This window comes from Lotus japonicus, chromosome 4, assembly GCF_012489685.1.
Source record: "Lotus japonicus ecotype B-129 chromosome 4, LjGifu_v1.2".
Taxonomy (NCBI): Eukaryota; Viridiplantae; Streptophyta; class Magnoliopsida; order Fabales; family Fabaceae; genus Lotus; species Lotus japonicus.
Window position 1 is genome coordinate 8,776,187 of NC_080044.1, and position 70,405 is coordinate 8,846,591.

General features: G+C 38.4%; 8 protein-coding genes across 11 annotated transcripts in view; 6 read left to right on the forward strand and 2 right to left on the reverse strand.

The window, feature by feature from the left end:
• Positions 1–14,660: 14,660 nt before the first annotated feature.
• LOC130714574 (uncharacterized) lies at positions 14,661–17,198 on the reverse strand. Of its 2 annotated transcripts, XR_009011344.1 has the most exons (3): positions 16,802–17,198; positions 16,027–16,177; positions 14,661–15,093 (listed from the first exon to the last, which is right to left on the reverse strand). XR_009011344.1 is itself a non-coding variant. In XM_057564480.1 (2 exons), the coding sequence occupies exons 1-2, from the start codon at positions 15,837–15,839 to the stop codon at positions 15,031–15,033; spliced, it is 702 nt and encodes a 233-aa protein (XP_057420463.1). In that variant the 5' UTR covers positions 15,840–16,009; the 3' UTR covers positions 14,661–15,030. The 2 variants fall into 2 exon arrangements, 1 of the variants encoding a protein (XP_057420463.1); XM_057564480.1 differs by lacking the exons at positions 16,027–16,177; positions 16,802–17,198 and adding an exon at positions 15,201–16,009.
• A 386-nt stretch (positions 17,199–17,584) lies between these two features.
• Positions 17,585–18,790, forward strand: LOC130712237 (F-box/FBD/LRR-repeat protein At4g26340-like). The gene is made up of 2 exons (XM_057562069.1): positions 17,585–18,307; positions 18,383–18,790. Exons 1-2 carry the CDS (start codon positions 17,585–17,587, stop codon positions 18,788–18,790), a joined length of 1,131 nt encoding a protein of 376 aa, XP_057418052.1.
• Positions 18,791–20,720: 1,930 nt separating this feature from the next.
• LOC130710469 (uncharacterized) lies at positions 20,721–32,565 on the reverse strand. The gene is made up of 15 exons (XM_057559750.1): positions 32,182–32,565; positions 31,523–31,928; positions 31,257–31,434; positions 31,023–31,162; positions 29,187–30,054; positions 28,902–29,002; positions 28,317–28,461; positions 26,871–26,939; positions 26,695–26,740; positions 25,495–25,931; positions 24,525–24,604; positions 23,367–23,502; positions 22,588–22,780; positions 21,739–21,821; positions 20,721–21,197 (listed from the first exon to the last, which is right to left on the reverse strand). Exons 1-15 carry the CDS (start codon positions 32,279–32,281, stop codon positions 21,075–21,077), a joined length of 3,105 nt encoding a protein of 1,034 aa, XP_057415733.1. The 5' UTR covers positions 32,282–32,565; the 3' UTR covers positions 20,721–21,074.
• Positions 32,566–52,795: 20,230 nt separating this feature from the next.
• On the forward strand, positions 52,796–55,010 carry LOC130715002 (CCG-binding protein 1). Its single transcript, XM_057564988.1, has 3 exons — positions 52,796–53,094; positions 53,291–53,364; positions 54,408–55,010. The coding sequence occupies exons 1-3, from the start codon at positions 52,881–52,883 to the stop codon at positions 54,720–54,722; spliced, it is 603 nt and encodes a 200-aa protein (XP_057420971.1). The 5' UTR covers positions 52,796–52,880; the 3' UTR covers positions 54,723–55,010.
• A 3,537-nt stretch (positions 55,011–58,547) lies between these two features.
• On the forward strand, positions 58,548–62,452 carry LOC130711098 (pentatricopeptide repeat-containing protein At2g13600-like). The gene is made up of 2 exons (XM_057560559.1): positions 58,548–61,354; positions 61,506–62,452. The coding sequence occupies exon 1, from the start codon at positions 58,602–58,604 to the stop codon at positions 60,753–60,755; it is 2,154 nt and encodes a 717-aa protein (XP_057416542.1). The 5' UTR covers positions 58,548–58,601; the 3' UTR covers positions 60,756–61,354; positions 61,506–62,452.
• Positions 62,453–62,668: 216 nt separating this feature from the next.
• Positions 62,669–64,709, forward strand: LOC130711099 (jasmonate-induced oxygenase 2-like). Of its 3 annotated transcripts, none has more exons than XM_057560561.1 (4): positions 62,669–62,808; positions 63,099–63,612; positions 63,785–64,115; positions 64,272–64,709. In XM_057560561.1, exons 2-4 carry the CDS (start codon positions 63,143–63,145, stop codon positions 64,527–64,529), a joined length of 1,059 nt encoding a protein of 352 aa, XP_057416544.1. In that variant the 5' UTR covers positions 62,669–62,808; positions 63,099–63,142; the 3' UTR covers positions 64,530–64,709. The 3 variants fall into 3 exon arrangements, with proteins under 3 accessions (XP_057416544.1, XP_057416545.1, XP_057416546.1); XM_057560562.1 differs by having other exon boundaries at positions 62,673–62,808; positions 63,122–63,612; XM_057560563.1 differs by lacking the exon at positions 62,669–62,808 and having other exon boundaries at positions 62,993–63,612.
• A 767-nt stretch (positions 64,710–65,476) lies between these two features.
• Positions 65,477–67,283, forward strand: LOC130715479 (jasmonate-induced oxygenase 2-like). The gene is made up of 3 exons (XM_057565585.1): positions 65,477–66,084; positions 66,356–66,686; positions 66,844–67,283. The coding sequence occupies exons 1-3, from the start codon at positions 65,615–65,617 to the stop codon at positions 67,096–67,098; spliced, it is 1,056 nt and encodes a 351-aa protein (XP_057421568.1). The 5' UTR covers positions 65,477–65,614; the 3' UTR covers positions 67,099–67,283.
• Positions 67,284–69,374: 2,091 nt separating this feature from the next.
• LOC130714968 (jasmonate-induced oxygenase 2-like) overlaps positions 69,375–70,405 on the forward strand; it is a 2,136-nt gene continuing 1,105 nt past the window's right edge. Inside the window, exon 1 of the mRNA XM_057564954.1 lies at positions 69,375–70,134. Within this exon, the coding sequence (XP_057420937.1) occupies positions 69,662–70,134 (473 nt within the window). The 5' untranslated portion in view covers positions 69,375–69,661. The remainder of the gene's footprint in view (positions 70,135–70,405) is intronic.

Consider the following 70,405-nt stretch of genomic DNA (forward strand, 5'->3'; position numbering starts at 1 on the left):
TAAAGTGGTAATTTAATTTTTTAATATTATATATGTATTGATGTGTAAATAAAGTAATGCTAAATGTATTTTTTTTTTATACAAATATGTTTTTTATGTCATTTTACAATTTTAGCTTGTTCAACATCTAGTTTTACCAAACACTTTTTTCCAATCAAGTAGCTTTTCAGCTATCATCTTTCTGTTTTCAGCTAGCTTATCAACATTCAGCTAACTTATAAATTTTCAGTTAGTCTATCTGCTAATTTGCCAAACATTACCTATTTTTTAGTTTTAAAATGAAAAATGCAAAAACATATATCTTTCTCAAAATCCCTTTTTAAAAGACTTGTAAAAATCCAAGAAAAATAAAATATTTTTCCTCATTAAAAAATCCCAAAAATTCAAAAAGATCTCTTTTTAAGAAATTATCAGCACGGATTCTTCAACACGTTTTAAAAATTTAAGTAGTAGTCACGTTTTAAAAATTTAAGTAGTAGTTTAGTACTACGTCTGGCTCAATGCTTCTTTAAGGTCAATTAAGTTTTTCTCAAATCAATCAAAACAATAACACTCAACAGTCAACACTCAACACAACATTTCGCGCCTCGGGAAAGATGGAGACGAGAAGAAATTCCTTGATTGCATAAGCAAGTTGTTTTCACATATGCACACTGAATAATGTTATGTACACACACCTCTTTGAGAGGTGGAAAGAGGTGGAAGGAAGAGAGATATAGGAAGAAAAGAAAAAGTAAGAGAGAGAAAGTATGAGATGTGATAGAAGATAAGAGGAGAGAGATAGAAATAAAAAGAGGTGTAAATAGAGTGTTTAAAAAATGAGGTGTGTATATATCATTACTGTCAACTGTATGCACACTGACTCTGAGTAATATGATACAGTAAATGATATGATAAGAAAAAATGATAGATATAAAAAAAAGCAAGGAGAAAAGAAAAAGAAAATCAAGTGTAAATGTATCATTATTTCTCTTTTTTTTAGGTATTATCTCTCTTTAAACTATAGGGTGAAAAGTGTGAACAAAACACAATTTGCTTATAAATTTACGGCTCGAAATGGGGTGGTTTTTAGTTTTATTTTTTGATAATTTTAAAAACATAAATTAGTTTTCAGTTTTGTAAACTCAATTTTAGTTTTTTTGGATTTCGGTTTTTAAAAAAGTTGTTGTCAATTTTGTAAATCCGCAATAATCACCATAATGATTAAATTTATAAATTTATGACACTGGGTGATAGCGACGACAATGATGGTAGATGTGGATGTTACCTAATGGAGACAACGGCAGCGACGATGGTGGTAGTGAAGGAGGTGAAAGCAGTAGTGCGAGTGATGACGGTGAAGGTGGTGGTTCCGCGTCAGCAATGGTGGCGACGACGATGGAGATGGTTATAGTGGTGGAGGTTACCTAGTAGCGGTGGTAGTAGCGGTGATGTTAGTGGTCTTTGTTCTGATGATAGTGATGGATGTGATGGTGATTGGTGACAATAACAGTGGAGGCGGTGGTGGCAATGGTGGAGGCGACAATAATGGCAGTGGTGAAGGCGGTGACAAAGATCATGTTGTTGGTAGGTTGTAGTAGCGATAGTGTGGTATGACAACAATAAAGTGTTGTGGAGGTGGTGGCGATTACACTAGCAGAGGTGGCGCTACAATATGGTGGAAGCTGGTGGCGATGAAAGCTGGTGGTGAGAAACTTACACCTTATTAAAACTAAAATGATAAAGGAAATGTTATCTACACACCTTGAATAGTGTTCCCCTCCATTTCCACCTCTGCCACATCACACCCTGCATGATCAGCTTGCCACCGTGTAATTCTTGTCATTTGGCCTGGAAAATGAGAAAGTGAGGGAAAATTGGGGGGAAAACAAAATTGGAAAAAGTTAGGGTTCTCTCACCCCAAAATCCCGCACCACCACCTCCAATACCCGATTCCCTTCTCTTCCCTTCGCGTTCCTTCTTCTCCACTCCGTCACCGAGCAAACACGCGCACCACTGCAGCGGTTCCGTTCACTCTGTCGCCTCACCGAGCAACACGCGGTTCCGTTCTCCGCTCCGTCGCCTCACCGAGCAACACGCGCACCACTGCAGCGGTTCCCTTCTCCACTCCGTCGCCGCCACCTTGCTGCCTCTAGCGCCGCCAGCGGGCTCCTCTTCCAGCGGTTCCGTTAGTTCCTCTGGCTCCAACCTCTTCTTCTCTACTCTTCTGTTCAGAGGTAAGATTTCCACAAAAGCAAATATTTTTTGTTTTCTTCTTTGTTCTTGTTACAATTTAGAGGCTGCATTTTTTTTTAGTCTCCTGAGAGAGAATTACAGAAAAATAAACTAATTGCCTTCCAAAATCCTTGTCTTCAATTTGTATTTTTCTTTTCTTGGAACAACTATTGCAGCTACACATTACCCCGTTGTTCATTTTAGATGAAACCATTTCATTAAACATTTCAAAGCTGTGCATGTAAAGTTTGTTAACCAATAATCCCTTGCTCTCAGAGATTCCAAATCATTGGATTCATAGAAGAGAGACCATAATTGAAGTGTTACATAATGGTGGTGTGACTTAAAAGGGATTTCTAACAATTAATGGGATATTTAGCTTTTTAGTTCCATAAAGAAAATGTAAGACGTTAAAAATTTCAAGATGTTAATAAGAAATTAAGTTGTGTTTGTGTGAGAGGAGAAGATCATAAATTATGAGTAAATCATTATCGATAGGGTATGTTGTATGAGATTTATTTGAGAGACACTAAAAAATTGGAAAAATGTGATTTAGATTTGTTTGAATCTAATTTGTGCAATATGATTTAGAGCAAGAAGATATTTCTGTAAGCACCTAATCCTCCTTTCCTTCCAGGGAACTGTCACACCACACCACCACGCTCCTCGCCGGTTCCAGTGCCATTGCAAGTCCTTTGTGCAGAGGTAAGGTTACAACTTCTCTAATTAGTTTGTTTTTTGCTCTGTTTTTGCATTTGTCATGTGAAGAATTGGCACTTAGGATATTGTTCTAGCAATGAACATTGAAGAAAGGTATAGTGCCTAGAGAGTGGAGAATTGTGCTAGAGAGAGCATGAGAATGAGAGAGAGAATGCTGAATTTCATGCGTGATTTCATAAAATGAGCAAAAAGTCCTTTACAATTGATAACTACCTCCTATTTATAGAGCTTGGGTACTACCTATTGGGCCAATTGGGCCTCCGAGATCAAGGCCCAATTTAAGGCCAGGGCCCCGCCTCAGGGCGGGCTACATGCTGGGCGTTGCCCCTCTAGGGGCTCGCCCAGTCCACTAGTCCACAAGACACCGAGCTCGAAGTATGAGAGCTAAGTGTGTCTTTTAAATGCCTTTACATGTGTCCTATTGTACACTGGGATCTAAGCTGTCAACATGACTTGAGAAAAGTGTGGTAAACTACGTCGCCAACATGGCGTGAGCAAAAGGAAACTAACATCTTTAGCCACCTAGTCCACTGACTTGGCGAGCAACCCGAGCCGGCAAGTCTACAAGTCCACAAGTCCACAAGCGGCGAGAGCGATCGCTCCGCACTGGCGATTAACTGGAGCAGGTACATGATCGTTCGCCGGCGGGAAAGGTGGCAGGCATTGGTCACGTGCTGATCATCCAACCATGGTCCGACGGTATTCCCGGTCGAGCGACTAAACTTTGTTGCTGGTATCACCTGTCAGGCGATGGCGTTTGGTTTCTTCAGTGGCGAGGCCTTTCGCGCTTTCCCTTATTTCAAAACCCTTTCAAATTCCTAACTGCCCCACGTGACTGCCCCACGTGATGTGTCAGTTACATCAATTTCCCTCTTTCTCCGGAACCGTCACTTCACTTTTCATAACCGTCCCATCGTGCGCAGTAACTCCCCATTACACGCGACCCACCTTCCCAAAACCATCATGACTTCCAACCTTCCACACGCGTCCAACACGCGTCACCCTTCCAGCTTCCCCCCTTCTCCTATAAAAACCCTTCTTCCCCACAATCATCCCTTTCCGAGACCTCTCTTTACTTCCCTAATCGCTTACCAAACTCCCTCTGCCCACTTCCGTTCTGGAGCCGTCGCTTATCACCCTTTCCGCTACCCACTCTTCACATCCTACTCCGGTGAGTCCCACTGTCCTTATCTTTGCATTATACACATACTCATCTTTTCCTTTCTTTCACTTCGCTGTCTTCTAAAAATGGCTTCAAACCCTACCTCCCCTAACCACTCCTCTTCCTCCTCCGGAAGCGACCCTGACTCCACCGCCGCCGGCGGCCTCCGTTTAGAGGTCCCGGAGATCCCTCCTTACCGACTAAAAACCTACGCCACTCTGCCCCTTCCAGTCCAAAGAGCCCCCACTCACGAGGCTATAGACCAACCTTCCATTTTCCAGGATAGCGATCTCATTGTGCAATTCGTGAACTCCCTGGGTGGTTTGTCTAATGACGATGAGTTTAACGCCAAACTCAGGATCTGGATTTGCAGTCCTGGGGATCGCCCCTGGCTTCAAAAGCCAAACGGCGACGTAAAGAGATCCCACTTTTTCTTTGCGTATGAATACATGTTTAGCGAGCTAAGAATCAGGCTTCCTTTCTCGCCCTTTGTCCAAACCGTCCTCCGCGACATCAACACGGCTCCCTGCCAACTCCACCCCAACGCTTGGGCCTTCATTCGGTGCTTTGAAATCATATGCTCCGCGGTTGGCATCGCCCCATCTCCCACCAGTTTCTTCTACCTCTACGATGTTGACCCCAAGTCCATCAAAAACAGAGGATGGATTTCCTTAAAGGCCCGAGCCGGCCGGAAGTGCTTGAATCCCCACAAAAGTAACGCGAAGTCCTCCTTCGCGCGGAAGTACTTTCGTGTGGCGGTTCACCCTGCCTATCCAGAGGCCTTTACCCTTAGGGACGGGACCGCCCTTTTCCCTCTTTACTGGACGGAGAAGCCTAATGGGATTACTGATCCTTCAGAGGAATCCTTGTCCACCAACGACAAAGCTTTTCTGAATCTCCTTGCCCCGCTCCCCATCTTTGACTGCTCAACAGTCCTTGAGGGCGCTGACCACTCAAGGACTCCCAAATACCTAGGTCGTCCATAGCTTGGTTTTCTTATCGACATCTTCTTTTCTCGTCTCCTGAGTTGTCACTGATGTTTTTTTATTGTTGCAGAAGATATGAATTTCACGAACGCCGAGCTCCTGAAGGCCCGCGAGAGGAGAATGGCTCGCTTTTCCCCAAAGTTCAACACTGAGGGCGACGTGAAAAAGCGGGGCGGTGCCGAGAACCAAGCTGAGGGCGCCAAAGCTCCCAAGAGGAGAAAATTGGTCAAAGCCTCCTCCGGCGCCGGCACCTCCAACCCTGGCGCTCAGACCTCCACTGCTGCTGCGCCTAAAGGCAAAAATGTCACTGAAGCCTCCGTCGCCGCGGCCACCGAGACAACCACCGTCCCGGCTCCTACTTCTGCCACTGCCGCCGCCGAGTCCACTGCTGGCGCCACAATCGCCTCCTCCGGTGCCATAGCCACCTCCGCTGACCGGCCGCCAACCGCTGACACAAACACCAACAATTCCCAATCTCCAGCTGTTGAGAAACCCGCTGCCACCAAAGCTGTTGCGTCTTCCGATACTCCTGCTGGGGAGAAAGAAAAAGAAGATGAAACCCCGAAATCTCCCACCCGCCAGGACGCACCTCCTAGCCCACCCCCAACAAATGATGGGGGCTCCATGCCTTCCCCGCCTCATCAAGAGGAAAGATCCTGCCCTGGCGCCGCCATTACCTCTGAAGCAGCCCGGATTGAGCAAGCTCCTGCTCCCGAGGGCGGTTCTTCAAGCTATTACAATATGCTCCCCAACGCCATCGAACCCTCAGAATTCCTGCTCACTGGCCTCAACCGCGACGCCATAGAAAAAGAAGTGCTGAGCCGAGGCATCAACGAGACTAAGGAGGAAACCCTTGCCAGTCTTTTACGTGCTGGGTGCATTTTCGCCCACGCGTTTGAGAAATTCAACTCCACCGCCGTTGAAGCTGAGCGGTTGAAGGCCGAGAGTGCTCAGCACCAAGAAGCCGCCGCTGCTTGGGAAAGGCGCTTCGACAAACTGGCGACGCAGGCTGGAAAAGACAAGGTCCATGCCGACAAGTTGATTGGCACGGCGGGAATTAAAATCGGCGAACTGGAGGATCAGCTGGCGCTGATGAAGGAAGAAGCGGATGATCTTGACGCAAGTCTTCAAGCTTGCAAGAAGGAAAAAGAGCAAGCTGAGAAGGACCTGATCGCCAGAGGCGAGGTGCTGGTTGCGAAGGAGTCAGAACTCGCCACATTGCGCGCTGAGCTGGAGTTAGTGAGAAAAACGCTGGCGGAGCAAGAGAAAAAATCTGCTGAGTCCTTGGCCTTGGCGAAGTCTGATATGGAGGCGGTGACGCAGGCCACGTCCGAGGAGATCAAGAAAGCGACCGAAGCTCATGCTGAGGCCCTCGCCACAAAAGATGCTGAGATTGCCTCCCAACTGGCAAAGATCAAAGGGCTAGAGGACGAGCTGGCGACGGAGAAAGCCAAAGCCACTGAGGCGAGGGAACAAGCCGCTGACATTGCCCTTGACAATCGCGAGAGCGGCTTCTACCTTGCCAAAGATCAAGCCCAACATTTGTACCCGAACTTTGATTTCAGCGCTATGGGAGTGATGAAAGAGATAACCGCTGAAGGACTGGTTGGTCCTGACGATCCTCCCCTGATTGACCAACACCTCTGGATGGCGACTGAAGAAGAAGAAGAAGAAGAAGAAGTAGGAGAAAAAGACAGAAACAATGAATAATGTAATCAATGAATAATGTAATTTTGATGTCACTTAGCCTTTTCCGCCCTCTTGTAATGCACTTTTCCGCCATTCATATATATAAGTAACCTTTCGCCATAGCTTTTATATCGCCGTTAGATATTTTGTAAACAATGTTGGAATGCTTTCGCCAAATATTCATCCGCCGACCTTATATCTTGCGCCATTTTTTCACGCGTCATGTGATTGAATTACGCCTAACGATTCTGTGCGTTAATTTTAACTAGGACTTGTTGCTTGGTATTTCCCCACCAAGACTTTAACATTTTCCACAAAGGGATAAATGGCCTCCATTCTCAAGGGCTTCGCCCGGGGCTTTGCCCGCTCGAGGCTTACAATGCTTAGGTCCCAATGGCCATTTGGGGGTCCCAAGACTTTTGCCTAGTTAACGGTGCTCGTCGTATTCTGGCAAGACTTACCCAGCACATCGTTTACGGGACCGGCGATCACATCAGACTTTCCGGGGGGTGATTCCCAGGCGTCAAAGGCCATTTGTGGAATCGCCGCCACCATCAGGGTTCCAGCAGGCCCCTTTGGGGATCAAGCTTGCCCCACTTAGTAATCGCCGTAATTCTTTAAGTCGATCGGCAATTCCGATCGTCAGGGAATCCCTGGAATTTTTGGACACGAATTTCGTGAATTTTCGTTTTATTTTATTGATGGAGCGCCTCATTAAAAAACTCCTTTCGGAGAAAAAGAGCACGCTTTGTTATTGCAATACATTGGAGAATTTGAAAACACTTTTCAGAAAATTTTAAAGATATCTGGCTCCGGCGACTCCGCCTTGTTCGCTTTCTCGGCTGCGATCAACTATAATAGTAGCGCAAGCTCAAACCATTGAACGACCGAGGTAGCCGCCTTCCATCAAGCCCTTCTAAGTGATAGGCCTCATTACCAAGGACTTTAATAATGCGGTAGGGCCCTTCCCAGTTAGGAGTAAGCTTGTTTCCCGGGGCCCCCGATCGCCACTTGAGGACCAGGTCGCCGACCTGCATATCTCGGACGCGAACCCTGCTGTTGAACTTTGCCGCCACGCGCTGCTTCATCGCTGTTTCCCAGATGTGCGCCTCGTCACGTGTTTCCGACAGAAGGTCCAACTCCGCCGCCATATTGGCTTGATTCTCCCCTTCAAAATCTGGCTGGGTTCGCCATGTGAAGTTGTCAATCTCCACTGACAACATAGCATCAACCCCATAGGTCATTCTAAAGGGGGTTTCTCTTGTAGTGGATTGCACAGTGGTGTTGTATGACCATAGCACCACCGGAAGTTCCTCCAGCCAGGCTCCTTTAGCCTCCTTGAGCCGTCGCCTTAACCCACGCAAAATCACCCTGTTTGCGGATTCCACCTGCCCGTTCGCTTGTGGATGCTCCACAGAAGCGAACCTCATCTGTATGCCCATTTCCCTGCAAAATTCTCTAGTTTGGTTGCTTGAAAACTGGGTCCCGTTGTCGGATACGATCGCCCTTGGGATCCCGAACCTGCAAACAATTCGCTTCCAGTAGAAGTTGACTATCTTCGCAGAGGTTATTTTGGCCAGGGGTTCGGTTTCAATCCATTTAGTGAAGTAATCCACCGCTACCAATATAAACTTCATTTGCGACCTGGCAATCGGAAAAGGCCCTACTAGATCCACCCCCCACATGGCGAAGGGCCATGGGGCGCTCATCGTGACCAGCTCTTTTGGCGGTGCCTTAGATAAATCAGCAAACACTTGACATTTTTTGCATTTTTTCACAAAGTCCATGCAATCTTTCCTGAGGGTGGGCCAGTAGAATCCCGCCCTCAACACCTTGCAAGCCAAAGATCTCCCCCCAATGTGGCTTGCGCACACTCCCTCGTGCACCTCAGACATGATCGCCTCGTATTTTTCCGGCGGTACGCATTTTAACAATGACGTCGAAAAACCACGGCGATACAAATGTCCGTCGATGAGAGTATAGTGGCTCGCCTCTCGCCGTTGTTCCTTCGTGCATTGCTCCACTTCCGCTGGGTCCCCCGCCAAGATGGACAATATAGGTCCCATCCACGTCGCACCCCTGTCCACGCATGCCATGAGCTCGCCTTCAATGCTGGGGCACGCCAGCGTTTCTTGAATCACACTTCTGTTGTTGCCGGGCTTCCGTGTGCTCGCCAATTTGGCCAACGCGTCCGCCCGCTGGTTTTCTGCCCGAGGAACATACTCTACCACAACCTCTTGAAAAAGTGTCATCAAATATCGCACGCGCTCAAGGTACTTGATCAGGTTGGGATCCTTGACCTGGAAAGTTCCCTTCACCTGATTCTCCACCAATTGTGAGTCCGTTCTTATCAACAAGCTCCCGGTCTTCACTTCCCGCGCCAACTTCAATCCGGCGATGAGAGCTTCATATTCTGCCTGATTGTTCGTTGCTTTGAACTCGAATTTCAGCGATTGCTCCAATACTAGTTCTCCCGGTCCTTCCAACGTTACTCCCGCGCCACTGCCGCTGCTATTGGAGGATCCATCTACGAAGAGAGTCCACTGAGTGTCCACTCTTTCAAACCGATCTGGAGTCAACTCGACCACAAAATCAGCCAGCGACTGTGCGCCAACCTTGCCTCGTTTATCATATTGCAACCCATATTCGGACAATTCAACCGACCAGGCGACCAATCTGCCTGACAAATCCGGTTTTTGTAACAATTGTCTCAGGGGTAAATCCGTTCGCACCCTTACTGGAAAACTCTGAAAGTAAGGTCTTAACCGCCGGGCGGTGACGAGGACCGCCAATGCTGCCTTCTCGATTTTCTGGTATCTGACCTCTGCGCCCTGGAGTGTGTGGCTAACGAAATAAATAACTCGATGTTCGCCATCCACTTCCTGCAATATCACAGAACTCAGAGCACTATCACTCACAGCAAAATACAAGTGCAGCGGGTGCCCCTGCATTGGTTTTGACAAGATCGGCGGTGATGACAGGAGTTCTTTGAGGCGAACAAAAGCTTCCTCACACTCCGCTGTCCATTCGAATGCAGCATTTTTTCGAAGACACTTGAAAAATGGGAAAGATCTATCGCCAGACTTAGGGAGAAACCGAGATAGAGCTGCTATTCGCCCGGTTAAACGTTGGACTTCTTTCACATTAGAGGGACTTTTCATCTGCTGAATCGCCTTGCATTTGTCTGGGTTTATCTCTATTCCTCTGGATGTGATCATGAATCCCAGAAATTTGCCACCCTGAACACCAAAAGAGCATTTCTCCGGGTTGAGGCGCATATTGTGCTTCCTTATCTCGCCAAATGCTTCCTCCAGATCTCGATGATGGTCCAAACCACGTACTGATTTAACCGCACGAACATGAAGGCCCAAAGGGATGTAATGGGGAGGTGGGTCGCGTGTAATGGGGAGTTACTGCGCACGATGGGACGGTTATGAAAAGTGAAGTGACGGTTCCGGAGAAAGAGGGAAATTGATGTAACTGACACATCACGTGGGGCAGTCACGTGGGGCAGTTAGGGATTTGAAAGGGTTTTGAAATAAGGGAAAGCGCGAAAGGCCTCGCCACTGAAGAAACCAAACGCCATCGCCTGACAGGTGATACCAGCAACAAAGTTTAGGGACCTTTCATGAGAAGATGATCCTTCGGATCGGAATCTCCGCTGTAAGAATCCAGAACCAACGTTTTCATATTATCCGGAATCGCCACACTCTCCACATCCTCCGAGAATGGACGGAACTCAGCCACGGAATCTGCTTCTCTGCTTCCATCATCCCGCTGCTCGCGACGGTAGAAATCCAACTGAGCCTGTAGATGCTCATTCCGCTGCTGGATGTTGCCAATGCTGCGCATCAAATGACGCCATTGCTCCTGTGTCACCGCCGGTTGTTGCTTCGGAGCAGGTGAATTCTCTGGTGAGCGCTCCAGAGATCCAACCTGTGAAGGCGATGGAGGAGGTGGTGGTGAGGGAGGAGGAGAAGGCGGTTGTACTCCCGCCGTTCGTACCGGAGAATCCAGGATCACACGATGAGGCCGCCGAGGCGGCGAAATTCGCTGTCGCACTGGTGAATGATGCTGCCTCCTGCGTCGAGTCTCCATCCAAGCCAGGAACAATGCAAACTCGATCGGAAAACGAACACCGGTTACAGAATCAAAATCAGAAGACCAGAGAATTGACTAATCCCAATCAGAGATAACTTCCTAGCACAATCAATCCACGTGAATGGGAGTAGAAAGTTTACAGTCCCCACAGACGGCGCCAAATGTTCTAGCAATGAACATTGAAGAAAGGTATAGTGCCTAGAGAATGGAGAATTGTGCTAGAGAGAGCATGAGAATGAGAGAGAGAATGCTGAATTTCATGCGTGATTTCATAAAATGAGCAAAAAGTCCTTTACAATTGATAACTACCTCATATTTATAGAGCTTGGGTACTACCTATTGGGCCAATTGGGCCTCCGAGATCAAGGCCCAATTTAAGGCCAGGGCCCCACCTTAGGGCGGGCTACATGCTGGGCGTTGCCCCTCTAGAGGCTCGCCCAGTCTAGATATCATACAAGAAAATATATGTATTACCTACACACCTGGACTTGTGATGAACAAATCATTTTTTGTGTTTGTCATGGATGAAACTTGCAACACTTAGGAAGGGAACATGAAAGCATTGTTCAGACTTTAGCACTTTAGCGATAAGAATTTAGTTTCCTAAATTTATTTTCCTGAAGAAAAAATCTTCTCTTGTTTCCTCAATTAGTCTTTAATTTCGAAACCAGATAGTGCATCTTTCATAATTGATTTATATCTGAAATGGTGACCAGATGTTTACTGACATGCCCATGTTTTAAACATGAACTACCCATCCATTTACAGTCAATTCAGATCAACCTTATCCACTTAATTGACTCAAATACCAATTTGTGGGACAACCAAATTTTAATTAGACAAAGTTTAAGAATGGTCTCAAAATATTCATCTAAGTTTAGGTCCAAAGTCTATTAAAAACAACCTTACTTAAAAGCAACTACCCGCAAAGTCGGACATTACTACCCAAGTATATGTAATAACTATAATGTGATAATTTGGAGTTAGGATAAAGGACCAAACTTTTTATGGCATTATGTGAATACACATTGTATTTGTATTTTACACATAATCATGTTATGATTTTATAGGTTGCACATTGAATTAGTATTCCCTTCCAACCCCTCAAGTGAGAGCTTTGACCTTAGTGTGTTGTTATCATGAAGCGTTCAAAGTCACAAGGCGAGCATAAGGTATGAAATCATGGTGGACGTTTTGATATCTAATGTCACTAATGTTGTTCTGTTTTTTAAATTGTTGATGTTGGTCATTTTAGGTACGCCTAAGGAATAAGTGTGGAACCCGCTACATATTAAGAGCCAATAACCAGTTGAGAGACCCGAAAGCAGATAAGCGTTTGACCCAATTGATAAGTCAACGAATTGAGGCTACCCCGTTCAAATGGTGCTTGTACCTAGAGGAAGAAATAATTATATCTGGTATATTGTTGTTAGTGCGAGTTATAACGCATAACATGTAAGTCGGGTGGAAAATCCTCATTTAATAGTACATTGACATAAAATATATGTGGTGTAATATTTATTATTTCTTTGATGTCTCAAGTGCAGGTTGGCAGCATAAGTTATGGTGTTTATATAGTATCTTTTTTGGCAAGCTAACCAGTAGAATCAAAGACTGAAGAATGTACAGCAATATAAAGAATGTGTGATCTTTAAGTTCCACATAACCATCAATGTTTTTTTTGTATATTTCATGTGTAAGGTATAATATATATAGAAATTTTTTGGCAAGGGAAATGGCAATGTTTTGTATTAACTACAAACGTATAGGGTTATATTCAAGGACTAACAGTTTGGCCACTTTGTACATGACAATGAAATCAAATGTTGAGGCTTGATGCCCATATATATATATATATATATATATATATATGTATACATATATATGTTTTATGTTGTTCATTTTCAGATTTTGGTGTCAGTTGATAGATTTGGGTACTCATTGTGCACATAACATGATCAAATTATAGTTGTTACATATACTTGGGTAGTATCGTCTAACTTCGTGGGTAGTTGCTTTCAAATACGGCTATTTTCAGCAGTCTTTGGTCCTAAACTTGGATGAATATTTTGAGACCATTGTTAAACTTTGTCTAATTAACATTTAGCTGTCCCACAAATTGGTATTTGAGTCAATTAAGTCGCTAAGTATAATCTGAATTGACTGTAACTGCATGGGTAGTTGCTGTATAAAAGATAGGTATATATGTGTATGATTGGTCACCATGTCATATATAAATCAATTTGAGAGATAACCACGTTTTTTTATTTTGATGTAGATTAAGAACCTTTAATCTCAGAGGCACATAACAAAAGTATCAAATTATAGTTATTACATATACTTGGGTAGTATCGTATAACTTCGAGGGTAGTTGTTTTCAAATACGGCTACTTTCAATAGGTTTTGGTCCAAAACTTGGATGAATATTTTGAAACCATTGTTAAACTTTGACCAATGAAATATAGTTGTCCCACAAATTGGTATTTGAGTTAACTAAGTGGGTAAGGTTAATCTCAAATGGACTGTAAATGGATGGGTAGTTCATGTTCAAAACATGGGTATATCTTTGTACAATTGTTTTCAATATCAGATCTAAATAAATTAAGAAAGATAACATGTTTTAATTTTAAAGTAGATTAAGATCCTTTAATCTCAGTGGAACATAACATTATAACAATTACACATACTTGGGTAGTATCGTATAACTTCGTGGGTAGTTGCTTTCAAATACGGCTATATTTAGAAGTCTTTGGTCCTAAACTTGGATCAATATTTTGAGACCATTCTTAAACTTTGTCTCATTAGCATTTAGTTGTCCCTCAAATTGGTATTTGAGTCAATTAAGTTGATAAGGTTAATCTGAATTGACTGTAACTGCATGGGTAGTTGCTGTATAAAAGATAGGTATATATGTGTATGATTGGTCACCATATCATATATAAATCAATTTTAGAGATAACCATGTTTTTAATTTTGATGTTGATTAAGAACCTTTAATCTCAAAGGCACATAACAAAGTATCAAATTATAGTTATTACATATATTTGGGTAGTATAGTCTAACTTCGTGGTTAGTTGCTTTCAAATAAGGTCACTTCCAATAGTTTTTGGTCCAAAACTGAGATGAATATTTTGAAACCATTGTTAAACTTTGTCTAATGAAATATAATTGTCTCACAAATTGGTATTTGAGTCAACTAAGTGGATAAGGTTAATCTGAAATTGACTGTAAATGGATGGGTAGTTCAGGTTCAAAACATGGGTATATCTTTGTACAATTGGTTACCAAATCAGATATAAATAAATTATGAAAGATAACGATGTTTTTAATTTTGAAGTAGATTAAGAGTCCGTAATCTCATAGGCACATAACAAAGTATCAAATTATAGTTATTACATATACTTGGGTAGTATAGTCTAACTTCGTGGTTTGTTGCTTTCAAATAAGGCCACTTCCAATAGTTTTTGGTCCAAAACTGGGATGAATATTTTGAAACCATTGTTAAACATTGTCTAATGAAATATAGTTGTTCCACAAATTGGTATTTGAATCAACTAAGTGGATAAGATTAATCTGAAATTGACGGTAAGTGGATGGGTAGTTCAGGTTCAAAACATGGGTATATCTGTGTACAATTGGTTACCAAATCAGATATAAATAAATTATGATAGATAACGATGTTTTTAATTTTGAAGTAGATTAAGAGCCTGTAATCTCAGTGACACATAACAAAGTATCACATTATTGTAATTACATATACTTGGGTAGTAATGTTTGACTTTGCGGGTAGTTGCTCTTAATAAAGGCTATAAATATATGTCTAAAACACATGAATAGGATTAGGAGTTTAGGACTCATATTCTCAATGGACATAACAAAACCACCATAGATGGTGCATCTACATAGTACATCAAAGCTACCCCATTAATTAACAAAGATTTTCTACTTAAAACATGACCCATTCTCTTCAAAAAATAACATAACAAAAACTGTTACAAGTTTCCAGCTTTAACCTCCTTGCCCTTGTTGTGTCTCCTCTGATATGTAGTCCAAGGTGATCTAGTTACTGCACTTTCAATGCGCTTTCTTGGTTCATCCTTAAGACGCGTGTATATGTTGGATCTTACTTGCAGATTTTGTTCCTCAATGTGGCATTCATCATGATCTTTTTCCAGTACATATAGGTCTTCCACGCAAGAACATGTGCTCCAAAGCCCAAATCTATATCAGCACCAGAAAATCATTTAGTTAAATGAAGAAATGCAAATAAAATATTTTAAACAACCATAGCAAATTTTAGCAATAATAATAAACATACTACAAAGTACCTGTATTATGGCTGCACAACCGGTTATCCTCACAACTGATTTATTCTTTGACTTATTCAAGCATTTTGCACAACAACTCAAGCTTAGAACCAAGGTATCATAAACAGCAACACCCCAACTATATTCTTGCAATGAATTTAGATTATCTAACATTCGCAACAAACAACTAGTTGAACTATGCGGGAAATAAAACATTGCAAACCCAAGAAGGATATATAGCCTACAAAAGTCATCAACCTTGTCATCACTTTTATGCCTCCTTAGTTGCTTAACTATTGTCTTAACTGTTATTTCTTCCCCCTTAAATAAACCTTTGGTATGACATTCAACATCTTCATCTTCATTGTAATTCACATTTAGTCCAACTACACGCAATCCTAGTGACAAACATACATCTAGTGGAGTAAAAGGCACTACATTATCTTGTATTTTAAAACCGAAACGGTTCTCCACCCACCGACTCGCTAAGTTAGACAACAATATGCAATTGGTACGTAATTTTTCAGGCATTTCCATTAATGAGTGAAACGGGGTTCTCTGAATTTGAGACCTTTGGGCATCTGTTGGATGCTTATTCACCTTAACAAGCCACTTTGTCTTACAAGTGTGCCTAAAACGTATCTGGAAAAAAAAATGCATGTTCAATTTTGGTGTTACATGTTTTGCGAAATATAAGTGTACTTTTAAGCAAAACAAGAAAGTACCACCAGACTTATTTTAAAAACTAACAAACTCCACGGAAACACAAAACAATGTTGAATGAGGACAAAACAGAAATTAATTGAAGCGGGATGGTAGAGAAAACCCAATCAAAAGCAAAACTCACCATATTTTGCAGAAAAGGGTGAGTGGCTGCAGCTGGGCTTGGTGTGGGAGGAGGAGCAGCAGCAAATTGAGACTTGTATGACCCAACCTTCTACAAGTTTAAATGGCAAAGAAAAGCAAGTATCGCCATCTTCCTTTGACTATGAGGATCCCTGTTGCAGAAAAACCAAAGATTTGGTTCACAGCTGGACAATATATTCAAAAGCAGAATACATTCATACTCTTCCTACAAATGACAAAATAAAAAACCAAAGAATCAACTTTACAATTCACTTCACCATAAGGAACCTCATAAAACACATGTGCCAAACATGGTTTCTGAAGAAAATACTAGGAGCATTGTACAAGCGGAATCAAAATCAGTGCCTCTTAATGGACACAAAACATGTGATAGATGTGCATGGATATCATGCACACAAACTTATTGATCCAGAAAGTAATGAGGAATGATCCAATCCATGGGTACAAAAAAAAACATCAGAGAAAAATACCCAGAAGAAATAAAAAGAAAAATTTACAGCACCCAAATGAAACTAAATCAATACAACAGAAAAATTATTCAGGGGAGGTTCTCTAAACCCATATCAAAATTATTCAGGGGAGGTTCTCTAAAGTTCTCTAAACCCATATCAAAATTATTCAGGGGAGGTTCTCTAAACCCATATCAATCCACCAAAATCAAAATTTTCAACAAATACATGCATTTGGGGGAAAATAACCAGGACCCAGACGTTGATTTTGATTGGAAATAGATACAATAACAAGCACCAGCATACCTTGTTTCTCAAGGGGGAGAAAGGGTGGTTCTGAACTAGGAAAAGAGAGAGTGAGGGCGAGCCGCGGTGGGGACGAGGGAGGACCGAACCCAGCGACAACGTGGAAGAGCGATCCCAGCAGAGGGGACTTGCTTTATTGGGGGCGACGGTGGCTGAGCAAAATGGTGGGGGAGACGGTGGCTGAGCAAGAAAACCCTAGAGGTGAAGATGAGAGAGAGAGGCTGTTGTCTAATTTTAGACTCAAAATTTCGTTTGCCCCTTTTCAATTTTCCAATCTCTCTCATCCAACTTGATTTTACCTCTCTCATCCAACCTGTAAGCTGACATGGAAAATGATCAACAGATGCTTACGTGTACAAGGTGGAAATGGAGAGGTTTACCGTACAAGGTGTGTATATATCGGGACTGAATGATAATCACAAAACCTTATTTTATAATATAAAATTTAGGTTAAAACAATTTTAAAATTAAATAAGAACACCATTTTTACTAAAAAACAATCTGGAACTGTCCCTGTAGTAGTTGTTGAATCATGGTGCATCTTTTTATAAATTGACAAGCTGACAGTCTGACACTGTGAAGTGAACTCTGACGTGACTACACTCTGCACCCTACCTAGCTATCTTTCTCTCCACTGTCATCGCTTGACCTCTTGGATAACTTTCACTTCTCTTTATTAACAAGTTAAACCTCTTCATGCAAATCTCAAACCTTTCCCTGTTGATAACCCTTTACTCCTCTTGACCAAACCAGCGTTCTCACGGAAACGGCTCAAACAAAGCAATGGTTGACAGGATTAGCACCATGCCTGAAGGTGTTCTCTCTCACATTCTCTCATTTCTTCCTGCTGAAGACGCTTTTGCCACAAGGCTTCTCTCTAAGAAGTGGAAACCACTCTGGCTTTTAACCCCCACTCTCGACTTCGACCAGCATAGATCTGGAAATCTTCTACCATCACCCTCTTCCTTCACCCAATTCATATACGCAGCCATTCTCGGACGAAGCATTCACCAACCCATCAAAACGCTTCGTCTCAAAGGACGTTATTGTTCAAATCTCCATCTAAATATCTGGTTAAACGCTGCAGCTGAGCGACAAGTTCAGACCCTTGAAGTTGATATTCCCTGTCGAGAGCACCTATTCCCGATCTTACCATGCAGCATTTTCAGCATAAAAACTCTTGTTCTCCTCAAGTTGAAAGATGTTGCTGCATTTTTTGATGCTTTTTCTGTTGAACTTCCTTCACTCAAAGTTCTGCATTTGGACACTGCCAGATTTTTAGATCCTCAACATCTTATGATGCTTCTTAATGGATGTCCCATTCTTGAAACATTGAAAGCTGAGGGTGTAACTTTTAAAGTTGATGATGGCCCTTCATCTTCATTTAAGAGCAACTTTAAAACTTTATCTAAGTTGGTCAAAGCAGATGTTATTCACGTGATGATGATGGATTATCACATTCCTGTGAGAATTTTTTGTCATGCAGAGTTTCTTCGCTTAGACAAGGTTGGTTTGAATTTAGTTTGCTATTTGTTTGGTTTCTTTAATGTTATCTGATGATTTCTCTTGTGACTCTTGTAGTACTGCGATGTAGACATTCCTATATTCTCCAATTTGATTGATCTGGAGCTCATCTCGGGGTTCAATGTTCAATGGAAATCGTTGATCGATATGCTCAATCGTTGCCCGCAGCTTCAAACTTTTGTCTTTGAAAACATAGCTAGGCCTGATGATGATGATAATATTTGGCTAAACACACATGTTGATGTTCCTGAATGCTTTTCTTCACAGCTCAGGAGGTTCGATTTTATAAATTTTACAGGCAAAGAATGTGAGATGAGGTTTATCAAGTTTGTTATGCAAAATTCAACATCGTTACGCACCATGACAATTTCCAGTATGCCTGACCTAAATCTTGAAAAAAAGCATGCTGAAATGTTAGAAGAACTAGCCTCATGCCCAAGGAGCTGTAATTTTTATGTTTGTTAGTAGTTGGTGTCAGACAACCACTTAATCCCAAAAGCTTAAGCTGTTGGGTAAGGGCCACTTTAATGGTTTTATATTATACTCTAACACGCCCCCTCACGCAAGAGTCCTTTGGGCTTGAAGCGTGGATAAATGCACAGGCCCACCTACCATGTGCATAATTAAATTCCACTTTTTAATTAGAAAGTGAGGGGAGCAAGGATCGAACTCTAGACCTTTCGGTCATAGAGGCTCTGATACCACGTCAGACAACCACTTAATCCCAAAAGCTTAAGCTGTTGGGTAAGGGCCACTTTAATGGTTTTATATTATACTCTCACAGTTGGAAATTATTTCTAGTAGATGACTGCATTTTATTTAGTGCTACGTGTAATGTGTCTGCTGGTTTTTGGTCCTTTCTGAAAGACATAAAGTATGTGTCATTGTTGGTACATGTAATCCTTGGGTACTCGTTCTCAATTGCTGATCTAATGTAGTCCAGTGGTGTTTTGACTGTAACAGACAGTTTAAAGTAGGAATAGATTTTAAACTAGCCATGTGTGTGCATGGCCTGGTCCAACACTAAATGAGTTCTAAAACAAATTTTAAAGTAATGTCTTATTACTTAAATGAGGACTATAACAAACTTTAATTTTGGAGGCCTTTTTTACTTAGTAAGAAAAAATTTGGAGAATAAATTTGTTTTTGGAAGCCTAAAGCCCTTGTTTGGATGACTTTACCTTTGGGCCGACCCTCTGTGTGTGCCTTCTTGTGAGTCTAAGCCCTTTAAATTGATGTAGCATAGTAGAATCTGAGGAGTTTTTATTTAATAATCATCAAAATTTGATTTCAGTAGAATAATGAGGGGAGAATAAAAATGGTGCTGTGGGTGGTGAGAGGGAAGAAGATGTGGGGGGGGGGGGGGAAAGTTAATTTCAGAAATTTAATTTTTGGTCTCATCAAACACGGTTGTGCGAAAGTGTTCCTCGGAGTGCCATGTTAGCACATTCCCTTGCTCTCTGTTTGGATGGGCTGATTTTAGAGGGAAGGAAAAATGATGGAGTGAAAAGGCATGGAAAATGAGGCTCACAGTTGTTTTTGCGCATGTTGGCCAAGGAAACTCAAATGTCATGCGCTCATTCTCAGCTGTCCCGCCTGTCCGGTCGTATCCTTTAACTTGGAAATCGCATGGAAGTTGCATGGAAATCCCTATGATTAGCCACAATGTCCGCCAAGCCCCATTAGTCACTCATACAAGGATTGACGGATATTCCACACCATGAAGAGGATGATGAATCTCTTCCCTTCCTCACTCCTTTTTGCCCAGCCGTGGAATCCATACAACTACCAGATGGAATTCGGAAAGCACCTGCAATTGAGCCCTAAACAGGGGTAATTGTATCTCGTGAACACTGTAATGCCTTTGAGCGCGAGATGAGTGGGAAGATTCACCACATTTGGTTCATTAGTACCAGTACTAGGTCGGGACGGAAGGTTGTCCCATGAAGATATGTGTCGAGGTTTATTTGGTTGGCAACTATAAGACCATATTTTGGGATTCTAGCTGGGGAACCAACCACTTTTCTTAATTCTCATGTATTTTGAATAGGAATACCCTCTTAGTAGGATTATATTTACCTTGGTTTTGTTTAGAAAACATGTATGTATCTATAGACACTTTATGATGTTGGATCATGCCTCCAGTCTCTTCTTGTATAGTTTTATCATGATGGTGAAGTTATTAGTAATCCTTTGTACTCCATTACTATCTTGACCAAGTCTTTAGTGAAACGATAAAAACCATTTTACGAAATTTCAAATGGGACTCTGTCAAATTTTAATTTAGTGGGACAGAAAAATGAAGCACAAACTGAAGACATGAAATCGTCATCCTTTATATACGTGAAACTGGAAATTCAAAGCATTATAGTAACTGTAGAGGGACACAGTCAAATAAAAAGCACCAAATTCCAATGATGAATGAATAAAGAATAATCACTACATGCATTTCTCCTCTGTTCTGTTAACAATACAAAATCCCCCCATCAAAATGGGGAAGGCCTTGACAAAGCATGATGAGTTGTTTCTGTACACGCCCTAAACCTAAGCTCTTTACAGTTGGAAAAACATAAAAAAAAAAACCACTGCCGAGTTTTTAAATCATCTGTCATGGTTCCTGTTCTTATATGCATACCAGACAGCAAAGCCAGATATACCAATGGCACCAGTGACCGGACAACCAAAACGTAGTCTTCCTAATGTCATGTACCACATATGCTGCCACTACTGCAGGTGATATGTAACTCTATCAGGATTGGTGAACATGCACACTCTCACGAATACTCAACACAACATTCCGCGTCTCGGGGAAGATGGAGACGAGAAGAAGTTCCAGGATTGCATAAGCAAGTTGTTTCACACATATAGTAGACTATAAAACGAAACAAGTGGATGGATTGTTAGTTTAGCAGAAACAATTTTCATGCTGACAAAATAATAACTTGAATAAGTTTTTAATCCCCATCTTGCAGTCTGATTCAATTTTAGTCCATACAATCACTGATAATTTTGGTTTCGACCCCCGCTATTAATATATCACTGTTACCTGGTGAGTGGATAACAGAGTCACATCACCATTGCCACATATCTCGAGTAATCATATTGTGCCTATTTTGCTGCCAAGTCAGATATGATGGCTAACTCTTTCAATAAATAATACAATTCAACTTCAGGAACTGCATGTGGCAGTAATTTTTTTAATTAAAAAAGCTAGCTAGCAAATCTGACTTGTTAGCGAAGGATTGAAACGGAAATTATCTATAAAAGAAGGGGCTCAGATCATAGAAGTTAGATGGTAGGAACTAAAACCAAATCTCAATGTATAATGGGGCGATTAAAAACTTATTTAAGCCAAATAAAAATAAAGGCAAACACTGCACCAAGTGAATAAAGCAATGGGATAGGAATTTAACCTGACTAAAGTAATATATATCCCTCGCACAACGCCTGTACTGCTTATGCCCGATTAAGCTGACCAAAGTAGTTGGAGTTCCATCTGATAAGAATGGAGGCAATATCATGTGTCAATTTGGGCATGTAAATTAGAATCTCACTTCAAGAGAGTATAAATGTAGATAAAACATGAATTTCAACTATCGAGTAATGATAATGAAACCCTTTAACATCTTCGGATGGTTGCTGAAACAATGACTCATGAAGTGAGTTTATCTATAAAGTGAGCAAGTACGACTATATTCACAACAACAAAAGCCTTATCCCACTAAAACTATATTCACCATCGGTTTTAATTTAAACTACAATATAATATTAACCTATAAAATAGGATATAATCCATGCCGTAATGCTACCCAACTACCCCATCTAATCCCAATTACTGAAGTCTTGCAATTATATCACTAACACACCCCCTATGATCTAGTTATTATTTAATAGATTATAGAAGTTAGTGCCATTTGAGCAATACATGTGATTATCTGAAGTTTAGCCGTCATTCAATCTAAACAGAACAAAAGGATATTAAAAATTTGATGATCAACAAAGTTTCTAAATTACTTTATTGAAAACTAGAACTATATACATTTATTCTTTTATAGCTCTATGAAGTGATAACTAGGTTAAACAATTTGAAACTTCGATACAAATAAATCTTGAGGTGTCTGTGCAAATGACTTAACGGGGTGTTTGTGCACTCACCTCTTAAGAAAGATGAATATCCAGGAAAGAAGATTAAATGAACATCAAAATTGGAAGTATATCTGATAACAACCTATCTCAATTAATCAACATAGAATTCTACTAACCAAACAGTAGTTTCTTTATGTCACTTGCTCTACGAGCAGCTTCAAGCTGTTGCTCAAAAGACCCTGACTCGGATTTCATGATGTTGCTTCCCCCAGGTCCACTTCTTGTTTGAGAATGCTTTTGATCACTGCCACTACTTACCATCTGAGATGACCCTATCTTCAAAAAAAACGTACCACCAGGCCAGAGAACCTGAAAGCAGGAGCAAACAACATGAAACATTTGCAGGAGCCAATGTCAATCATTTCATAATTATCATATTTTTTTCAGGTGACATTTGCATCCAAATTCAAGAAGTAACTCTAAATTCATATAAAGAAGTTAGCAAATTGCAAACAATAAAAAATACAATTACTACACTGCAACTGACCCCTATGTTAATTTCATTAGAAATTCCACAAATATGTATATGATTGAATTGTTCAAGAATAGTGATACAAAACCAATACTTGGCTTCTACCTAACAACTGAAGCTTTTGGGATAGTTGATACTAGGTCCTTGTCATAGTATCACTGTCTTTCTAACAAAGGGGTCAAAAGTTTGATCCTTACCATCCTGTCAATCATTCCAATGGCTATTATGTGAAAATCTGTATTAGCCCATTGCAACTATCCAGTGCTCTAGATGCACATATCATACAGAAATATGGTTATTTAAACATAGGAAACCGAATGAGCCTAGTTTTCACTACTGTTAATTTGCATTAAAAGATCCCTTCGTCTGAGTTGGCATACGATGCCCCATAAATGATGTTCAAAGTTTTGGGTCAATCCTTACATCTTGGATCCACCGAATCCCGTGGGCAATAGTGTCCTCCCTCCGGAGCCAATTAATCTGCCTAAGGAGCCAATCATCAATAGCATCTTCCATCACCAACTGTAATATCTGTTTTGATATCCAGAAGACCTGTCTTCTGCATTAACATAAACAATAAACGATATTATTAGCTACTTCTAAGTCCTAGAAATTATACAAATCAACAGCGTCATTAAAATTAATATTTTGTGTAGTCAAAGCCATTTAGCCCAAAAGTAACAAAATTCGAAGCAGCTAAAAATGCTGAAACCTGCTGATTTTATTGGCATGTATAAAGCTGAGATAAAAAAGAAGGAAACATTAGCAGCTTATGGTAAATTATTCTTTTCAAATCAGAAATTAGAATAAATAAAGAAAGTAGTGTAGGGAAAGAATGCAGATTATCTGGAGCCCAAATTAGGGAAACAATGAAATTCCTCCTTGATTATTCTTGGTTTAATATCATAAAGGTTTGATAGAATTGATGTGACCCAAAGTCAAGTTAGGTTTAATGGTTTATAACAAACAGAGCCTAGGCCTGCATCGACAGTGTTTCTTCTTTACCTCACAGAACCTTAACTTGAATATTAATCTCAGAATTATCACCAAGAATCTATCTTCTTTCATGCTTTGTTATACCAGAAGAATATTTTTTTCTTTCCTGGTCACCTACTCAGCTATACCAAAAAACCAGTCTATTATCTGCGTTTGACTCATTCTTCTCTCAATCAATATCAACTCCTCGGAAGAGCCCTATCTAGACACTTTCGGCATCAAAAAGAAAAAAAGTTCAAAACATTAACCTATGAACGAAAGAAATTATACTGCAATACTGCAAAAAAAAAAACCTTAGGTCTTCAAGCATGGATAAATCATAGATTAACCAATTATCGATGTGAATATGATGAGGTTAATGAGTGGTGCAATAACCAAACACTGACTCACTTCACAAATCAAATCATTAGTTATTAGGTGACAACTAGCATAATCATATAATACATTACAAATTACGATAACTTGTAAGCTATAAAAAATATAGAAGAACAACATCAAAAGAATATTCTGCAAATTGGTGGGTAGACATTGTCTCGAACAGTTACTGAATTGAATATTATAGAACGAGCAGATAGAGTAGTATACCTTAGCCAACCTCTTTTCTTGAGCTGAAATATCTTGTCAACCAAATTCAAAAGAGGAACACTCACATTAGGTGGGGCCCACTACAAAAAGAAAAATATCAAAGTTATGAATGTTCATAAAATGTCTTTCAACCTAAAAACACAGATTCTCATGAAAGAATGAAGAAAATAGAAAACAAAGATCCGATAACATCCTGTGTGGTGAAATCCCAAGTAAACTCCATTCTGTTTCTTCTGGTTCTCAAATCATTATTCCTTCTCTTAGGACTTCTGAGAGAAAGGGGAAATGAGGGGCTAAAGTACATAACCAAGCATGTTTGCAAAATGTTTTCCTGAAAACTAATATGTTTGCTTTGTGCTTCTCATTTTCTAATTTACTATAAAAACAGCAATTGGAAAAATTCTTCCAAAGGATTTGGTAAATATTAAGGGGTAACAGTTTTGAAGACCAGAACAAGTCTATGAAAGCTAGGACGCCTGATAATAATTCAATTTCTTCAAATATTTGGTGGATACGTGGTGATCGCACAAGCAAAAGCCCATGCAAGAAAGAAAAACTAGCTTTTATCTGGCTAATGAACAAACTTAGTAAAGTACAGATTCATTCTACATGTAATGAAACAACTAACCTAAAAGCTTAAATTCTTGGGTGAAGACACATGAATAGTTATATATCATATTTCTAAATTCCTCTTACTTTTTATTTGGAGCTATTTTTTTCATAAAAGGTAAGAGAGCAAAAGAAGTGTTAATGTTGTATGGTTTTCATTATGTCTCAGTGATAAATGCTATTCTCAGCTTGACCAAGTATGCAGCATTCTAGTCAGCAGCTTAGTCCAAAAACGATATCCAGCTAATAAAATACTGTAAGCCCACACCAATAAGTACCAGAGCAGGGAAACAGGTTTCTCAATGAAAAGTTAAAGTGCAATGTGTAACCTAGAAAACAAAACTTAGCTGACTGCACAGACCTCAGGTGGCACTCCAACTGGATCTTCCAAATTATCATGAACAAGAATGGAATTTGTAGCTGTAACATCATTCCTATCAAAATCCATGTTGCTAGACTCTTCAGCATGGTTTATTGCTGATGTTTGGTAATCCTTTGAAATCAATGCATTATCAGATTGCCACCCATCACCTTGTGCTACTTCTCTATCAACATTTTCCTGACCAAAGTTAATGTTCTTTTCACCTTCCTCATTATCAGAGCTTATTACACTATCCGTAGTACTTTGCCCTGGAATACTTCTATCTATTTCATCAGCATTCCATTCCATGTTCCATGTGGTAGATGTAGAAGATCCCTCATTGATGAGGATTGGTGAACGAACAACCTTTCGCATTAAACCATCTGAAACCCCTTTGAACTGCCGTACAATATCATCCACAGCATCATCTACATTGACTGTTAATGTAAAAAAAAAAAAAAAATCAGACATCGTATCTGGAATTAGTACAGACTACAGAGAAAAACCAAAAAAAGAAGAAACTCCACATTAAAAAACGTTTTACAATTTAGGAATAAGTTAAAAATAAATACTTAATCCAGTTGATAAACAATGAAAGGACTGATTTTTAAATAAGAAAACCACATGTTTTCAGTAGCATAATCCTCTTGTAAGTAGGTATCTAGCAAACCAGAAATTATACAGAGAAAATGAAAAAAAAAAGCTCTTCATGCAAAACAGTTCCTATCAACTAGAGATGAATACATTCATTGAAACAGATAATCTTCCATGATAAAATAGTTTTGACTTCTAACAAAAAAATTCACAGCTATTAAAGACAATAGAAGAACAATATTTAATTTGAAAAATAATTTTATCACATAATACAATATCTAGCTGCATAGCCATATTCCAGGCCAACCAACCCACAATGATGACAGAAGTTTACATTGCATGGGCTTGAATCCTCATATAACAGGGAAAAAAAGGCAAGCTGGAATGGTACAGCATGAAGCCTTTTCCTCCCACTTTATTCAAATGTTCTTTTTATTATAATTTAATGATGACTATACTTTGCAGGAACGCAGGGTTTCAAAATTTCAAAAATAAATGCCCATCAAAATTCCCATGAGAGGCCACCATATGTAGAATAGCTACACCCTGAGCAGTTAAACTGCATTATGACATAAAACCATAATGTTGGAAGTTAGAACTACATACCTGCCAAGGTCTTCATCACCGAAGAAGATTTCCCGAAAGAGTAGTTCTTCAGGTTTATAAGAAATCAAAAGTAGTTTGTTAAATTGTCATTTTTCACACCCAAAAAGTACCAAGAGAAATTATATATAAAGGCATTCAACAGAAGTTGTGATAAGAAACAACAAGCAGATGCACACCTTAGAGGAAACACTGAAAAAGTCCCATACTTCATGTTGTTCAGCAACATTAGCTATTGACAGGAGATCCTGAAACAAGACAGCATAATTTAAGTTAAGACATAATTATTTAAAAATTACAAAATGAAACTGTCTCTTTAAGGGCTCGTTTGGCACGCCGTATTAGGCATGATAGTATAAGCTTATACAATACATTATGAGTTTATCCATTGTTTGGTGATGACATTGTATTGTATAAGCTTATCCATCAAAGTCCCCTTATACGTTAAAATGGCGTATTATTTAATCCATCATGTGAGTGATGGATAAGACATGATAAGGTTGTGACGTATAAGTCACCATCACTACCACCCTCCATTGCTGCCAACTTACACCACCATTGGCACCACCACCGGGTGTTGCCACCACCACCCGATAACCACCGCCGCCCAACCGTCACCACCACCACCACCGCCCTACCGCCACCACAACCACCACCATATCGCCACCACCACCATAATCGCCGCCACCACTCTATTGCCGCCACCGACACCACAACCACCACCCTATCGCCACCACTATCACCATTGCCTCCACCCTCCACCGTTGCCGCCACGCTACTGCAGCCGCCACCGCCACCCTATCGTCGCCAACACCACAACCACCATCGCTGCCACCACCTCCGCCGCCACCACCGGTGTTGCCGCCACCACCACCGACACCACAACCACCACCCTATCGCCACCACCACCATAATGTCGCCACCACCGACACCACAACCGCCACCCTATCGCCACCACCACCACCATTGCCTCCACCCTCCACTGTCGTCGCCGCGATACTGCAGCCGCCACCGCCTTATCACCACCACCACACTATCGTCGCCAACACCACAACCACCATCGCTGCCACCGCCGCCACCACCGCCCTACCGCCACCGCCCTACCGTCACCACCGACACCACAACCACCACCCTATCACCACCACCACCACCATTGCGTCCACCCTCCACCGCAGCCGCCACCTACCGCAGCCGCCACCGCCTTACCACCACCATCACCACCCTATTATCGCCACCACCACAACCACCATCGCTGCCACCACCACCACCAACTTATCTCCACTGTCACCACCACCGCCACCAACACCAATCTACCACCATTGCCACCACCACCACCAACCTACCACCACTTCCATCACCACCGCCACCACCGTTATAATCACCTCCATATTTGATTTTTATTATATCATTATTCAATATTTTACTAAACATAAAATTGCATTAATTTAAATGATATTGTAAATTATACAGAGTATGACCAAACGCTAGATAGTATAAGAATGTTATCAGGGCTTATACTATCAGGCCTAATACTATCAGGTCTTATACTATCAGGCCTTATACTATACGTCGCACCAAACGGGCCCTAAGAGAGTTCTTCTTTTTCCAAGAGAAGGAACAAATACCTGGAGATATTTATCAAGCTGAATGCAACGTTGATGTACAAAAGCATCATCTGTGCTTGAGGAAAATATCCTTTTAGGAGGCAAATGCAATGTGTAATTTGGAATATCTTTAAGATACCGATGTAGACGCTCAAAATTCCTGTATCTGAATATCACCAAAAGAAAAGATATGGCTGTCAAAGCACATATATAAGTATGGAACAAACAATTTCAAGACTTGAACATATTCATTCTGCATGATAGAACAGTTTAAACTCTAAATAGGAGAAACATTAGACAAGAAAATATAATTCAGTGATCCTGGCATTTTATTTTATAGTTAAAGCAACAAAATAAATAATGGTAAAGTCAAAACGCAGATATAAAATGGAACAAACAATTTTGAGACTTGTTTTGTTATGTCTGCATGGTGGAGCAGTTTAAACTCAACATAGGGGGAAGAGAAAGATTAGACAAGAAAATATAATTCAGTGATCTTAGTATTCTATTTTATAGTTAGAACATAAAACATTACACCTTGTATAAACCCAGTTTTAATTAAACTATGCATTCCCACTATTATAGAAATGTATGGGAGAAGTAAACCTTCTTTTCACAAACCAAGTTCTATTTTGTGCATCAGTCACTGCAATTGAATAGACAGCAAAACATGTGGACCCAAGTTTCTCAAAATATGCTCCCATAACCTGCAATGTTAGAGGAGACAGAAACAACAATCAATAAGTACCTTCAGTGGAATATTCTATCAGAAATCAAATCCATTCTGATTTATTAGAGGATATACCATCGTACTAAGTACATTCTAAATAAATCTGGTTTTTAGAATACTACATCTCAAAACTATAACAATTTACAGCCAACAGTACATACCCGGCAACGGAGCTTAGGAAATAATTGCCCTTCTTTCCTGATAATCATGTCAGAAGAACTCTTTCCCCGAAATCCTTCACTGTGCCTCTCAAATTCAGGGTTGTAAAACTCTGAAATAATGGAGCCTCCATGCTTAGGTAGGATTCCCAATGCAGAAGCACTGTTAGACCTCTTTAGTGGATTTTTATACCCATCAGAAGCAAGATCCTTTTCAATACCCTTCACTTTATCAACTCCAATCTCTCCCTCAAAAGATAATTCTTTGTCAGGGTTTGGAGAATATTCTGAACTGTTTGTGTTCCCGGCACTTTGAAGGGGATCTGAACCCAAGGCAGGCATTGGCGGCAGAGAGGACTTCCCTTCTACAATTCCATACTTTCCACGTTTACTCACTAATGTTTCTGGAGCCAATTTTTTATGAGGCGTTGAACTGTCTGTAGCAGGACTCTTTGCAGGAAGATCCTGAAAGCCAGCCTTCATAATTTTGTTCTCTTTCCTTTTGTAATTCTTTCCTTTTGCCCACATGTTCTCCAGATTCTCAGGCATAAGAATTTCAGTTCTCCGCTGAGTTGCAGCGTCCAACACTCGTGCCCAATCAGCAGGCCTGACCTGCAAAGATTCTTCATGGAGTGTGTTGTTTTGCAATGATGTCTCCCCGTGATCACTCTTTTTAGCCAACACCATTTCAGTTCCTTGACTTAAAGAGGTGTGCTTCTTAGAAGCTTTGTGCTTGTCATGTCCACCCCCCGTAGCAACAGAATGACCATGATGCTGACTTGTTACATTAGTTGACTGATCACCACCCATCGATTTAGTACCATCATCATAAAGGAGAAGCAGAAGGGTTTCAATCAGCTCATTAATATACCTGATCATAAAGAGGAAAATATTATTATGAATGGGTTGCAAAAACTATAAAGAAACCTAGTTCAAATGCAACTCCAGTTTATCCAGTTTCGCAGAGGCGACCAATAATCCAATATGATATGTTTATTTACAAAATCAGCAAGCACATGCTCTACAACGTGCATACTTAAATGCTCTTAATTTGTCTTGATTAAACAATATGCTTTCTCTTTTAAACCTAGATATAAATCGTTTTAGAAATTGCTCTTGATGAAACAGGAGGGTATGCTAGATTGGAAAAGTCCAAACCCATTGTTTCAAAATGTTTCACACAACGATTAGGATGAGCGCATGTTGGACTTAGTCCATAAATATCTCATCTCCATGTGCTAACATAGCTCCTTATATGTGTGTGTGTGTGTGAGTGCCTATTCAAATTTTTTGCATGTGTACCACTCAACCAAATACCTACTAACACCTTAAATCCGAGTACATTTTTACCTTGCACTCTGCATAGACACTCAAAATAAATTCCCAGTAGCTCCCCTTTCACCTCTCAACTTCAAGCTTATCATCCATAACCTCACACTTCTTCTAGTCTCGTAGTTTTAAATCAATAGCTTCAAAAGCACCCCACCAGAGCAGAACACAAAGAATCACTTTATACTTGCTTGGTATAACACAAATATGAGAAGGTGGACTATATAATTCATTCATACTCCAGGCAATAACAAAGTTTGGAAATTATTCTGTCGGCCTCTATTTTGTAGCTTCTTTCTACCTACATAACCAAGCAGGCCCTGAATATGGTTTCATTCAGGACCAATAAAAAAATACCAAACTAGCTATGAAACAAAAGACTTCAAAAAAATATGTCTTCAAATCTTTAATATGATGCAGAAACTCTTCCACAGAGTAGAATTTTCTACGGCCTCTCCAAAAATGAATATTTACAAAAATAAACTCAAGACTAAATATTCAACAACATACCCAGGGCTTGCCAAATTCATGATAGGCTGCACTACCAAGCAAGTTAGAAGTTCCCGAGCTATGGAACGAACCACAGGACACTGTGCTTCTCGTTGTCTTAGTACTGTAGCTAAAACTGCACTCATTAGCCGCTGAAGAACCTACAAAAAAGTGTATTGATTAGATAAGATAGAACTCATAGAATACATAAACCTCAAAAGAAACATATATAACATCAAAACACTCCACTCACACCTTGTACTCACTCTCAGGAGATATAAGTGCTGGATGTAGCTCCTTAGAATTCAACAGATGGAATTTCAATCTGTCATCTCTCTCCTCAGAAGATAATGTTTTCATAACATCAACACCTATAGCAGCTTGATTTCTTCTGAAAAGTTCCAAGTGATCGCCTACTAAATCAACTAAATCCCTGGAATGTAAATGGAATATAAGATAGTTAGCAGCTTTTATAATACTTTCTCCCTATCCGCAAATATAGGAGAGGAAACACAATATACCTTGTCAGCAAGTCAACAAGGTTTATATCTTTAACCCTTCCTGATATTTCAGCCAGAACATCCATAACTATAGCACGTATATGCTCCGGAAACTCCTTATCCGGAGTTATTTCAGAGTACCACAAATCAACTACGAAATCCTTCAATATCTTATCAATAAAATCAGCCATCGCAGCCTCCACAACAGGCGAATCAATTTTCCTCTTCCATTTCACTTGCGGAGGAGGCGTACTATTAAGGCGTGGATCATTTACAGACAACTGCTTTTTCTCCAAATGAGATAGATATGTCTGCAATCTTGGTTCGCGAACCTTCCACCGGAATTCCACATTACACAAAAGAATCCGTAGTGCACAAACAAATAGAATTGACATCGGCACATTCATCCACATCGATTTACTTGTATCTGTAACAGACAAACCAACTTAATGACAATCATAACTAAAACCATAAAGTACAAGCATCCAAAAATTCATGGACTATCAAACAAACAAGAATTATGCAAAACAATCATAGTAAGTTCAGTTCACCAATGAATTTAACAGCACTAACAAATCCTAAGCAAGCAAAATTGATGAAGCTAGAACTGAAAATTCCAGAAAAATTGCAACAGTGATAGAAAATTGAATCAGAATCGGAAGTGAAGGAAGGAAGCTTACGAGTGAGGAAATAGGAAACGGCGAATATACAGAGGGCCCACCAGAGAGTGCGAAGCTTGGCCTCTTCGATGAGATCATACACACTCTCCATGGGCTTCATGCTATTTCTGAGGATCAGGGACAAGACAATCGACCTAGGTCTTTGTCTTGTCTCGTGATTCGGAACTGAAGAAGAAAAAAGTAACGACGCTAGGAACTGGAAGGAAATTTAGTAATAATTAAAATCGAATCGACCACTACTCTCGATTTTAATATTGTTTGTGTTCTGGCTTATGAGTTGGTCCTCTTCATGAAGAACATGCCCAAAGTTGAATGGAGGTGAGGTCAAATATGATATCGTGCGTGATGTGTATTATGATGATGATGATGATGATGATGATGTAGCGAGTACGAGCTTGTAGTTGATTCCTTTCTCAATTTTCATACGATAGATGATAGATATAAGAGGAAAATACACTCGCCCCCCTCAAGATTTGTGAGAATAACACTTTAGCTCTATTCTTATCTAAAATATGCACTCCACCCCAATAATAATCTCACAATTACACTTAACTCAATTCTTCTCTAAATTCTACACTCCACCCCACCCCCTTTAACACCATCCAAAAGATTCTAACAGAATATTCTTTTAACTCAAAATTAATTAATTTAAATATAAATACATTACATTATCTTCTAACTAAATAATAAATATACTTTTTTTTTAAAAAAAAAAAGTAGCACGAGATAATCATTGCTCATTCAAGTAAACAAATCCTTATTATTTGGAGGGCAGCACAAATGATTTACAATAAAGCATGTTCTGGCCTTCTTGGTGTAATTCCAAATTCATAGAACTAGAACATTTCTTAAACGAGAACAACTTCTGTTTTACTTCTTCCGGATCTGAGTTACGTAGCTTCCAGCTAAGTTTGAAATCATCTCATCAAGGCAACAACATTTTCCATCACAAATTTAGCAAAACTTAACTCAATGTCAGAACCATCAAAACTCAAAAACTTTACCACTAAGTTTACTAAAAAAATTTGTCAATAAGTTTACTAAACTTTCAAAATATAATTGTGTTATGACGATATGTGATTACCTTAGTTATTAGGTTGTATGAACACTTAAGCACATGGCATTTTAAGTTCTAAAATATAAGTTGTTTAAGGTTATACACAGGTATTAAGAACTCATCATTTGATAAATATTTTGACTGAAATACTCCATATTTAAATTTGAGTTATATTAGAGAGAGAAATATTTTGACCATAATAAACATCAAGTTTAATTATTATTTTTTATTTGGAGGTATTTAAAACATTTTATAAATATTTAGAATATTTACAAAATTATAGTACAATTATTATTTGGTTAGAGGATAATGTAATTTATTTATCATTTATATTTTAATTAATTAATTTGAGTTAAAGGAATATTCCGTTAGCATCTTTTGGATGGTGTTAAAGGGGTGGGGTGGAGTGAAGATTTCAGAGAAGAATTGAGCTAAGTGTAATTATGAGATTATTATTAGGGTGGAGTGTATATTTTGGATAAGAATGAAGTTAAGTGTTATTCTCACAAACCTTGAGGGGGGTGAGTGTATTTTACTCTAGATATAACTTTAAAAGTAAAAAAATTTAAAAAAGTTAGTGAAAATTTGTTAAATTTTGAATATAAAGAGATTAGGGTTTAAAGAGGTAGGAAATTGGAATTTTTTACTTTTTGTGTTTCCATGGAGTGGAAGTTTGGATGAGTTCGCATGCCTTGACCCCACGTCGCTGATAGTCCCCACCAATTCAACTCTCACATGAGAAATTAAAGGAATTGGATCCTCTCCCGCAGCTCCCTCCAGCAATTTTTTGGCCGTTTGATCAAATGAATCCAACGGATCACATAACCAAAACTATTAAAATATGATAAATATTACTACTATTAATATCAACCGTAGAACGAATCTCACAGTGAATCCCACGGCCCAAAGAAAATTAGATTTACCAAATAAAAAAACCACATGATATTTTGTAGCACTGTTCATCTTCTCCTCCTCCAACGTTTTTCAGCACCGTTCAACTCTGCTTCTTTATGCAGCAAAGGAAAATCAAAATTTGTTACATGATCTTCAAAATTTCTTGTATTTGTTTGTGAAATTTAAAAAAAAATCTCTACTGGAATTTAAAAAAAAATCTCTACTGGTTAAAATAAAATAAAAATTGATCACATATACTCGCAAATGGGGAAAGCAAAGTGTGAAAAAAGAGGAACATTAATCACTGCAAACGTGTTTGGCCTTCTTGCATCTCAATTGGAGGGGATGGGTTCCGGTGGTGAACGACGGCGTTGTCTTCTGATTTGTGGAGTGTAGAGTCTCTGCAACGGTAAAGATAGACATAGACAGAGGAGACGCAGTACGAGGGAGAGATTGCGAGTGCGGCACTGCAAATTCCTCTGATAGGCAGCCTTACAGTGGTGACGCGGTGAAGAGGGTGCGCAGTCGCCAAAGACAAAGGGTTGGAACATGATTTTTTGTTTGCCTTAACTTAATCAATAATAACTTATTATTTTATTACATGAAATTTTCTAGACCATTGAATTTATCCAACGGTTCAAAACCCTGCAGGAGAGGATGGAGAGAACTCTCTGTTGGAGAGGATCCGGATCCGAAATTAAATACACAACTTTTAGAGGGAAATGCTTTAACTAGATGTGCTTATCAACTGAGTCAACATGTATTTTTTTTTTTACTTTCTCATTGAAATTTAATATTTTAATTTGTGAATTTTGATAGGAATATCATCTACATTAATTAAATCAATTCAATTTGTAAATATTTTTCTTAGAAAATGAATATTTTTGTTTTATGCAGAAGAATAATGATAAGGAGAGTTGATTTGTAACAATTAAAAAGTTAAGGACCATATCTCCTCAAAAGTTTATTAGGAACTAAAATCACACTTAGTCAACTGCTGACCAGCTGTGCTTATCAACTGAGTCAACATGTGTTTTTTTAAAGAGTGAATGCTCAATTTTATCTATGAAACGGTAAGCATCGTGAACTTTAGTTCCTAGAATAAGAAAATAACTCATGCGGTTTTTTATTGTGTCAAATATCGATCAAGTTAGTCCTTATGGTCAGATAAAATGTTGGTCAAATTATTCCCTACAGTGACATTTGACACAATCAGGGATCATGGAGCTAATTACTTCTTTTATAAATTAACTTGCTTGAAGCTTATTCTTTGAGTGATAAAATTGAGCAATCAATCATTTTTTAATTAAAAAAGTTGGATAAAAATAATTTATTTTATTTTTTGTTTCACAAGGTATCATCATAGTCGGCAGTTATGAGATCTAATTCCCCAAATCTCAATGATCAAATTAAAAACTAAACTTATTGATAGAAAATCAGCTTCAAAATAATATAGAAATATTTTCATTTATTTAAATTGATTTTTTTACATCGAAAAGATACATTACACCTTTTAGGGATAAATCCTTGGACCTTCCCCCTCCCCAACTCATATGCCCCCGACACTTACCACTTGAGCTATCACTTGGGAACATTTATTTAAATTGGATAATGATAAATTTTAAGTATTAATTGATTAAATATCCATTTAAAATTCCATAGAAAAAAAATTTAAAAATAGTTTATAACGTCATCAATATCAATATCAATATCAATATATATTAGAAAAGAAGAACTTTCATAGTGACGTGTCAGCACCAGATTAATTCTTAGTGACGTGTCAGCACCAGATTAATTCTCATAAAAATTATTCCACGTGTCAATTTGTTAGAGGGTATAATTTTCAATTAATATTTTTTTTTTGAGAAAATTTACAACTAATATAATTTTAGTCAACTCATACTCTTAGATGTTTAGAGAGAGAGAAGCTCTGGGAAGGGACCTCCACCACGGCGGTTTCCGCCATGGCGAGGAGCGGTGGTGCCACCTCGGAATGGGGGGACGCAGAAGCAAAGAGAGGCGCAACCGTGGCATTGGGAAAATTATGGCCATGGTGGCTCTCAACGTCAGCCAGGATCAAGGATAGCCGTTGTGAACCGATGGAAAATTCAGCAACAGAGGCAGCGGTGGCCACAAAGGGAGGAGCAGCAATGGCGTCGACATACATATGACACTTTTGGCTCTCAACGACAGACAGGCTCTGGTGCAACTGATGCAAATTTGGTGAAAACACAGCAACAGTGGCGGTCTCAACCAGAGGTGAGACGTGATGAGTCTGAAAGGAAGAACTCAGGCCAGCAGTCATTCTCGGTGTTCATTGACGGCTTAGGCGAGAGGATTACGCGGGTGAAATTAAGGTCAATCTTTAGTAGAGCAGGGACTCTGTGTGACGTTTTCATACAACAGAGGATTAAATATGGGCGACGATTCCGATATGGTTTTGTTCGTTTCCAGAGAGATGATGAGGCATGGAGGGCTATCCGCATGTTTCATGGCTTGCGTTTGGAAGGAAATTTTATTGTGGTTCAGAAAGCAAAAATACAACGGCCTACCTGGAGGTCGAAGATGCCGTCGCCGGGACGTTATAAGTATGAAATTCAAGGAAAAGTTTGGAGGCCAAAGGGACAGCCACAGACAAACACCCAGGGAGCAGGAAGAAAGCAAAATGAGGTCACATAACAGACAAGGGAAGTGTCTCAGCAGCCAGAGGTTGGCCCGCTTCATTTCACAACCCCAGAATTGGGTGATGGCTGGTTTAGGAGATGTGCTCAGGCACGCACCCTTGACCTCTCGTCTATAGACATTGTGCAAGATGAGCTGAGTCGAATTGGGATGTATAATTTTCGCCTTATTCCATTAGGAGCAAATGAAGTGATTCTGGAATTTGAGAACAATGAAGAAATGTTGGATACAATTGCAGAATGTCGGACTTTCTTGGAACAAAAGCTCTCTGACATTAGACCGTGTACGGCGCTTACTTTTGGCGTTGCGCAACTTGTCTGGATTCGCCTCTGGCAAGTACCAGTAGGATTATGGACTGAACTTTTTTTTACTGCAATTGGAAACAGAATGGGAAATTATGTGTCGTCGGATACAGCAACGTTGTCGAGGCATCGCGTTGATTATGCCAGAATACTAGTTAGAATGCACCATCCTTTGGTACAAAGCTTCACAATGTCTGTTGATGTCGATGGTACGTCTTGTATTATTTTACTTGAGAAGGATTATGTTACTTATGATTATGGGTGTGTTGAAAATATGCCAACCACGCCATGGAAGGAATATGTGTCAGAGGATGACGTCTCTGATGATGATGATATGAATGGTGGGCTTGGTATAATCATGGATGACGTTAAGGTACCAAATTTTGAGACCGCCAGAGATGTGGTTTCTGATGAAGAAGATGAAGTGTACCGGGACGACAGATTGGAAGGTCTCGTTGTGCTTGAGGCTGAGGCGCTTGTGCAGGGGCAGGACGGTGCCCTGCAACAGCACACGGTGGCGATTGAACCACAGCCAGAGTCCCCGGCGAGAGAGCCATCACAAACAAGATTTTTGAATTCTGAAACGGAAGCCATTAATTCTGGAATGAATTCTAAGGAGCAGTTACAGGACCTAATTGAGGCTGGTTATACGTTGAATGATATTGAAGAATGGGGGAAGACTTTAAAAGGAAGCAAGATATCTGATAATGGAAATCAAATCTTGAATAAAGAAATTCAAAATCCTGCCCTAGATGATTCAAAAAGAAAATATGCGGTTATAGGTTACTCATTTAATTCTAATGATTTGTTTTTTACAACAGATTATCTTAGGCATTCAAATACCTTGAACTTGAAATGGGGCCCACGTTTTTTTCCACAACAACAAAGGCAAGGGACGTGTTTGCCAGGAAGCCAAGCTACACAAAACGTGTTTTTTAGTTTTCAACAACAAACGTGTTTGGCTCAACAGGGAAACAACAAAAACGAGTTTGGGGAAGCTGTGCGTTCAGAAGAAAAATCAGATGTTTTTGTTCACACGACTCCAAATCAGATTGTGAGGAAACTCATCTCCACAACCTTGCAAGCGACTCAACCAGAACAAGATCAACGCAACCAAAAGGAGCTTCAGAAGCAAATCTCGACACCACCTGAGCAAGTCGAAACTCCTGTCCAGAAGTCCCCATCTGTTATAGTTTCGCCACAAACAAACTCATCACAGAATAGCTCCCAGAGGGGACGCCCGAAAGGGAGTAAAAATAAGCCTAAACCATTGCCTATTGAATTTTTGGAACCAGTTCCGGGAGAAGACGGTGTGACGACGCGCGCACAACGAACTTGGCTGGTTGGAAAACAGTTGGGTCTGAAAGCACGAGGGTCGGAAGCTTTGATGATTAGAGGCTTGGAAGCACAAATCCGCCAGAATCATCCACACCTTAACTGATATGTCGGGTCCGTGGTTTACATGGAACGTACGGGGGTTGGGAGGGTCAACGAAGAGGGAAGCAGTAAAGAAGGCTGTTTTGCAGTGGAAGCCGGAACTTTTGCTATTACAGGAAACAAAGTTAACTGAGCAACGACAGCGTACGGTAGAGTCATGGACGCAAGGTATGCAAATGCGTCATGTTGAGGTTCATTCGGAGGGTGCAGCGGGGGGCCAAATGTGTCTGTGGCGGGAGAACTCTTTACAGCTAGGGGTGATTGTTGATGTGTATAGCTGCTACTGGTACTGTTGTGGAGTTTTTATGTTACTGAGACAGGTCTGTTATGGATCCTAGTTCATGCTGCGTTTGTTGTTGTGTAAAACCAAAGCTTTTGGATGTTGTTGCTGTACCTGTGTTTGCTGTTGTGCTGATATGCTGTTGCTGAAGCTGGTATTAAGTGCTGGTGTAGATGCTTGATGTTGCTGTCAAAAGAAATATGATGTTGTTGCTGTCATAAACCAGATGCTGCTGCTGTCAAATTAAACCTGTTGTTGCTGTTGCTGCTGGTGCGAAAATGGAAGCTCGCTGTTGCTGGTTTTGCTGATTAATAAGGATGTAGATGCTTGTTGTTGCTGTCAAAAGAAATATGATGTTGCTGCTATTATAAACCAGATGTTGTTGCTGTCAAATTAAATCTGTTGTTGCTGTTGATGCTGGTGCAAAAATGGAAGGTCTTTTACACAGGCTGCTGCTGGTTTTGCTGATTAATAAGGTTGAGGTAGTAATGGATACTTGGGGATGAACCTGTTGGTGCTTCGGCTTCTAGTGGACGTCTTAGTTTTTGCGTATTTGTTTTAATGCATTGAGCTAAATGATGTATTATCATTGAACTCAGGTACAGAATGGCTATCTCAAGATTGTAGTACTCTTTTTCCTTGCTAGGCTTTTTTCCCATTGAGTTTTGCCTAGCAAGGTTTTAATGAGGCTCTATCTTGGAATTTCGTTTATGCCATTTTGTGGGATGGTGGTGGGTTAATTTTTGTTCGGCCAACTTGTTCATAGGTCGTTCGAGTTCAGTTCAAATTGTTCTTGGTTCTCGCTTGGTTTGCTATTGGCTCAAGCGCTCCTATTAATAATATACATTTCAATGATTTCATTTTCAAAAAAAAAAATTCAATTAATATATGTTTTAATTTTATATATTCTAAACTAATTAATTGATATTATTTTAGAAGATATAATTTTCAATTGATATATGTTTTAATTTTATATATTCTAAAATAATTGATTCATATTATTTTAAAAGATAAGATTTGGTCTTTTAATTTATTTTTAGAATATATTAATTAATTTTTATTGAATTTTCGATTTTTTTTATTAATTCGGGATTTTATGAGTTTTTATTGTGATTTGCTAGATTTTGTTAGTTTTTATCTATTATATTTAGTACCTTTTTTAATATTATATTTGATTGGGATTTAAGTTGTTTATTTCTTAATTTTATTTTAATTTATCTTATTATTTATTTAATTTTAATTCCAGGAAATATTTTATTTTATTTTAGATTTATTTTTAGAGTATATTAATTAATTTTTCTTGAATTTTCGGATTTTTAATTAATTCAGGATTTTATGAGTTTTTATTATGATTTGCTAGATTTTGTAGTTTTTATCTATCTTTATTTAGTACCATTTTAAATATTAGATTTGATTAGGATTTAGGTTGTTTATTTCTTAATTTTACCTTATTATTTATTTAATTTTACGTCCGGGAAATATTTTATTTTATTTTACATTTATTGATAGAGTATAATAATTAATTTTTATTGAACTTTCATATTTTTATTTAATTCAGGATTTTATGATTTTTTATTGTGATTTGCTAGATTTTGGTAGTTTTTATCTATCTTTATTTAGTACATTTTTAAAGTTTAGATTTGATTATGATTTATGTTGTTTATTTCTTGATTTTATCTTAATTTATCTTATTATTTATTTAATGCTAATTCAAAGAAAAGGGAGTTGATTTGGTGCTGAGGGTCCACAAAGCTACCATGGACACGCAGAGATTTGATAGCTGCTATTTCTACCTCTGTCACATGTCGCGATCAGGACAGAGGTATGTCGTAAGATGATGTTATGTAGGGATGGCAATGGGTAGGGTTTGGGTAGGGTACTATAATACCCATCCCCTTACCCGTGTTTTCAGAAGATACCTGTACCCGTTCCCATACCCGCGTGGGTAACAATTTGAATGTCCGTTCCTGTACCCTCTGGGTACCTATATGCCCGTACCCGTACCCATTACCCGCAATGTAGTTAACGAAAATACAATTTTCGTTCACCAAATAGAAAAGACTTAATACATCAGAAGACCCCTGAAATTGTAAAGAGAATCAATTCCAGGGCCTGAAAAATTTTCGCATCAAATTGGGTCCCTAAGAATTTTTTTTTAATTCAATTAAGGACAAAGTGTGCCTGATGCTGAAGTGTAGCCTACTCAGCTTTTCCACGTGACATTTTAATTTTTTTTTTAATTGAAAAATTTCAAAACTTAATTTATGTGGCTTTTATCTTCTTCTTTAATTAGAAACTAATGTTATTCATTTATTTTTAATTCCATCTCATTTCAATAAAAATAAAACTTATTCTAATTAAACCTTAAAACTAAACCTAACTAACCTAATCTGGAAGGGGAAAAAGCTGCAAGAGAAGGAAGAAGAACGCATAAGAGAAGGAAGAAGGGAAGAAGAGTAATCCCGCCACCACCGCCGCTAGCTTCTACCTCGACATCAACGCCTCCTCCTCCGATCTCCACCACCACGGCTGGCCTCTGCCTCGACCTCAGCCTGGAGCAAGATTATTGATTTTGGGTTTCGATTCCATTGTTCCAAACTCTTCTCCTCTTCTCTTTCTCCTTCTCTCTCTTACTGTGTTCGTTTTCTCTCTCTAGGGAAAAGCTTCATCGCCGTCGCAACCATGGAGATCTGGGATGGGGTTTTGGGATTCTATGGGGATTGTTGGTGATTGGGGGTGGTGGCTTGGTGTGGGTGGGGTTGGGGGCGGTGTGACAGTGTCGTTTGAAGATTTGGGTTTTTCTTTGCAAATTTGGGTTGAGTTTTTTTTTATGATTATGATGTGTTGAAGATGATGTTGATGGAAGCTTTAGAAGCTTTGAGGTGGTATTTAGCTACTGTACGACAACTTCCACACTCTATAGGATCAGAAGTGCAGAAGGTAGTTGAAAATGATTTTGTAGAAGCAAGACAAACATATAGAAGCTTAACTCTCCAAGATTTAAGCAGATTGTTAACTATGGGTCACCTCATGTCCTTAAGCTTTGGCAAATGGAATAAACATTAGTCAAGCTATGATGTTAAGTATGAGAGATATGAACCCAATAAGATGGGTTCAAGTGTAGAGTCTTTGTCTCATAGTTTCGTTACCCTTCTTCAATCCTTCGCCGCAAACGGAATCTGGGTTCGATCCAGATTTGTGAGGTGTGGAATGTCTGGGTTCTCTTGGTTTGATTTTTGGTTCTTTTGGTTTGATTCTTGGTTTGGTGGTATTTGCAGGTGGGGTTTGGAGCTTAATTGGGGCTGAGATGAGTTAATTAAGGCTTAATTGGAGCTGAGATGATTTAATTAGGAATTGATAATGATTTTCAATTAATCATAACATGTGGCATTATTCAGATTTAAAAATAAAATAAAAAAAGCCACGTGGAAAAGGTGAGAGTGAAAAAATTAAGACACATCATCGGCTGACCCACTTTGTCCTTAATTGAATTAAAAAATAAATTATAAGGACCCAATTTGATGCGAAAATTTTACAGGGACCAGAACTGATTCCCTTTACAATTTCAGGGGCCAATTGACCCTTTAAGCCAATAGAAAATAATATAACTGCTATTATAAAACAAAGAGCATTAATTAAAAATACAAAAGACTAATCAAATATTTAATAACTGAAATCATTCTTTTTTAAAAGAGTTAGTTAGAAAGTTATAACTTTAATTAAGTTTGTTGATATATATACTTTCAAGTGTGTAATATCTATAATAAAAATAACTAATAAAGTGTGTGCGGGTATGGGGCGGGTTGGGTACTATAGTACCCATACCCGCACCCGTACCCACTATTTTTTGCGGGTAATTACTCATACCCAACCTCATACCCATCTAGCGGGTTTTTACCCTACCCATTATGGGTATTTTTGGCGGGTACCCTATGGGTTCGAGACTCATTGCCATCCCTAATGTTACGTGAAGTAGAGTTTATCATGTTGTGATTGATGATTTGTGTCATTTCAGTTTATCCTTTGTTCGTAATTTAATCATGAATTCTTAAATTTCACATATTTTGTGTGTTTTGATCCTAAAGTTTACAAATTTTTGCATAGACCCTTTAACGAATTATTATTGAAGACGTAATGTTTTGATTCTTATGTAATGTTTTTTCTATTGTTCTCCTTCCGCTTTTGTATTTTTTTAAACCAGATTTTAGTATAGTTTGTAGAAATCCATACGCGTGAAGCCATTCTAAACGAGATTTTGGTATAATTTATAGAAATTCACGAAACTTAGGATAGTCTGAATTTATATTCATTTTTCAAATTTTGCTCATTTTTATTCATCATGTTTGAGTTGTGTGTGTATAAGCATACTTTTTGCAATGTAAGTGAATAATGCACAACTTACTAATTTTTTTTTTTATGATGCACATGTCAGTCAAATCGATGAAATTGAAGAGCTCATATTTAATCTTCATGAGTATGTTTAGCCCATTGTTAAGGTTGGTTCATGTTTTCCTCAAACTCATTAGTTTTGCATATAATCATGTTTTAGTATTTCAATTGGGTGACTTATCTTACTTTGCTCTATATATTTCCTTAAGTTCAATTTAAATTGATTGTTAGTATAAGTTCATTGGTGAAGTAACCACAATTATTTTGGGTGGGAGAATTTTTTTTTTCTCACATATATAGATAATTTGTTGGGGTGTGCACAATTGGGGCATTACACCATTTTTTTTTCTTTTGACTGATATGCGTCTTTGATTTTTTGTTTCACAAGGGTTCCACCCCAAGATTCACAAATACACTAGATACAATTCTTTCACCACAGTCCTTTTAAATTGGTGAAGGAGGGTTTTTTGTTCTTCAAGACTTCATTTTGGGTTTCTGTTTCAATCTTCTTCATGAATTGATTTTGTTCTTCAACTAATTGTAAGATGTCATATGCTTCAAGGATTCATGCTTTTCTCTTCTTAATCAAAAGCAAAAAGATTGAGGAAAAGAAAATCTTTTGGGGTGCAGAATATTCATTTATTGGAAAAAAATTACACGTGTCATTCTCAGGTTAATTCTCATAAAAAAATACATTTTAAAATTTAAGATTTGATTAGGATTTAGGTTGTTTATTTCTTGATTTTATCTTAATTTATTTTTGATTTATTTTTAAAGTAAAAAAAAATACATTTTTAAATTTGATTAGGATTTAGGATTTTAGGTGATTTATTTCTTGATTTTATCTTAATTTATTTTTTTATTTATTTTTTGAGTATTAATTAATATATCCCTAACTTTTTTTAAGAAGAGTGAGTTTGAAAGCTATAGCTTAAGTTAATTTGTTAATATATTCCCAAATAATAATAATAATGATAATAACATATGTGTGTGGGTATGAGCCGATTGGGTACTATAGTGCCCATACCCACTAATTTTTGTGGGTAATTACCTATACCCAACCTCATACCCTTTTAGCGGTTTTTTACCCTACTCATAGTGAGTATTTTTTGCGGATACCCTATGATTTTGTGACCCATTGTCATCCCTAGATTTAGATTTTGGCAAAGATTGATAGCTTCGTGTAATGACATTGAATTGTCTAAAGGTGGAGAGCTTCGAGTTGCTACCCACGTGAGTATAGGGACGAGTATATGTAATTTTTAAAAATGCGGGTATGGGGATGGTACTATAGTACCTACCCATTTTCATCCCTACTTAGTTGGAATAAACACAATAATGTTATATTTTATGATTTATCTTACACAATCCTGATTTGTGCTACTGTCACATTCATTTTTTTTTAAAGATTAATATGTTGGTAATTTCTTATATCTATGATTTGTGTTATCGTCTTCATATTTACGGAGACTGTGAAACGAGTTCCCGTTGGTCTCAATCGGGCTTAGAAGAGAAGTCCTTATGTCCACTTTACTCATCAATTCTGACTCTTATATTTCATTCGTTGTTTAATATATTTTTAATAATCAAAGTATTAATTGATGTATCAAATACAATAGACATATTCCCTGTGCAACGCGCGGGTAAAAAACACTAGTAACGACTATTCCAAATCAAACAAAAATATTCAAGGACAAATTTAACCCTTATTATAATTAAGCTTGATAAATTCAAGTATGAAATAATGAATTTGTTTTTTCAAAATGTTCAAAATGATATGTAATAGTGTGTTTTAGAAAATGAATGTTGCTTGCATATAATAATTGTTAAGTTCAAACATTAGATACCTAATTTTTTAATCTCATGTTTGAGTGATAACGTCGTTTTTTATTATATTCTTATAAGATACAAAAAAAATTCTAAACTACGTAGTCTCATATTTTTAGGAAAATATATGACTATCTCTACTAACGTTCATATGTCATAAGTTTCGTCGGAAGATAGTGTCGTCTAATGCTTTTGACCAATCAACAATAGACCCAATGCTCTGCTCTTCAAGAAATGAGTATGATTTGCTGAAGAAACTTAAGTTCAAAGTCTTAAAGGGAATAACTTAGAGACCTAAAGTACATCACGTTAGTTATAAAAGACACTTTGAACAAAGTGAAAGTATAACGTTGTCATGTCACATCAAACAACTATTTATCAACTCCACTCAAGATGAAAGATCTATTGTACAAAACTTATACATACTTTTTGGATCACCTTTTCGAAAAAAACTTCTACCTACAACTATATGATGGAAACACCAATCATCAAGAGAAATTCACAAATTTGTAACTTTTTCACGTGATTCTCCAGCAATTAGGCATGGGCGAGAGAGGACGATGCAGATACTGGATGAAGATAGTGAGACCGTAGCGCAACAAACATTTTTGGGAATAGAGCACCAACAAAGTGTGAGCTGTTAGGGGAGTTTGCAATTTCTGGAATAGGAAAAAAAGTGAAAACCAATTTACAATTATACCCACACACGTTTGATATTCTAAAACTGAACAATTTAGTTTTTTAGTTCATATGAAAAAGGTGTAGTTTGTTGATTTACTCCTTCTAAAAGCTTAGTGGGTGTAAGTTAACAACCCTATATATATATATATATATATATATATATATATATATATATATATATAGGGAGCATATCAAGTGAGAGGAGTGGTTTACGGTGAGAGATGAGAGGGGTTAATAATAGCCGTTTGATATTTATGAACGAATAGGATTCAATCTGGTTTTAAAAAAATAACCTCACCCTTATTAATTGTGTATCTGGCAACCCACTCCTCTTCTCGCGCGTGATAACCATTCACCCACCTTATTCTGATTTTCCTTCTCTCTCATGAGACTTCTTTTTCTTTCAATCTGATTTCTCCTTGCCCCTGCTTTGGCCAACCGTCTTCTATTTTGCAATCGTGAGTTGCATTTAATTGATTTTTACAATTTCTGGTTTTCAATGTTTGGTTTGCAGATCCAATTTCAGTTTCAATTTTTAATTTGCAAGGCCACCTATCCATTCTCAATAACCCTTTGATTCTTTGAGAGAGCAAGAGTGTGTTGAGTGACGCAAATGGGATTCTTAAAATCAAAATTGATTGCTTTGCTGAAAATGAAAAATTCGTTTAGGTTTTTGTTTGAATGTCGACGAATTGGAGAAATCCAACCTGATTGATAGAACTAGCTGATGATCCTGGACCCATAAGAGCCTCGAAATAGTTTCGTCTACGAAAGTGATGTTAATCCCCATGGTTTGATGATAAATCTTCACTGCTGTAGAGTTCAGAGCCAAACGCACAAGAGAAGGGGAAGGAGGTGATGACAGACGCGCGTGGTACTGGGGTATTAGAATAAAACAGATATATTAATGTGAGATTGCATCATGGCCGTATATGTTAATCTGATGGTTTATATTAACCTCTCTCATCTCTCACCATAAACCACTCCTCTCACCTGATATGCTCCCTATATATATATATATATATATATATATATATATATTAAACTAAATGGAAGTACATGTGGGACAATATTGTCAGGATCAGGATCTTTCTTATGATCAGTCAAGGGGTAAAATATCGTAAATCTTAGGATCATGATTGGGTCGTAGATCCTTTAAAATCCTAATAAAAATGTAAATATATACTTCATAAATTACATATACATAAAAATTCACATACATAAGAAACATAACTCACGATTCATATCAAAATTCACACACATGACATAATAAATTCATAGCACAAGAATCATAATCCAAGGTGCATGTTCACTGTATTTGTTCAACGGTTCGAGACTTATGGCTCGTTTGACATGTCGTATTTGACATGATAGTATAAACTTATACAATACGTTACAAACTTATCCATTATTTGGTGCTAACATTATTTTGTATAAACTTATACATCAATCCCTTCTTATACATTAAAATTATAGATTATTTAATCCACCGTATAAATGATGGATAAGGCATGATAAGAGGTGATATATAAAGTTACATGAAATATTTAATCAATTGCCACCACCACGACCCTCCACCATCGCCACCACCCTCCACCGTTGACACAACTACTCTCCACCACCGCCATCAGCACCCTCCCCCTCCACCACTGCCACCACTGTCGTTGCTGCTGTAACGCCCCGATTTTCGGGTGTCACTTTAGTAACCTATTAAAGTAAATATGCAATATTTTCCAAAATGATTTATAACCATGCGTATATTTTTTTTTTCTTTTCAAATGTATTTCCAAAACATGTCATGCATACTCCCAACTACAAAGGGATTTACATCAAGCCTTGAACAAGGCGAGTACCCGGAACCTCAAATATATATTTCTAAACCCGTTATGCAAGCTTAAACCAATAATGGTTAGCTCTCTAACTCAAGGCTCTAACTCTACACCCGACTCCATTCTTCAAGTCTTCCACAGTTCTTCAAGTTCTCCTCTCCGACTCGTACGAAGGTCAAGCTCCATCGAAGATTCTCCATTGCCTAATAGCGTTAAGCGCCCAAACAACAAATAGCAAATAGAAAGGGTTAACTCCATGCCATTACCACGTATAAAAGGGAAAAACATGCTATTCAAATTTAAGTGCATATCATGGCACATAAACTAGCAACCTAATTCAAGATAGATGACGACATATATTCAACAATATAGATTTAAACCAACTATCAACAACCTCGACAATATTACTACTCAGATATCGACAACTTAACAACATATATGTTAATTCGAATATCAACAACTTAACAATGTAACATTTATTCAGACATCAACTTAACAGCATATAACAGCTCAGATATCCACAACCTCCACAGTATAGAATCAAATCATATGGCAATAATCTCAACAATATAACATCAAATCAAACAAAACCAACCTCAATCTATATCATCTAATCAGATGTCAACAATCCTAAAAAATATAACAACAGATCAGATATCAATAATCCTCAAAAATATAACAACAAATCAGATATCAGCAAAATCAACAACATAAAATCAAACCAGATATCAACAATCCTCAACAACATCAATCAAACAATGACGTCTCGCAAGACGGGACAATCCTGTGAAAATATCCACTCCACTGTCACTAAGTAACACCTCGAAGGACGGGATAGTCATGTGAAAATATCCACTCCACTACCACTTGATAACGTCTCGCAAGACGGGACAGTCACGTGGGACAATCACCACCACACCGCCACTTAACGCCACTATGGACGGGACAATCACGTGGGACAATCACCATCACATTGCCACTTTAGGACATCTCGAAAGATGGGACGATCACGTGGGACAAACCCACCTCATTGCCACTTTATAACGTCTCGACAGACGGGACAATCCCGTGGGACAAACTCACCTCATCGCCACTTTAGCGTCTCAAAAGACGGGACAATCGCGTGGGACAAATCCACCTCATTGCCACTTTATAACGCCTCGAAAGACGGGACAATCCCGTGGGACAAACCCACCTCATCGCCACTTCAAGCAAACAAAAACATCTCATCCAACTCAGTGGTCACTCAAACAACAATCTCAAATTCAATAATCAAATCAACATAATCACATGTTATTCATATTATCAACAAACATACGTCTCATCAAAATGCATACTAACTCAGCTCACTATTTCAACATAACAACAATCAAGGTATCAACAATAACCATGTCTTATCCACTAGAAAGTAGTAATGACAGAAACCAGTAAACGGCCGAAGCCTCTCAGGAAACGGAGACACACGTCTCAATAAGTTCACTCGGCCGAAGCCTCCAGAAAACATTTTCCCAGTTCATCACAAGAATCATAATCCAATGCCAATCAATATAAACATCTTCATCTCAAACGCAGGCAGTGCGATAAAAGCAGGCAAGACTCAAAGACACGCTAAAACTGAGTTACCCTTACCTTAGCCAATTTCCCCATCCAAGCTCAACATCCCAGTCCAATCCAAAATAAAGCTCCCGAACTCAGCAAGTTCCCCGGGCGTCCTCAGTTGTGAAACCTCGCCAATTGCTCCAAAGTCTATTTCCTCAGCTCAACTCGTTCCAAACCTTAAGCAAAATATCATTGCTTAGTCGCTAAGAAACAAAACAACTAATAACACTAATCGAAACCGGAAAGAGAGCTTTTAAAGCTTCAAAGTTCCTATTTAGGCACAAATTGACAACATAACTTCATTTGCTAAAACGCGCATAACTTGAGCTACAGAACTCGGAATGACACGAAACCAACGCCAAAATTTCGACAATTGAAAGAGCTACGCAATGGCTTAGGTCATACAGACCCAAAATTTATTTTTGGACACGGTACCCTAACAAACAGGTTTCGGCCACTTTAGAAAATAGGGTTTCCGAACTTTTTCTTCGATCTAAATCAATTCATAGGTATTCTTAGGCGATATCTAGGCCAGGGAAACTCTCAGAAAAATTATCGGATCGATAACTAGAACAGAGGTATTTTGGTAAGTATTTTGGTCATTATTTTAGCTCGGAAATTCAAAATTGGAATTTTTAAAAACAAATTTGATAAGCTTGATCCTAACGACATTTATAACAACTAATCTTACTGACGCTAAGCTCAGTCGAGAGTTTTTGATCCAAAAAGAGAAGCTTTTACCCAAAAATGGGTATTTTCAGAAAATTGGACCTCTGCGACGATTCGGCGAGATTCAGCGAAAAGCAACTGGATATTCATGCTCTTGGGCACGTAGGGAATAAGTTTAGACAGAGAAATCAAGTTATTTGGATACTTTTACAAAAAGCTCAAAACTTTGAGCACATAAAGACATAGAGAAAAGCGACAGAATTTACGATCAGAGGTAAGGAATAGCATCAGTACCTCGAGGTCTACGCGCAGCAACGAACGGCACGACGATCGGGCAAGAAATGAAATTTTCCTATCCTCCTCTCCTTCTCCCTCAAAGCCACGGCCAAATGGGTGCAGAGGATGAAGAAATTTTGAAATTTAACTATTTATAGATTGGTGAAATCGCGGCAAAACGAATATTTTCCGATTCCAATTTTTCCTGTGCAATCCTCTGTGAATTCTAAGCGGGTTTCCGATGTCAAATTTCCAGAACTTGAATCAAGGTTTTGGAATAAATGGAACGATCCAAAAAGCGGTATGAAATAATTCAATCCGAAAAACTACTTTTTGCAGCGAATGTCGGATGCAGAAACTTCCTTCTAAAGAAAGATTGGAAACATCGAAAGAAATGGGTGTACGCTTGTGGAATCTTAATTTGAAGCTCCGAATAGAAAAAGTCTTCATCTACAGTTCGTTTTAAGGTTCTTGAGTTACCAGGGATTCAGTTTCGGCAAACTTCCGAGAAACGAAATCGATCATTCGTACATTCCAGGGTTTCGTGTCAAAACACTCGTCAGGGAAAGGAATAAGAGAAATTCTTATAATCCTCTGAATATTTTTGAATTCCGCTTCTACAGTGCTTTAAGAGCGGATTAGCCTTTTACTAACGCCTTCGCCCTAAGGCGGAAGTGAATAAAGCTCGTTCTATAACCTATAGCGACTATAGAACTATTCTTAACCATTTCCTGAACTTTCTTCTTCATAACGCTAATCCAAACATTAAACACAAGTCAAGTTCCCCTCGCGCTTACACACAATCATATGCGTGAGTTGGAAATTAATTATTTATTTAATTCTAAAATCTTGGGTCTTACAGCTGCTATCGCCACCGCCGCCTATACCACCGTCACCATCGTCATCGTTGTTATCGCTATCGCCACTGTCACCGCCACCGCTGTCTACCACCACTGACACCACCACTACCTACCATCATCACCTTCCAATGCCACCACCACCACCTCAACCGCCATAGTCATTGCCACCACTACTACATATCGCCATGGCCCACCACCAACACTACCGCCACAACCACCTCCCTCCATCGTCGCCACTATCATCACCATCACTTCCAACACCACCACCGCTACCACTTGAACCACCACCATCATCACCATCACTTCCAACACCGCCTCTTTACCACCCACTTGTACAATCCTCATTTGTATAATATATATATATATATATTATTCAATATTTCACAAAACATATGTTTATATGATTCTAAACGAATTGATAAGTATACACTGTATGACCAAACAATGTATAATATTAATTTTTATCAGGTCTAATACTATCAGATCTAATACTATCAGGTCTTATACTATCAGACATTATACTATAAGCCATACCAAATGGGCCCTAAGGAAAAGTTAAGGGGTTGTCATTTAGGGATTATCATTTTTATTTGTTATTAAAAAAATCTTTATCACTTTATGAGTTTTGGTTGAAATTATATATTTTTTTTGAAATTCTGAAATGGGTCAAAAATAGAAAAGTCAGGTGTGAAAACTCCCTTTCTTCAAAATCAGAAGATCGGGATCCGAGAGATTCTTCCTTCACGAATCGGGATCCTGATGAGATTCAAGCCATTCTCCAATCCTGCAATAGATCTAAATTAGTGAGGTTTTCTCAGATCCTAAAATCGTAAGATCTTAAGATTCAAATCAGAATCTTAACGACACCGCAAGGGGAGACTACACACATAAACTTAAATTTCTAGTTTGATTTATATAGTCAAAAGACGGAAATACCATGGGCGACTCAAGAAAAATATCTAAACAGCCGACTCCACTTGTTTACCGTACACAAGCTAAATTAGAAAAAGTGCAACCCCAGCATGGTCCCACTTCGACGAAAAAAGAGCAAAAGCACCAAAATAAAATTCAAACCTCTTGTTCAAAAAAAAGAAACAAATTCAAACCTCAATAATATCTTCTCAGTTATTATCCATATGAACAAATTAAAATGCGACTCCTAATATTCCCTTTATATTGTATTTTTTGTTTTTTTTTCTATAAATAATCCTTAATTCTAGTTCCCTATTAATTCATAATCAGATTCGACCTAGATTTATTACTCAAAAGTCAAAACACAATTTTTCTGATCAGCTGGAATTCTAATATAATGAAATAATTTTTTTATATAGTCTTTTTTTTAAATCATTTTTTTATATAGTCGGTGCTATAATATTTTTTTTTGGTACAATGGTATAATATATTTTGTTAGTAAATATCTTTTTCAAAGTCTTTTATTTTTCTTCACGGAAAAGATAGCTTCATTAAAAATATCCGAGAGAATATTAAATGAATTTCTTTTTTGACCCGATATTAACTGAATTTCTTAGCAATAAAGTGTGGATAGAAAATTATCTTCCACTTTTATTTTCTGAACACCGTTGATTTAGTTTAATTGAAGATCCTTTTAAAATTTAAAACTTCTTTCTTTAAAATATAATAATGATTTCTTAGTTGATGTTTTTGAGGAAACTTATCACGGATAACACAATATTATTCTCTCCTTAATTAACTGCTGAGGTACTTATCAATGAAAACAATAAAAATAAATATCTAGCAAACTATGATCCTTATCCAACTAGAGTACCTCCCACGGAAATTCAGCAATATTTAATGGTTATCCGGTATTGTTTCTTCACTATAAAGAAACCTTATCATCACTATAAATTTAGTAACCATATCATTCTTTCTTTTCCTTTTATATCATCCGATCCAAACATGAATTCAGCACTTCTTCATCCTTGTTCTACTCCCCTGTTTCTCGAGGCCAAAGATCTTTATCGTAACAACAGAAAACTCGCTTCCACTATTTGTTGTTCATCATCAAGGAACGATCCTTACATCCCTAAGCTTGAACCTTTTAGCCGAAGCAAGTCTGAAAGAGCAGCAAAAGACCCTCCCTTGATCGAAAAATCTGAAAAAGAGCTCTTAGGTGCGTTATGATTTTTTCTTGTTTCTGTTTGTTTTCTCAATTTGATTTGAAGCCTTGTCTTCCTATGTATGATTTTGTTATCTTTTGCCATGATCTTGTTTTTGGCAAAGATGAGATCTGTTTATTGTTTCTCTTTTTATTTTGTTGATGAATGCTTGCTTATGTTCATTGTTGTGTTTGGTTTTGACCTCTGCAGATTATTGTTCAGCGGTTGAAGGTGAAGAATCATATAGTTGCTGGCAGGCTTATTTTGAGTTGAAAGATCTTGAGGTGTGTTCTGGCTTGTGGTATTGTTGATCTCGTTCTGTTTTTGTTTTGTGATGATTAAGATGCAATCTGTAGAAAGATATGGTTACTTTTTCCTGTGTTTTATTTTTGGTGTGTGTTGGCCTTCAAAGACTCCGAAAGTGCAGCTTTTCTGTACAAATTTATTTCTCTTTTAAAATTGTCAAGAATGAGAGGAAGTAAATAGAAGTTCATGAAATTTCCCTCTCTTCTAAAATGGAAACGTAAGGGAAAAAACAAAAATAATGTAGTTAAGCTTGAAGCCCAAATATAGTAATGAAAAGATGTTATGGGATAAGTGAAAGCAAAACAGAGTTTTATAGAATTTTTAATTAGTAAAAAAGTAGGTGTATGCTTCAGTACTTATCTTCAAGCTTAGACATTTTTAAACATTATCCCTATCCAATAGAATTATGGTATCTTTCTACCATGGTCCTATAAAATACTAATGTATTACTATCATACTATGTCATGTTAGTCTCTTTTTTTGAGTGGAATAACATGTTTTCAAGATAGCCCATGACTTTTTTATTTTATTTTAACAAACTCTTACATTGACATAATTCAATTGGCTCATTTTATAAGCATGTCCCTTAAGGGGTTTCAACTAATAGCTTTTCTCTGTCTTTTTGCTGTCACAATTTTGCTGTAGTGAGTAGTTTTATGGGAATAGATCGACCCTCTTATTATATCAGCCTTGGTCTACTATATGCAAGCCATTGCTCTTTCAAGCTTTGTTTATTGAGAAAATTGTTGGTGCACTATTATTTGTAAATTTTGTTTACATGAATATTTAATTGATTTCCACCATATTAGAAATATATTTTTATACTATTTAAAATTAAAAAGGAATGTAATTGCTATTAAAATGTTATCTTATATGGGATAATATGATTGAGTGCTCGTATAAAAATGTTTTACACACGATATGAAAATTATACTTGTTTATTTCTGATTAAAACAAAGGATATTCTTTGGTGCATTTCTTGACCTTCATTAACAAATCTCTTGGTCCATATAATTTACAGAAGGAGTCACCAAAATCAGACATAGAGAGGTTGATTCTTGAGACCGGTGGTGTTAAATCCTTGGTAGGAGTTCTTCATGGGATTGCACTTATGCACAAACTAAAGAAGGAAGGTTTGAATTTTGCCAAGGAAGTGAAATCAGAGGAGGAACATATACATAATTGTCCTATACCAGATGGATTGCCAAAATCTGCTGATGAGATGATGGAAGAAGAGCAAGGTAGAATGCCTGATTCACCATACACTAGGCTTCTTAGGACCATGGGGAGGTTCCCTGCATGGTATTCTCAAGCCCCTGACCATGAAACAGATTGATAATCACACGATACCATATCTTGTTTCTTTTATAAGGAACAATTGGTGACTATTTGTGCGTAATAGGCTAGTACTAGTATGAGTGGAAGGTGTAAAATTGGTTTTGTTTTTGTTTTGGAATGTGCTTTTTATAATTCATAGTCTCAGGTAAGCTTGAGGGAGAAATTGGCGGGGTACATTTTGGGCTAGTTACTAGTTATGCCTCCAATAGAATGGATGTAAATATGTGGCTTTCATTTTTGTTTATTTTAACTTTTAAATTTTAATGCCTAAGTACTTTTCAGGTGATGATCTAGATCTAGTAACTCTTTTTTTTATGTTAAAGCTGTGGAAGATAATTATGGTTCGTGGACATGTTTATTTTGAACTATGTTTAGTCTGCATCAAAGTGGTGTAGAACACGAGCTGGTTTGGACTCTCTCCATGGGAAAAAAATTTGGAAGTGTGAAGTTGTTCCAGCTGATTATTGTGTATTTAAAAATTAAAGAAGTGAAAGAAAACTAAATCAGTGAGTGATAGATGGAGCAATTTGACACTCCCAATTTTTTCCCAATAGAGAGGAATGAGGATCCACATGAGATGATACGAAAAATGAGATATGGCTGTTAGGTGGAACTTAATTCTCAACTCAGTAGACTATGGTTTTAGACCATAAATTTCATAAACTTGACTTAAGATGTTAGACAATAGAAGCACAAGTCATGTATTTTCTAGAAGTGTGAGACATTAAAACTTCATAGAAATGTTTGTCTAATAATTTATATTGCAATATATACCAAAAACATTGTTATCACTAAAAAATGAGATAAAACGATTAAGGTTGAACTTAACACAAAGTGTAAAATGTAGTCTTCACGAGCGCCTTTTCCCCTTCCTTGATGTGCTAGAGTTTCAACCTAGTGAAAATTAGCGCGCACCTTTATGGGGATCTCTCCCCTCATTGGGAATTTTCTCCTCTTTTAGGGAGTCCCTTTCCTCTACTTGGTAGATGTTTCTTCCACAATAGGTTGGTTCTTCCCCATGTTAGGGATTTGTTTGCCCAAATAAGTGAGTTTCCCTATCATTTTAGTGTAGTTTTTTCTCCTTCCTTCCATGTTTTGCCTATCAATGGTGCTTCTTATCTCCACCACACCGCCGCCTTCTGCCCATCATGTGCACTGCTGCTTCGCTGGTGTTCCACCACTATTGCCAACTCAACATCCTCTTTTGCCTTCACTATTGTGGCTAAGCTCATTGCCGCTTCCATCTCCATTGTGTTCACCTTCAACACTACTCCTCATCTCCACTTCTCAGCTTTCTTTTGCTAATTTTAGGTTGTGCAGAAGTCAGTATTTTCTCTCCTTATTCGTAGTGGTACTGCTCTGACCTCTCTTTGGTGTTGTTGAAGTCGTCATTTTGGCTTCCTAGTTTGGCGCACAACTTTGAGTTGTTTTATTTGGAGCGATGCATTAAAAAGGAAAAAAAAAGACGCAAACTCATTTATGCTCTCTGGTGAATTTAACGGTTTTGAGGTTTTTATATGACTTTTGGGTTCTTTTTTTTTTTTTTGGTCAAAGGTGCAAAGGTTACCATTCAAAGTTTGCCTAACGGCACTTACATCAGTGGGACTTTTCTCCCAAGAAGTGATTTTGCAATGCATAATCAGAACAAAATTAAGCTTAAAGCATGCTCACTCATGCTGATCTAAGAAACCAAACAAACTAAGAAAAATCATACAGACACTTAAATCCTAGGACCACCAGCACAACAACTCAACTTTCAGAACAGTTTTAAAGTTTCAAGCTACAAATACAAATTTAAACATCTGCTCAATGCAAATCATCCGACTCTGCCGGAGTTGCACAAACTGAAAGCCTTCAAAGAAGCAAAACAAAGCTTCAACGGCAAGACCAAGAGAAGTCAAGTTAGCAGTACTAGCACCAAGGAAGGAGGCAACAGATCTTCATAGCAGCAGAACAGAGGGAGCGGGTGGTTGCGGTCGATGTAGAGAGCACGCAGTTTCGGCACAGCAACGGCGGCGACGGTGGCGCATCAAAGCTTCAGGATCTAGAACAGCTACAACCCAACCCTTCTCAACCCAGAGCTTTGCCAGGGGGGCGTTTGGAGAAGGGGGCCTCAGGTCGGGGTTGAAGGGGCACTCATAGCAGCGAAGGCGACGAGGTGACGGCCGCAACATCTAGAAGCCAGATCTGCGTCTCTGTACAAGGTGGGAGTAACAGCGAAGTGAAGGGATGAAGTGGTGGCCAGAGAAGAGGACAACTAGGAAAGCAAGAAAAACCCACTTATTTGGGTAGAAAATCCACCTGATGTGGAAGAAATCCACCTAATGTGGAAGAAACCCACCTATTGTGGGAGAAAATACCTAGCAAGCAGGAGAAGAACCTCCCTAGAGGAGGAGGATCCCCCAAGGGGGAGGAGCCCCCAAGAGGGAGAAACGGCGCTGCACAAGGAAGCAAAACCCTAGCAGAGCGTGTTTTTAGGTTAAGGGAGACTTTGGAAGCTGACTTTTGGGTTCTTACATCATGTACTTTAGCAGGATGTATAGCCTTTGGTCTTTGGTCTATTTGAGTGTGAATGCTTGTGCTTCGATTTCTTATTTTAAAAATAATTCATTGGAACCCTAGTCTCACATGCCGCTGAGCAACACTCTTAGACCTTAGTGTTTAATTTAATTAGAGTAAAATACACTTACCCCCCTCAAGGTTTGCTAGAAAAACACTCCACCCCATTCTTATTCAAAATATACACTCCACCCCACTCATTTTATCAAGTTAACCTCATTCAAAAAGATGCTAACGGAATATTCCATTCAAATCAAAATTATTTAATGTAAACTTATTTTTCCTTTTTTTTCTGGTTATTTTTTTTTTCAGAAAAAAACGTCACTTTCTAATATTTGACCAAACAAATATTCTCAATGCTTACATACTGTTGGAGCTGGTATATAAAGTAACAATTTTATAAAATAATTCAAGAATAAATATGTATGAAATAGTTTTAAATTAAAACTTATGGTAAAAGTACGTTAAACTTCCACTCCATAAAAGAATATAAAGTTATATTATTATTTTAATTAATTAATTAATTTGGATAATATGATCGCGTTGGTTATAACATGTTAAATGTTAAAGTATATATTACTTTTAGTAATTGAAAATGAGGGATGTTATTGATATATGATAAGAGAATTTTATTAAATAATATCCATACATTACTCAATGAATTCATAAGCAACATTTTTTTATAAATCTAGGAAAAAGAAATTTAATTAGTATTTATTTGGTGAAATTTTAATTAGTATGAAATTAATTTCGAAATATTTTTATATAATTCACTATTTATAAAAATCTTTATAAACTGGGTATTACTAGTAATTGTGATGTTATATTCTTTTTTGTTGAAACTAACGTTTTTTTTTTAAATGGAACTGACGTTAAACGATTTTTATTTGAAAGTGAGGTTTTTTTTTTGAAAAAAGTAAAATAAAAAATAACCAGAAAAAAAAAGAAATGGAAAAATAAGTTTACATTAAATAATTTTGATTTGAATGGAATATTCCGTTAGCATCTTTTGGATGGAGTTAACATGATAAAATGAGTGGGGTGGAGTGTATATTTTGAATAAGAATGGGGTGGAGTGTTTTTCTAGCAAACCTTGAGGGGGGTAAGTGTATTTTATTCATTTAAGTATTTAACCTTTTTTTGGTACATGAAGTATTTAACCTTTAATGAAAAATGTATAAGTATTTGACAAAAAAATCATTTAAACATCATAAAATTAAATTAAAAGTTTATTAAAGAGAAATTCCCAATTAGTATCCTCTACTTCTCTCGTGGTAGTATCTCACCGTCGCAAATACCATGTTTTGTTTTCCACACCATGATACTATTTCTCAGATTCTGCCCAGTGCGCAACTGTTGCAAACGAGTAGAAAAGTTCCGACTTTTCACGACCCTTTTGCGAGATTCAGAGCCCCATCACCCTCACGTGATCTCCACCAACATCTCCATTGCCCACCGTGCTAAAACCGGCGAACTAGCAGAAGCACGCCACATGTTCGACGAAATGCCGCTTCGAACAGTTTCTTCATGGAACACCATGATTTCTGGCTACAGCCAATGGGGGAGGTACGATGAGGCTCTGGCTCTTGCTTCCTTCATGCATCGCTCTTGCGTCAAGCTCAATGAGATTTCTTTCTCCGCGGTTTTGAGCTCGTGCGCGCGTTCTGGGTCGTTGTTTCTTGGAAAGCAAGTTCATTCACTCCTTTTGAAATCTGGGTTTGAGAAGTTTGGCCTTGTGGGTAGTGCTTTGTTGTATTTCTGTGTGCGTTGTTGTGGAATTGGTGAAGCTGAGCTGGTTTTTGAGGAGCTGCGTGATGGGAATCACGTGTTGTGGAGTTTGATGCTTTCGGGTTATGTGCAGCGTGACATGATGGGTAATGCTATGGACTTGTTTGGAAAAATGCCTGTTCGGGATGTTGTGGCGTGGACTACATTGATATCAGGTTATGCAAGGAGGGAAGATGGGTGTGAGAGGGCTTTGGATTTGTTTCGGTGTATGAGGAGGTCTGAGGTGTTGCCTAATGAGTTCACTTTGGATTGTGTTATAAGGATTTGTGCTAGACTTGGGGCTCTACATGCAGGTAAGGTTGTTCATGGGCTTTGCATTAAGGATGGGTTAGATTTTGATAACTCAATTGGTGGTGCACTTGCTGAATTTTACTGTGATCGTGATGCTATAGATGATGCCAAGAGAGTTTATGAGAGTATGGGAGGAGAAGCTTGTTTGAATGTTGCTAACTCACTGATTGGGGGCCTTATCTTGATGGGAAGGATTGAAGAAGCTGAGCTGATATTTTATGGATTGAGAGAGACAAATCCCATCTCATATAATTTGATGATTAAAGGTTATGCTATGAGTAGTCAGATTGAAAAATCAAAAAGATTATTTGAGAAAATGGCTCCCAAAAATTTAACTTCCTTAAATACTATGATTTCTGTGTATTCCAAAAATGGTGAACTTGATGAAGCTGTGAAGCTTTTTGACAAAACTAAAGGAGAACGAAACTCTGTCACATGGAATTCAATGATGTCTGGTTATATTCATAATGGTCAGCACAGCGAGGCATTAAAATTATATGTGACTATGCGCAGATTATCAGTGGACCATAGCAGATCAACATTCTCTGTCCTATTTCGTGCTTGCACATCTCTTTGTTCTTTTCAACAAGGACAGTTACTTCATGCTCACTTATCCAAAACACCATTCCAAGCAAATGTTTACGTCGGCACTGCTCTTGTAGACTTCTATTCCAAATGCGGTCACTTAGCTGATGCTCAAAGGTCATTTACCAGCATTTTTTCACCCAATGTAGCAGCATGGACAGCTCTTATAAATGGCTATGCATATCACGGGCTTGGATCTGAGTCAATTTTACTCTTTCGCTCAATGTTAGTTCAAGGAGTTCTTCCAAATGCAGCTACTTTTGTTGCTATTCTTTCAGCCTGTAGCCACGCTGGTCTACTTAATGAAGGTTTGGAGATTTTTCACTCAATGCAAATATGCTACAGGGTTACTCCAACAATAGAACATTACACATGCGTTGTGGACCTTCTTGGTCGATCAGGCCGTTTAAAAGAAGCTGAAGAGTTTATTAATCAAATGCCTATTGAAGCAGATGGGGTAATTTGGGGAGCTTTGCTTAATGCGTCTTGGTTCTGGAAGGACATTGAAGTTGGGGAGAGAGCTGCTGAAAAGTTGTTCAGTCTGGATCCCAACCCAATATCTGGTTTTGTCATTTTGTCCAACATGTATGCCATACTAGGTAGATGGGGGCAAAAAACAACAATTAGGAAGAGATTGCAGAGTTTGGAATTGAGAAAAGATCCAGGGTGTAGCTGGATAGAATTGAACAATAATATTCATATGTTCTCTGTAGAAGATAAAACCCATGCTTATTCTGATGTGATTTATGCAACAGTGGATCATCTGACAGCAACCATTAACTCTATTATACCCTTCAATTATATTTAGTAGCAGCAATGGAGGAAAGCATTTCTTCTCTTATTTTCTCTCAGATGTGGTCATTGACCTAAATTTTTCTGGTCAAGCACAGTCTCTCCAAAAGTTGAAGTTTGAGCATGGATTCATGTTGAAATCTCCAAAGACAGAAGTTAAAAGTGACAAGCTTTTTGCCAGCCTTTGGTTTTGGGAGTTCCTAATATAAAGCTAAACACCAAAATGCAGTTGTTAGCCCAATATAGGTGGAAGCTCATTATTGGTTTGATATCACTAACATACCCTTTACACAGAATCTTTAAGACTTGAGGCTGGACAATACAAATATACGTTTTATATCAAGCCATGAACTGCCCCTGATTCTGAGGCAGAGGATCAATGAAGCCTCCAAGATGCTCTTTGCACAGAGCCCGGAGGAATAGAGGAAGATTTATAGAGACGAGAGCTCAGTGTCTGGTTATTATGACACTGCACACCAAGAACGTGAGGGACAGAAAGGAAGTGTTTGATTTTCTAGCCAAAGAACCCACTTTGCTCCCTGTCACTTCTGATGATCATGATGATCGAGTTACTCGGTGGAGTAATCCATCCCCTGAATACCCTCCACACTTCTGGTAATACATCTTCACTCCCTGATAATAATTGACCAATTCCAGTTGAAAAATGAAATACTGTTGTGTTTTTTCTCTGAGTCATTTGGAATACTTAACTGTAAATTGACACTCAGTTATTGGGTTTGTGTTCAAAATTATGTTCTTTGAGCAGTGTTATACTCCAAGAGTATATTCAAGAGATGGAGAAGTTACTGGAGCTGATAGCTCTGAGCTTAGGCCTCGAACCAAAAAAGTTTGAACAATTCTTCATCAAAGGTCAAACCAGCTTTATAAGACTTAACCACCATCCTCCTCGCCCTTATCCTCTTGCTCTTGGCGTTGATCAACACAAGGACGCTGGTGCCTTAACCATTTTTGCCCAATATGAGGTCGGAGGAGTCAAAGTGAAATGAAAGGCAGATCAACAGTGGGTGAAAGTGGAACCAACCCCAGATGCTTATGAGAGTGTTTGTGCAGGTTTGGAGCAATGATGCCTATGAGAGTGTGGAACATAGAGTGGTGGTTAACTCTGAGAAAGAAAGGTTTTCTATTCCGTAATTCTTCAACCCTGCACACGACACTGAAATCAAGCCTTTGGAGGAGCTGATAAATGAGCAAAATCCTTTAAAATATTGGCCATTCAAATGGGGCAAGTTTCTTATGAGGAGAAAGAACAGCAATTTCCAGAAGCAAAATGCGGAGAACCTTCTAATTGATCATTATAAGCTAGCTTGAAGATATATAATAGGCGCATCCCTTGGCTTATTCTTGTAAATTGGGTATAATATGTTGCAGCAGATTTATCCAAGACAATGCTTCTGAGATGAGTGACTGCAATCAAATTTGCTGCTAAAATTACTAGTGTGCACTATAGATGTTATTTTCATTGACTAAAAAAAACTGTATAATTACCATTTATCATGTCTGTCTAAAAAATTGCTTTTCTTTTATGATTTAATGTTTTTCGTTCCCAGTGTAGAGTTGGAACTTGGCTGCGGATTTGTTGGCTCGCCAAGCGGCTGGAGATGGGGTGTCGTCTCGGGTTTGAAGGCAACCACCTTCAAGCTTGATCCCTTCCCTCCTGCAAGATGCTGTAGTGTAGTTTGCTGTGTTTTTTTTTTCTTTTTCCTTATGTAACAAAAACTATTTCTTCATTACTTTCTTATTTCCTCAATTTTCTATTTTAATTTTTTTTTTCAAAAGTTGTTAGTTTAGAAAGGCTAAAACATGTATTTAGTGTCTGTTTATTAAATATTCCATATAATTATTTTATTTATTAGTGTGAATTAGAGTTAGCCACCTAGGGAGTGCTTCCCTTGTGTGCTTATGAATAGAGCATGAGATGCTTAAATTCAGGTAACACAATTCGCCCAGACTCTTGCCTATGTTAGCACAAGTGTTTCTAGTGGGGCATTCACGTGAGCTTCTTTAGAGATGAAGCTACTATTGCTTCGTTCGCTCATTAAGCCACAAAGGTATTTCTAAATCCTTGCTCTGTTTCCTTTTAAACTTTGAAACATGTATCTTATTTGAGAGATATATATGTGATGTGATAGAAAAAAGTAGAGATAATTATGAAGAGAAAGAGAGAGTAAGTGGAATTGAGATGAAGTACAAAGTAGAGTGTGAATGAATAAAATAAAAACTCAAGAAAAAGCCACAACTATGCTAAAACTAGTCCAGATTCAATGTATTTACTTGGACAAACAACAATTCTATGAAACCTTTCTCACTATTTCTTTATAATATCTATTTTTTTCTCAAGACAATATAATTGTTCCTCTCAAGGTTGAGGAGCAAGCAGTAACCATGGGAGAGGTTGATCCAGCTTTCATCCAAGACCCAGAGCACAGGCCAAACCTCTCCATCGTCCAAGCCCAAGGTATTCCTGTGATTGACTTATCTCCATTAACCCACCAAACAGCTTTAGACCCATCTTCCATTGAAGGATTAGTGAAAGAAATAGGAAGTGCATGCAAAGAATGGGGATTCTTTCAAGTAACAAACCATGGTGTTCCCCTGAGTCTTAGGCAGAGGATAGAGGAAGCCTCAAGGAAGTTCTTCGCACAGAGTTTGGAAGGGAAGAGGAAGGTTAGCAGAAACGAGGTCAATCCAACTGGTTATTATGACACAGAGCACACCAAGAACATCAGGGACTGGAAGGAAGTGTTTGATTTTCTAGCAAAAGAACCCACTTTGGTCCCTGTCACTTCTGATGAACATGATGATGAAGTTACTCTCTGGAATAATCCATCCCCTGAATACCCTCCAAATTTCAGGTAATTCATTCTAAAATTAATTGATTGATTCATATCAAACAGTGAATAATTTCATTTGATAGCCAGGTTTTTTAGTTTTGGGGGTTCTTTTTCATCGGGTCATTTATAATATTTATTAGAAGATTGACCTTTGTATAATGGTCTGTGTTCAAAATTTTGTCATTATGAGCAGGGTTATACTCCAAGAGTACATTCAAGAGATGGAGAATCTGGCCTTCAAGTTGATGGAGTTGATAGCTCTGAGCTTAGGCCTTGAACCAAAGAGTTTTGAACAGTTCTTCATCAAAGATCAAACCAGCTTTATAAGACTTAACCATTACCCTCCTTGCCCTTACTCTCACCTAGCTCTTGGTGTTGGTCGACACAAGGATCCTAGTGCCTTGACAATTCTTGGCCAAGATGAGGTTGGAGGACTTGAAGTGAAAAGTAAAGCAGATCAACAGTGGGTTAGAGTGGAACCAACCCCAGATGCTTATATTATCAATGTTGGTGATATTACTCAGGTACCAATTCAGTACCAGCACCATAACTGAAAAGTTTAATTCTTCCTGACTAATAGTCTAAATTTTGTTGCTTTTTGGGTTAATGAATTATTTATCCTTTGGTTAGTAAAGAGAAACTTCATCCTTGTTAACTTGATGTTGGAGTTGTTTGTGCAGGTTTGGAGCAATGATGCCTATGAGAGTGTGGAACACAGAGTGATGGTTAACTCTGAGAAAGAAAGGTATTCCATTCCTTACTTCTTCTTCCCTGCACATGACACTGAAGTCAAGCCTCTTGAGAAGCTGATAAATGAGCAAAACCCTGCAAAATATAGGCCATACAAGTGGGGCAAGTTTCTTATCCACAGAAAGAACAGCAATTTCGAGAAGCAAAATGTGGAGAACCTTCAAATTTATCATTATAAGCTCCCCTAAATATAATTGTATAAGGAGTATCACTCCGCTTATGCATAATGCATTATGCATGTAAATTGGGAATAATACATTGCAGCATCCGTTACAATGTTTCTGATATGAGGGACTACAATCGAGTTTGCTGCAAAAATTTACTTGTGATGTAAGTATCATTGAATAAAAGAAAAGTAATTTGTTCTATTGTTTTCTTTAATAGATTTATTAGTGTACACTATTGAGCAATTAACATATCACTTGATACGGAGGACTCTCCTTTTTCCGCCGGACCACACGCTTAACCTTCGATCCAACTACAAGCACTCTTAACATTTGAGTGTAAGCGACCAATTAATCTCATATTGGTAGGCAAACGCAAGACTTTGCAATAATTCTACAATGAAGAAGAATTGATTACGACTTAGCGTTGGCCATGGTCATTAACGTGTTGCGTTGACCTAGAGTCGGTATAACTGACACTAAAATGTTAGGTCAGCCTAATAAATGGCGCAAAATGGTAGCTTTGAGCCTTTTAACTCAACCACGACACCGACTCTAACCACCTATAGCGTCAGTATTTAGCTCACTAGCATTTGGTCGATGCTCATCAGTGTTTTTTTAGTGATAGCATTGAACTTGTTATCATATAAAAATGTGATCTCGGTGTAATTTACTTTTCTCAATATACGAAAAGACAAAGAGATATATGATTGATTTCACTAATCAAGGTCTCATATTTGAATCTTATGCATTGAAAAAATTTCTACTAAAAAAATTAATTATATAATAATGTGAATGTCGAGAGCTCGAATAAAATTATCTCTTGTCAAAGATTAGATAAATACATAAAATAAGAGAGAGTGACATACCTTACCTAATCATACTGAAACTAGTCCAGGTTCAATGTATTTGGTTGTTACTCACAACAATCATACAAAGTTTTAGATACCATATTTCTCTCATGACCATTTTTCACTCAAGTTTTCTTATGTAATCACATGATTCACATATCATATTCATTGCATTATCTTTGCTACCTTTATTTTTTCATTTTTATATCTTATTTGTCTACACCACTCTAGTAATCTACCACACGATTGCTTACCACCATGGGAGAGGTTGATCCAGCTTTTATCCAAGAACCAGAACACAGGCCAAACCTCTCCATCATCCAAGCTGAGGGCATTCCTGTGATCGACCTCTCTCCAATAATCAACAAAACACTTTCAGACCCGTCTGCTATAGAAGGCTTAGTGAAGAAGGTAGGGAGTGCATGCAAGGAGTGGGGTTTCTTCCAAGTCACAAACCATGGTGTTCCCCTGAGTCTGAGGCAGAGCATTGATGAAGCATCAAGGAAGTTCTTTGCACAGAGCATGGAGGAGAAGAGGAAGATTTACAGAGATGAGAGCACAATTTCTGGTTATTATGACACAGAGCACACCAAAAATGTTAGGGACTGGAAGGAAGTGTTTGATTTTGTTGCAACAGAACCCACTGTGGTCCCTCTCACTTCTGATGAAGATGATGATCGACTCACTCAGTGGACTAATAAATCTCCTGAATACCCTCCAAATTTCAGGTATTTAAGTTGAAGAATTTTTTTTGGGGAGAGGTCTGAGGGTTCTTTTTCTTTGGATCATTTGATATACAAAAATCATTCGTGCAGCATAGAATAGTGTCAAACACCCAACACCAATTTGTGGGGGTCAGATTTATATAAACTCTGTAATTCATCTATGGCAGGTGTAGGTGTCTGTCACTATTCCGTGGTACATGAATCAACACTATATTTATCACAAGATTTACACTTGCATAATTTTTCTTTGTTCAAAATTATGTTATTTGAGCAGCGTTATACTCCAAGAGTACATGCAAGAGATGGAGAAACTGGCCTTTAAGTTGCTTGAGCTCATAGCTCTGAGCTTAGGCCTTGAAGCAAAGAGATTTGAACAATTTTTCACCAAAGATCAAACCAGCTTCATAAGATTAAACCACTATCCTCCTTGTCCCTTCCCTCACCTGGCTCTCGGCGTTGGTCGACACAAAGATGCTGGTGGCTTAACCATTCTTGCACAAGATGAGGTTGGAGGACTTGAAGTTAAACGTAAAGCAGATCAACAGTGGGTGAGAGTTGAACCAACCCCAGATGCTTTTATTATCAATGTCTGTGATAGTATTCAGGTACAAGTTTCAGTATCACTGTAAAGACTGAAAACATTTGAATTTTTTCTTAGTCTAAATTATATATAATTTGTTTCTCAGTTCAAGAGTTATTTGATCCCTTAATTGACAGATAGAGATATACTTTTTGTTGAGCATTTGAGTTTTTTGTGTGCAGGTTTGGAGCAATGATGCCTATGAGAGTGTGGAGCACAGAGTGATGGTGAATTCTGAGAAAGAAAGGTTTTCCATTCCATACTTCTTCAACCCTGCACATAACTGTGAAGTCAAGCCTTTGGATGAATTGACAAATGAGCAAAACCCTTCAAAATATAGGCCATATGAATGGGGCAAGTTTTTTGTCCACAGAATGGGGGGCAATTTGAAGAAAAAAAATGTTGAGAACATTCAAATTTATCATTATAAGCTATAGCTTAAAGATTGTTTGATACCTGTGTAGCACTGTAGCTTGCCTTGTGCATGTAAATTGTGATTGCAGCTGATTGATTTTATCCATGACAATGTTTCAGATATCAGCAATCATACAATCGAGTTTGCTGCTAAATATTACTCGTGTGCAATTATCATCGAATAATAGAAAACTAATTTATGGTATCATTTTCTTCTTTAATAGGTTTATTAGCTTTCCTCTCTGCACTACAATTCAATTGATTGTTATTACGAGCAGATAAGAGCACTAAGAGAACTAGACACCATAATTATTTGTTGTCTGAATTTTGTAATAAGTCTCTTGTGTGTTGCCCTAAATGGTGGCATAGGGAGTAAGTATATTTGCAAAATACTTAGTTTTGGGTTTGAAATAATGGCTTGTTTGGCTTAAGTTTGAACAAGGTTTATTTATGACAATTAATATTTTACGATTTTTTTAGTGGGTTTTCAGTTATTATTGATGGAGAAATCGTGGCAATACATAATCCTTGTTGCGTTACGCCATGATATGGAGTGTTTCCTCTTATTTTAGGAAAATAGGTTTCTTAGAGAAGGGGTAGTTGGAGCCTTGAGCACCATTATTACGTGACATTCATCACCACCTATTCTACCTTCTTCATTTTTAACCCAAAATCGAGACCCTAACCCCGAATTTGAAACAACGACACTCACACTCTAAAGAGTTGTTAACTCAGCCTAGGACACCCGCGATTAACCTCCTCGTCATTGCATAATAAGTATGGTGGTGGTAAAAAATAAATAGTGGTGGCCAGCGGTAGTGATGGCGGGGATGCGGATTGATTTTAGTGAGACAAAAGAATAAATGCTTCACAATTGATGGAATCTTTTAAAATGTCTAATTTTTTTAAATCAATGAAATCCTTATACCCTTTAGAGTTTAGACACATACAATAGACTTCACCATTGCAATAATCTCATTTGAATAGATTAGATCCTTAAATTAATGAAGTGTTTGGTAGATATGCATTTCAAAATATTTTCGAGAATATGAGATTTAGAAAGTAACATTCTCATGTTTGATAGAAATTTAAATAATTTTTATTCCCGGGTATGAAATATTCACATGCAAGTAAATTACATATGATTTTTTAAATTTCATTCCCATCTCATGGGAGAAGCTTGGTGCAAGGTCCTGGTGTAACTTCTGGAATTTGGACTTGCATAATTGGATAACATACCACGCAAGGGGGAATCATGCCATGCAATTCTTGGCTGGGCTTTGGGGAGTTTGGAAATGGAGGTGTAACATGGTTCTTGATGCTCACCCTTGGACAACTCAAGTGGCTTGGAACAAACTTTGTAATGACCACGACGATTTCCAGAGGTGGAGCAATTCGGGTGAGATGAAGGAGGACAATATGCTTTCTCAGATTAGGCACCTACCATCGGCGAACATAGTGAAGCTTAATGTCGACGAAAGCTTCAGCCCGGAAAACGCTTGCATGGGTGGAGGGGGTCTTATTCGTGATAGTAGAGGTAATTGGATCGTGGGTTTTGTCTAGTTTTGGGAGGGTGGATCAGCGCTTAGAGCTGAAGTTGAAGCTCTCAAGGAAGGTCTGTGGCTTGCGTGGTCCCGTGGTTTCCGTCATTTGATCTGTGAGACAGACTGCTCTGACCTAGTGGCTGTGCTCAGGGATAAGGATCACATTCGTTTTCACAGTTTGTATGGGGTGTTGATGGATATTCGAGAGCTCTTGGCTCGGGATTGGACGCTCTCATTGGTTTGGGTGCCGCGTGAGGGGAATGCTTCAGCGGATTGGCTTACGCCGCAGGGAGCGCAGTCTCCCCCTAGCGGTTAGCGGATTGTGGAATCCCCAAGCTCAGAACTTCAAGTTCTGTTGCTCAAGGATTCCTTAGTATTTTTTTTCTGTTTTGTTAATTTTCCGATGTTCTAAAAAAAAAAGCGAATCTTACTCTTCCACTACTTATTTTCTATTTTTATATTTTTTCTATTAAATGATTTTGAAAAACATTTCTAAGAATAACATAACTAAACACATTTTTCATTTTACTCGAGAATGACTTTACTGGTAATGAGATTCCTATGAAATAACGTTCTTGAAAATATTTTTGTAAAGCTTGTAACAAACGTCCCGATAGATAAGCTTGTATATACTTACAGGAATATACAACTGCCGAACTGTATCTCAGGAATATGCAGTATCTCAGGACTTCTTTTCTACACATTATTTAGCAGGGATAAAACTGCCGAACATGAGATTCCGTATGTCTATGAACCATTTCTTGCTTTCAATAATATCGTAATCTCACTAGGATTTAGGCAAACTATTCATATTTCATAGAGTAGTATACACATGTGAGTCGTGACAAGTCACACACCTAGCCCAACTCGTCCAATTTTTACCATATATTCTAAACCCTGTCCAGATTCAATGTATTTGCTTGTTACCCTTAAGAATGATCCAAATAGTTTTTAGTTTCTCTAACAATCTAAATAAATCTCTTATTTCTCTGCACCTTTCAAGTAATCCATCACTCTATTGCATACCACCTTTACAACAACCATGGGAGAGGTTGTAGACCCTGCTTTCATCCAAGACCCAGAGCACAGGCCAAAGCCCTCCATCATCAAAGCTGAGGGTATTCCTGTGATTGATCTCTCTCCAATAATCAACAAAACTGTTTCAGACCCATCTGCCATTGAAGACTTAGTGAAGGAGATAGGAGAAGCATGCAAAGAATGGGGCTTCTTCCAAGTAACAAACCATGGTGTTCCCCTGAGTCTGAGGCAGGGGATTGAGGAAGCCTCAAGGAAGTTCTTTGCGCAGAGTCTGGAAGAGAAGAGGAAGGTTAGCAGAAATGAGACAAATCCAACTGGTTATTATGACACAGAGCACACCAAGAACGTGAGGGATTGGAAGGAAGTCTTTGATTTTCTTGCCAAAGATCCCACTTTTGTCCCTTTGACTCCTGATGAAGATGATGATCGAGTCAATCAATGGACTAATCCAACCCCTGAATACCCTCCAAATTTCAGGTATTTAATCTTCACTCCATAAGGTTATATTTTTTTCTTGGGTGTGTTAGATTGCTTTCGCAATTCCGACTTAGGTGTGGTGAAAGCTAAAAGTGTCGGGTTCAAATAACTTCTTTTAACAACCGTGACGGACACCACTGCCATTGAACAACCGTTGTTAAAAGTAGTTGTTTGAACCCGAAATTGATACCCCACAAGTGATAATTTCAGTTTTAGCCATTTTTTTCTAGGGGAAGTAGAGGGGTTTTTCTTCTAATTTTCTTCTTTTCTA

Bases quoted from the DNA above. Each gene is read 5' to 3' on its own strand.
- LOC130714574 (XM_057564480.1), bottom strand. From the start codon at position 15,839: ATGCATTTTTTTTTCCAGATACGTTTTAGGCACACTTGTAAGACAAAG. The intron at 15,094-15,200 runs GTACTTTGTAGT...GTGCTGATATAG, and splicing joins GTTGTGCAGCCATAATACAG to ATTTGGGCTTTGGAGCACAT.
- LOC130712237 (XM_057562069.1), top strand. From the start codon at position 17,585: ATGGTTGACAGGATTAGCACCATGCCTGAAGGTGTTCTCTCTCACATT. The intron at 18,308-18,382 runs GTTGGTTTGAAT...TGACTCTTGTAG, and splicing joins AGTTTCTTCGCTTAGACAAG to TACTGCGATGTAGACATTCC.
- LOC130710469 (XM_057559750.1), bottom strand. From the start codon at position 32,281: ATGAAGCCCATGGAGAGTGTGTATGATCTCATCGAAGAGGCCAAGCTT. The intron at 31,929-32,181 runs GTAAGCTTCCTT...TGTCTGTTACAG, and splicing joins CGTTTCCTATTTCCTCACTC to ATACAAGTAAATCGATGTGG. The intron at 26,741-26,870 runs GTGTGCATCTGC...ATAAACCTGAAG, and splicing joins TTTTCAGTGTTTCCTCTAAG to AACTACTCTTTCGGGAAATC.
- LOC130715002 (XM_057564988.1), top strand. From the start codon at position 52,881: ATGAATTCAGCACTTCTTCATCCTTGTTCTACTCCCCTGTTTCTCGAG. The intron at 53,095-53,290 runs GTGCGTTATGAT...TGACCTCTGCAG, and splicing joins ATCTGAAAAAGAGCTCTTAG to ATTATTGTTCAGCGGTTGAA. The intron at 53,365-54,407 runs GTGTGTTCTGGC...TATAATTTACAG, and splicing joins TTGAGTTGAAAGATCTTGAG to AAGGAGTCACCAAAATCAGA.
- LOC130711098 (XM_057560559.1), top strand. From the start codon at position 58,602: ATGATACTATTTCTCAGATTCTGCCCAGTGCGCAACTGTTGCAAACGA.
- LOC130711099 (XM_057560561.1), top strand. From the start codon at position 63,143: ATGGGAGAGGTTGATCCAGCTTTCATCCAAGACCCAGAGCACAGGCCA. The intron at 63,613-63,784 runs GTAATTCATTCT...CATTATGAGCAG, and splicing joins GAATACCCTCCAAATTTCAG to GGTTATACTCCAAGAGTACA. The intron at 64,116-64,271 runs GTACCAATTCAG...TTGTTTGTGCAG, and splicing joins ATGTTGGTGATATTACTCAG to GTTTGGAGCAATGATGCCTA.
- LOC130715479 (XM_057565585.1), top strand. From the start codon at position 65,615: ATGGGAGAGGTTGATCCAGCTTTTATCCAAGAACCAGAACACAGGCCA. The intron at 66,085-66,355 runs GTATTTAAGTTG...TTATTTGAGCAG, and splicing joins GAATACCCTCCAAATTTCAG to CGTTATACTCCAAGAGTACA. The intron at 66,687-66,843 runs GTACAAGTTTCA...TTTTGTGTGCAG, and splicing joins ATGTCTGTGATAGTATTCAG to GTTTGGAGCAATGATGCCTA.